This window comes from Euprymna scolopes, chromosome 18 (genome assembly GCF_053919585.1).
Source record: "Euprymna scolopes isolate OS-2025 chromosome 18, ASM5391958v1, whole genome shotgun sequence".
In the NCBI taxonomy this organism is placed as follows: Eukaryota; Metazoa; Mollusca; class Cephalopoda; order Sepiida; family Sepiolidae; genus Euprymna; species Euprymna scolopes.
In genome coordinates this window covers 51998070-52070158 of record NC_136499.1, presented here as the reverse complement: position 1 = coordinate 52070158, position 72089 = coordinate 51998070, and positions in this window count along the sequence as shown.

Below are 72089 nucleotides of genomic sequence, written 5' to 3'. Positions count from 1 at the left end.
TATATAGATATATGTATGTATGTATGTTTGCATGTCTGCTTAAAACTTTCGACAAAGACGACGGATATGACAAGATCAATAGCTTTTTTAAACTTGACCCTTCCGACAACAAAAATCGAAGAATTGGCTAAAAACATTAATTTCGCCCACTGCAACTGGGCACTTTTCAACGGGGAGGGGTTACTTTTTTGCCGATATTGTCGAAAGTCATCCCCTCTTTTCGATTGTCTAGCCTTAATTGAAACCTACGGCACTTCTGGTTTGGCGGTGATCGTAACAGTAAAGACGCCACGTTTTTTTCGCATTCTTTTCCTCCTTCGCGGTATGGGTTCGAGCCTGCCTTCCTACTACCACCTTTTTTTTTTTTTTTGCTCAACATACATCTCCAAACACCCGGGCAACGCCGGTCTGAAATGCTAATATAATAATAAATACAAAATCTGCATTAATCAAAATATCATATTCTAGCGTATTACACGACCGGGCAATGCCGGGCGGCATGATAGTTTTTTGTTTTTAATAAAACCAAATATAAAAATGTTCTTAGCAATGTGTTTGTATTTCTAATATTCAGTAGTTAAACTTTATAATATCAAAAATGACCCGTCGCGAAAAACAAATATGTGCTAATCAGTTCTAAATGACAGGGTGTACAGTTCAATCCTCAGTACGGAAGGAAGAAGTATATAATTAAGAATTACTCAATATTTCTAAGTGGCCATGATTGGAGCAAAAAAATAAAACTTTCACCTGTTGAGTTAATAAATATTTCTGTTCACAATTTCACATTGATTCCCAATTTCGAGGCAACTCAAGGTTGGTTGGTTGGTTGTTTTTGTTTTACGGCATATCAACCCTTTTCATGTTATTTAATGCCGAATCCAAAGATTTTGAAGAATCTTTTTAATAGAATATATTTGTTGTTGGCCCCCGTATACACTTTATGTGATATCTCCATTATTTATTCACCGATTGCCCTTATTCCACAGGACATGGCAAAATCAACGACCGTGAGTACACCAAGAACCCAGTGGAAGTTGGGACAAAGAATACAGTGTGTTAAATTTTACTACAATACAGGCTCGTTTAAGAAAACTCAGGACAGTTTCATGCGTCAGTTCGAATGTGAAAAGCTCCATCCAAAAGCAGAATTCAGAACTGGGTGGACAACTTCGAGGTGTATGGTACCGTGGAGAACCTCAAAGCTGCCAGAGAGAACCGTTCAAGCCACTCGGGGCGTCCCAAGAAGCGAACAGCCGAGCTGGTCGAAAGAGTGAGAGAGTCTCTCCAGCAGGGTCCGAAACGCTCTGTGCGTAAGCTAAGTCAGTCCCTCGGTATGTCCCGTGAGACTTGCAGGAGAGGGCTGGTGAACGATATCAGGGCTTACCCATACAGAATACAGACGCTGCAGACCCTTACAGCCTCAGACAAGAAGCAGAGGAGGTATATGGCAGTCTAGATGCTCGAGAAGATCGAGGAGACACCAAGTTTCCTTAACCTGATTTGGACCTCAGATGAAGCCCACTTCCATCTTGATGGAAAGGCATATCCCAAGACAAATGTCTTCTGGGGGTTCTCCATACCCAATGCAGTATCCACCTAGCCCCTGCACTATCCTAAGTGCAGGGTGTGGGCTGCAATCTCGGCCAGAGCTATCATCGGACCAATCTTTATCGAAGAATCTGGCGCAATAGTGACAGTCACCAAGGAGCGGTATGTGGAGGTCCTCAAACCTTAAAGAGTATGCTTCAGACCATCTACCCGTCGCCCATGAGCAAGTTCTGGTTCCAGCAGGACGGAGAAAGTTCTCACACCTCAAACCTGTCCCAAGATTGGCTGAGAACTGCGGAGACCGAGTGATCTGTCTCAAGACTGATTTTGAGTAGGCACCCCATAGCCCGGACCTAAACCCCCCACCCCAGATTTTTCTTTGGGGATATCTTAAGGACAGAGTCTACGCTGGGAAACCCAGAACCATCACGGAACTCAAGGAATCCATCAGGGAGGAGATGAGAGTCATTACCAATTCGGTCTGTAAGAACGTCATGGACAACTTCGTGCTACGCCTCAAGAAATGCACGGAGCTAAATGGAGGCCATCTAGAACATATGCTGTAGAACGGAGAAAAAAAGGCCAAAGACCGTAGTGTTTTGATGTGATGTTTTGAATATATGAAACTAGTTATGACCAAACTTTCATTCCATTCGGACAAAACACCAAGAAACGGGGCCTAATTAGATTTGGGCTCGTTTTATTTTCTTGGGGGGGTTACTCTGTATTTGTTTTTTTCAGTCGGTTTCTATTTAACCCATAATTGGGACCCTAACAAGTACTACCACTCCGGGTCAGAGTGAACCTGGGAGCAATGGCAATTAAAGGGTGGCTCCACACTCCCCAAAGCCCGCAAGCTTGGCCTCACCACTGGATATAGTTTAAGGTCCTATCCAGGACCGAGGCCACTCGAGGATAAGGGTTAAAGAGTGTACAGTGGTCAAAAGGACAATACCATAGTAATCGTTAGACATGTATATTTGGTAAAATTGGATTACTTAAGGGGAACGGCTCATCAAGGACTTGTTCACATGTGACTTGAAGACGGCTATATTGTAGTCAGCTTGAAAGCAGGTAAACAGAAGAGAGTTCCATGGGTGTGCAGTTCTAAGAAATAAGCTTTGTTCATTGAATCTACGTTTAGGCTTAGGCACAGATATAGAGTGGGGGAAGTTATTGACAGTGTTTTCAGCCAAACGAGTGTTTTTCGTGAATGTTTGGCGATGGTTGAATATGGATTGGAGATCAGAAGAGCACTTGCCATGAAATTAACGATAAAACACAGACAGGCTCGCAACGTCTCTTCTGAATCTGAAGAAACGTTGTAAGAATATGAGAAATGTTTTGCGAATAATATAATTATCAATCTATATCTAAACACTGAGGGAATTCGTTTTCTTATTCGTTCTTTTCAGATAAAAGGGAGTTACTATCAGGGTATTTATATTTTCTTTCGAATATAGTACTAGGTTGACTGAGTGCTAATACTTTTTTGTTTTTTGTTTATAGGTATGCGTATTATAATCTGAGAAACAAACTTTGCTCATATTATTTTTTTATTCCGTATTTTTCGTTACTTATTTCGTCTTGAATATATCTGCTTAGGAGTCGGTTTTCTTCTCCATAATAATTTTTTAAAATGTTTTTCTTTTATTCCTGGTAGGATTTAGTCACTAAATGTAACAATTTGGCTTCCATTTTCTTTACGAAAATTTGTAAAATTCCCCAAATGTTTATGTGTGACGTTGCCATTTATTTATTAACGTGGCTGTCTATTTGGGTCAGACCAAATGCTCAAAACACTGTTGACGCCTAATACCAAGGTATTTACAATTTATATTGTTGAATTATCCAGTAGTAAAATAGAGTGTTTGTTTTCTGGCTCATATTATGATTGCTAGTAATATTTCATTCGAATCGTTTTCTGTCGCCTTTCCTTTTAACAACAACAAAGCAAAAATTATTATCTTTAAAGTAAAACCTGATTCCAAAACCGTTTCTTAAATCTCCTCGTTGTTTAACCTCCATAATCAACATTAAGCCAATGCTAAAACGTTGTTACGAAAATGTTAATCGATTTGCAACTGAGCGAAAGAAGTAAAATGCTTAAAGTCCAAGAAGACTTTACACCACAGGAATAAAAGTTTATAATAATATGCGATCATGCATAATGCTTCGTATGGAAACTTGTAGCAAATAAATAAAACTAGCGGGACCTGTGTAAATTTCACAGCGGGCTCTTATGTAATATATTGATGATAATATTCTGTAGATGCTCAGCGTAAATGAAGACGCTCTGATATTATTGCAGCTATTTTGTTAAAACTGCAAAAGTATTTATCTAAGCAACAAGGGAGACCGGCGTAAAATACGCTTAAATATGATATTTCAATTTATGAATATTTCGTATAGATTATTACAGAGTCAATTTTCTTTCTATTTATTATATATTATAAATTTGTGATTTTAAAAAATAAAAAAACACATATCCTGATGACTCAGGTGCATGAATTGAATCGACACCCAAACCAAAATTTATGAAGAAATATATATATATATATATATATATATATATATATATATATATATATATATATATATATATATATGACTTGAGTTTCTTTCAGCTATAATAAAAAACAGAAATACAAACTTGTGAAGAATTCCTGGTAAAATTACTTAATAAATATTAAATTAGATGACTTCAGTGCCATCAGTTTTAATCGAAACCGAAACCCAAACTAATGAAGAATGTTTAGTAAAATTATTTATCACAAGGAATATAATGTCCTTACAATTAAAACACGATCACTCGGAGGAAAAAAGATGTAAGCGTAACCCACAAAATTGCACACACGCTATCGTATTTACATATAGACATTTTATCAGATTTATCTCTCAAATAAAACAGCGCGGCAAATTTAAAGTTTCCCTGACACAAATAGTTGGATAATACCAAGCTGACAGTAGTCACAAACCGATATCAATTTAACAATATTAATATTAATACTAATACTAATTATAGACAAATTATCGAGGATTGGTGCTGATGATTTAAGATAAGGCTAACTGCCATGTCCCTACTCACGGTGATGGATGACCCGATGACCTAGCTGACAAGTCATCGGTTACTGATAATTGAAATACGTGACAAGCAGGACATAATCTGAGAATGTGAATGGTGTTCAAACCTTATAAATGGCGGAGAAGGAAAGAAATTAAAATCCTCAGGGGAAAAATCTTAAGTAAGTTTTGTAACCAAAACAAAAAGGAATGGAGAAAAACTAAAAAATGTCGTTGTCACTATCGGTTCAAAAATTGTAAAGAATAATAAAAGAGAAGTGATATGGTTAGGAGGCAATTAGAGAAGGAAGCTAAGCTGTCATTGAGAATAGTTACGATTATGGTAAGTTTTAATCCGAAATTATCTAATGCTGCGCTCTTAGCCTTAAATTCAATGTGGTAATTTAAGTAATTAAATATATAAATCAATTATTCTTATTATGACTTCGTATCCCTGTGGAATATATTGATAAATAAGAGTCCCTTAAAAATAAAATCATCTTATTTTTCTATTAATGTTATTTACTTTAAATTTACTGGTATGCATGCTTCTATACTGCAAGATGTTATATGTATATATATATATATATATATATATATATATATATATATATATATATATATATATATATATATATACTTAGGGGATTAGAACAAGAGTCTAAAGAGCAGACTATATTTTAATGTATTAGTAAATTCATTAATACAATTAAAAGAAAAGAAAACAGTGCTCGTTATAATGTAGATATATACTAGGCTCGATAGACATATATATCCGAGAGCTATTTTAATATTGAGTAAGATGATTGATAATTTATAATAAAAATTAAAAATCGGTTTCATAAGAAAGAACAAACAAAATCACTTAATTGTACGATCGTTTCAGAAACGATGTTTTTATTGTGATAGACAATTGCTGCATAGTCCTTATTAGAAGAGGACTGATGTTATATATGTGCTGTTGTTCATATTGTTAGTAAGAGAGAGTCTTAGAGTGTTCATGTTGTGTGCAGATATATCGCGTATGGATAAAGAGAGAAACAGTTCTGTATATATAAAGTGACAGGGTACATGTTAATTCAGGAGAGCCGACGGCATGTAATACACCATGAGAGGAGATTTGATATATCGCTAGATAGACCGAGAGATGGCGCGTTTGACATTTATACTGTTTGAAAGTGCTGTTAATGGGAGTGTTTCTATAACATTGACATATATATTACTTTACGTATTTTTGAGATGATGAGTTTTACAAAGTTCTTATAATATAACTTGACAATACCTTTTCTGTTGAATAAAATAACACGAAGAGGCATATACAAAAAGATGATGATATTCGTTTATTCCATTCTCGACCGGTCAACGGCTTTGCTACAAGGAATTCAAGTGTCTACATGATTCTTTCTTCTCCCCTCCGCTTCCACGGTTCCATGTCAGCTCTGTCTCTGACTCACTTACGTCTCTCTTCTCCCCTGACTAACTTACTGACTTATCTAACTAAAGCTCTCTATATTGAGAACTCATTACGTCATTGCATGCCCAACACGTACATATCATGCTCGTTGCCTGACATGCTTCGTCTAACCTAATTTTCCCAACCCACTTTACAAATATGTTTAATATTTTCGATTGTCCGTTTTTAAATACCTTATTTTAATTTCATTTCATTAACAGAAACAAAATTACATCATTACATTACTTTTACAATAAACACATATCTAACTATTTTATGTGAACTAAACAATGGTAATTCTACATTCCATTTTCAATAACATTCTGTATTTATTTTAACTTATGATCGGAATTCTCCATTCCAAATCTAGCTTTGCAAGTTCGAATCCTCTGCTATTCCATCTCATATTTACTCACTTACAAGAACAGACGGCTTTTCATTAACATTCCTATTCTAAAAAAATGTACGCATTTTTAAATTCTAGTACATTTTACCTCTATATCTACACAACTACACGGCTAAGAAAGAGCAGGCTAAAAAAACTCCTTTAGTCAGCCTTTCCAACCGACTTCATAATTATTATTTTTTTTTAACTTCAACTCTCTCTGACCTTCTTGGTATTTACTTTTTGGGTGTAGGGTTTTCTTCCCCTGATCCATGTCAGCTGCTTTATCCAGCCACCTTTATGCCGTAAACTAGAGGCCTCACTTTACCTCTTTCGAAATTGACGACTCCTTTTATCTCAAAAGTGCCCTGATCGTATCCTTTGCCCGGTTGTACTCTTAAGTATGGCTTTGTTTTCATTTTGTAACTATTTTATCTTTTCCGGGACTCTAAAAGCTCATAATAAATCTTCGGGGACTCTCAAAGCTCATAATTACTCCGATTAAATAAAGGAAATCCAAGTTAGTACTCTCATACAACTTAACATCACAATTATATTTGAGAAGTTAAATCACAGCACAAGCAGAAATTGCCTACACCTATGTATAGAACAGGGGCGCATTCGAAACGAATTTGATCGTCAATAAATGCTTTAAAAGAATTAAATTTTCCATTGTTATATTTTCACTAGATATATCTTGAATACACTAGCAGGGAAACCCCACGTTGCTCGGAATTAAATAATGATCAACGAATGTTTCACACTTCCATATTTTTATTGCCATCGAAATCGGTGAAATCGCCCATTTTTCAATCAAATCGATTGATTGCCTGCTCTAGTTGGGGATCCATCGCGGTGCACTGATAGGATGCTCAAAATGTCTCCTCGCAGTTACTTAGTCCACGATACATTGTAATTCACATTGCACTGTAGAGAACCTATTGTTGATTTTATAAAATTATTTTTTTATAATGAGTTGAAGGCAAAATTAAAATGCAAAAGTCAAGTATATTGGTTCAATTGTGTTCTTCACAGAAACATTCATTTCGTACGCGCCTGTCATATCAAATGACCAACTCTTTATTTTACATGCCTATGTAAATTTACTGTTTTCTGCCTTTTTCTTCACGTTTCTACTGAAAAATAGATTCTTGGTCTTCTTATGAGCTGCAAAAATGGAAGATCCTTGTAATGACATACTTATTCCCGTTCGTGAAGTGTTACAGAGACGGGAGTGGTATCATTAAAACGAGCAACATTTCGTGATTCAGTATTTGTCTCAATATTCACTACTTTCCTTAATGCACTTTTGTCAGACTCTTTTAGGGTCTCCATCTTAAATGTCCGGAGTGCAGTTTGTTACTCACATATATGTCACCAATTTGAAAACGACGAACCTATCTCTCTTTTTCTGACATTAACTGTATCAGCTTCATAAACGTTCTACAGGCGCTGATGAATAATCATTCGTTTTATTTTTTTCTCGCATCGAGGCATTCAAGGGCGAATCTCTACTTCTGACAAACGTAAATGACAGGTATTTCTTTCTTAGAGTGTCACACCGTCAACGTCTGCAACGAAAGGATGAAACTTTCATGGCACAAATTTATAAGTTAAGTCATCATAACAATTTAATTTTTCTATTCTCTTGGATCCATTTAGAAGAAATAACAGAATAAAAGATATTACTTTTGAATTTTTTTTTATTACATTTTCACCCCAAACAAGGCACATTGCCACTTTGTTGTAGGGGCTACTATCAGAGACATGGGCATCAGGGGTACTGTGTATGGAGTTGGGTAGCAAGATGTCGATTCACGTTGCACTTGAAATTCTGCATGTCAGTACAGTTAGGGAAGCAGGTAGCCGGCAGGGAATTCCAACGTCTAGCTGTCCTGGGGAAGAAACTACTGGAGTAGAAGGCTCTCTTACATCTAGGGATCTCTACTGTGAAGGGGTGGGATTTAGCTGCTTATCGGGTTTGTCGGTGGTATTTACGTCCAGGGGGCACAAGTGCTTGCAGTTCGTCAGAGCATTCACCGTTAAAGTACTTGTAGAAAAGGCAGAGGGATGCAACATTTCGTCGATGGGACAGGGGCGTAAGTTTAGATGACAGTTCAGGACCTATCAGATTGGCGACCCTCTTTTGAACCTTGTCTAGGAGCGAGAGACTTGTGGTAGATGCGCCAGCCCAAATATGACAACAATACTCCATACATGGGCGAATGGTGGCCTTAGAAAGGTATAGGATACTTTCGGGCGTTAGTATCTTTCTAGCACGGTAGAGAGAACCTACCTTCCTCGCAGCGGTCGCGGTGATACTCTCGATGTAATTGTTCCAACTCATGTTTCCTGAGAGCGTTAGGCCGATGCGTTTAAAGGATGTACTTTCAAATAAAGAGGCATTGGCCATTGCTATTGGTGGTAGAGAAGGTTTCTTGCAATTATTGAAGGAAACGTTTTTAGTCTTAGCAGCATTGAATGTGACCATCCATTTATGTCCCCATTCCACTACAGATCGGAGGTCATCCTCTAGTGCTTCTGCCATTTCTTTAGATATGTGTTCATTTGTTTTCCTATCGTTTCTGTTATAGAGTGTGGTGTCGTCAGCATATATACCCATCTAACAGGCAATTTTCTCAGGGGGGGGCATTTATGAATATCAGGAGTAACAAAGGTTCCAGGATATACCCCTGAGGCACTCCCGCATTTATATCATATTATTTAGATATACGACCGTCGAGGACAACCTGGATTTTCTCTTATCTAAGAAGGATTTAATTATGTCATGTATTCTTCCAGTGATACCATATGATCTGATTTCCCTGAGAAGACCTTCATGCCATAACCTCTCAAAAGCCTTAGATATATCCAGAGCTACCGCTCTACCCTCCCTCGCTTTGTCCAGTGACTGGTATATACGTTCTGAGATTACAGTTAGGATGTCTGCTGTTGAACGGGCTTGTCTAAATCCATATTGTTGGTCAGTCAGAAGTTTAGCATCTGTAAGGTGATGGACTAGAGCTTGGTTAATTATTGTCTCAAAAAGTTTGGCGAAAAGTGGGAGGAAGTTAATTGGGGTGATAATTTACTGGGTCAGTTCTTTCGTCAGAATTCTTGAAAACTGGTACTACAGAAGCAGTTTTCCAGCAGGCAGAAAGCAAAATTCATTAAGGTATTTGTTGTAAAGTTTGGAGAGAACTGGAGCTACCTCGGCGAAGCCCTTTTTATAGCACAGCCGGGATGAGATCAGGTCCACATGCTTTTGCAGTGTAAAGATTTCTTATGATATGATGCACCTTAGAAGGGGTGATTTTCAGATCGTCTAGTGTGGCGTCTGTCCGCAAAGGAAAGTAAGGGAGGGGATGGTTGGCAGGGTCTAATGGGGAGTTTGGGCCAAACTGACTGGCAAGCATGTTAGACTTCTAAGTTGTAGAGCAAACAACCTCATGATTGTTGGATAGTGGGGGTATTGTTGACTGCTTATTATTTACTACACTGTTGTAGATTTTCCAAAAGTCGCGGGTTCCTAATTTCCGGCTTCTATATACTTCTGCCTGTTTGAACTGGAGCTATGTCGGTTAAATCTGCGGTATGCATGCTGCCATTGCGCGATGGCGACTGCACAAGCAAAAGTAAACCATTAGGGAGAGTGGAGCTTGCTATAGAATTTCCGTGTGGGCACATGTGCTTCAATTGCTGTTTTGAACCATTCAGTGGTCTCATTTTCGCACTGTTCAGCAGGAAGTGAAAAGATATTTTGCCAAGAGGCGTCCCTGGTGAGATCTCTGATGGCTTCCCAGTCAGCCTTTTTATAATATCTCGTTGTTTTGAGCAGTGGCTCTTCAGTTTTCGCTCTAAAGTTTAGGGCTATTTCAACTATTACCACTGCATGATCGGCGTTCCCAAGTGGGCTCTGGGCATTAGTTACACAGCCATCGAGAACTGTGGTCAGAAACAGATCTAGAAGTGCTGCGTGTTGTTCTTGCTGGTCTGGGAAACGGGTTGGAAACGTAGCCATCTCTGATAGGGAATGAGCTATAGAGAAGTTACATGTAGTAATACTAGCTGCGTCTGTGTGAGTAGAAAATCCAGGCCAGTTGCTGTAGTGAACATTGAAGTCACCAAACACATGCACTTGTGCGCTATTGTCGAATGAAAGTGATGTATCTATGCTGTCAGACACTTTGTTAATTAGGGTACACTCCTGGTTCGAGGGAGAGCGGTAGAGAAAATAAAAGTAGCTAATGTTATGTTACGTGTTAAGTCTAAAGCACATAAAGGCTTGATCGTCCGATTCTAGTTTAGTTTCTCTAGTCAAGGGGAAGGTGTCTCGAATACATACTCCAAGCCAGTGCATATGTCTGTCAGAGTCCTTACGGCAGAGTGGGAGATATGCCGGCATGTTAAAGTAGTTAGAGGAGATGGAGGAGTGTAGGTTAGTCTCACTTAGTGCAAAGATATCCGGGGTGTTTGTTAGGAGAAATGCTTCGACTTCATTTAAATTAGTTTTGAGCCTACGAATGTTCATAAATGCAAGCCTAAATGGACTAGGCAGGTTGGTTTTGTTTGAGTTTGGGCCTGGTTTTAGCGTAATTTTTTATTGTACTGTCATTTTTCTTAAGAGTTTCAGTTTAGGTAAGGGGTGCTGTACAAGTGGTTATGCAGAATACCAGACATGCAACACACGCATACTATGTGCTTTCCTGCCATCTACTAGGATTGTGGCCTCGGGATAGTCCACCCGGGATGAGTGCAGAGCCCCTTTCCATGCACGGCATGGCACTACAAACAACCCGCTATTATACAACTGTTGGAGCAGCCGCTCTGAGAGCTACCAAAGAGTTAGGGCGCCTGTACTACCAGTCGGGAACAGCAGCCAGGAACTCTCTATCCGGTGCCCTCAACCCATCATACGATGGTCAACCTAATCTACTTGTACTGGCATTATGGCATTAAAGTGCCCAGTTAAGGGGATAGGATGTGTCGGGAGTGGGGAAAACGGCGTTCATTGCTCTAGTCAGGAAACAAGATCAACCACTGAAGGTCTGTAGTCTCCCTGTGATTCGACCTCTACGCCTAGCTAATAGGCAAAGAGTATGGAAGCCGGGCGATAGACAGTGCCTATCTACTCCTTAAGCAGTTTAGGTTTGCAGACCGGTAATTTGTTTGAGTCACTAGCTCTGACTGGAGAGGCCCTCAATGCTTCTCCTATGTCTACTTTTCTCTCTCTCTCTCTCTCTCTCTCTCTCTCTCTCTCTCTCTCTCTCTCTCTCTGTATATATATACATACATATATATATACACATACAAACACACACACATATATATATACAAATATTACGTACATATTTATATATATATATATATATATATATATATATATATATATATATATATGCGTGTATATTTATGTGTGTGTGTTTTTGTCGTTTTACAAATACGTAATTTTTGCTTGTTTCTTGTTTCGTTTTTTTCTTGGTCGTCATTATCTTTGGCAGTTGTCAAGTTTCCAAATTTCTTCAAGACAAAACGTTAAAAATTGATACAAAAAAAAATGATTGATGGCTTAATAAACCGACATATTTTCTATTAAGAAAAGACCTTTCGGCAATTTCTGTATTTTTACAAAGAAATAAGCTTTTCCCCGCTTTTCCTGTCTATGATACGTTCCATAAGATTTACTCTATAACTTACTCATCTAAATGAATGATGTTGCTACCGCTGAAAATGGTGTAGGTTTATTAACTACTAGCATGGGTACTCGGCGTTGCTCGGGTGTTTGGAGGTGTGTTTTGGTAAAAAAAATGTGGTAGTAGGAAGACAGGCTCGAACCCGTACCACGAAGGAGGTAGAGAAAAGGGGAAAAGGTGACTTTGCTGTTACGACCGTCGCCAAACCGGAAGTGGCATAGGTTTTAATTAAGGCTGGACAATCGACAAGTGGGGATTACTTTCGAAAATGTCGGTGAAAAAAGCGACCCCTCCCTGTTGAAAAGTGCCAATTTTAGGGTTCAGAAATTAATGTTTTAAGCAATTTTTCGGTATTTGTTGTGTGAAGGGCCGGGCTTCAAAACGATACTGATCTTGTGAAAATCCATCGCCGCTGTCGAAAGTTTTAGGAAGACATGCAAACATACATGCATACATTTATATATTGGAATCTCAAATTTTCGACCCAAACCGATTAAAATGCTTGCCCTATCCCTGAATACCCTTTATGTAAAATTTCAAATGTTTAGACCAGAAATTTTCTGAGTAATTTGGTTAGGACCGCAGACGTGATTTTTTTAAAACTTTGACCCCTATTATGACCCTTTAAAATTTCTAGTTTGGGTTCTAATGCAGTTATTAAGTTAGATCCATATTCAAGGAACCTATATCTAAAGTTTCAAGTATTTAGACCCTAAATTGCCATAGGAGTTTGGTAGGGTTCTCAAAGGTCAAATCGATTAACTTTGACCCTTTAACAGCCACATTTCTGGCCGAAAATGGATCACAAAGATTTTCCCAATTCTCAGTACCCTGTATATCAAATTTTGAGCCTGTAGACTGAAAATTGAGAGAGTTATTGCATAGGGAAATGTACATAGACAGACAGACAAACAGACACTTTCACTTTTATAGATATATAGATTTACTTATTTTTAATTCTCTTTTTTATATCAAGTGCATTAAACGGAGTATTAGTACAGTTCGTTTTGTATTAACATTCTTCCTTATACTTTTGGTTAGGAATAAAAATTTGTATCGGTTGTGGAACGACACCTTATCTTTTCTGTTTTTATTATCTGTAAGTAAAGAAGCAATCCTTGTAAGCTGAAGAAATTTTAGTTGTATTAACCCAAATCACATTGTCATTTTAGAGAAGCCAGATACTTCCATTTACAAAACAGACATAGGGATGAGTCAAAGAACTAGAAACATCGTTAGTTGTATAAGTAATATATTAATTCTACATCTTCCATACGAACCATCTGGTAACCAATGAGCTTTTCCAACTCACACAAATATTGTTGAAAGTTATAAATGTTGTTTTTGATTTTTATTGTATAGATGATTCAAGCTTCCGTTCATATCTTGAATTCCGCACCGTATTTAACCCGATATAACCTCTGACCATGTTAAGCAAAATAATAAAAAACGGTCAATTTTTTAAAAATTTGATCCCTATTATGCACGCTTAAAATTTATTATTTAGGGCTCAACTCAAGCTATTACGTTAGATCCATGACCAAGGAACCTATATCTAAAATTTCAAGTGTTTAGGCCACAAAATTGACGGAGGAGTTTGGTAGAGTTCTCAAAGATCAAATTGTTGAACTTTGACCCCTTAACAGCCATAATTCCCGCCGGAAACGGATCACAACAATTTTTACAAATATCAGTACCTGTATATCAAATTTCGAGTCTGTTGGCTGAAAATTGACAGAGTTATTGTGTAAGAAAATGTACATACACAGACACACAGATGCATACACAGACACGTTCACTTTTATAGATATACTAGCATTTCAGCCCGGCTTTGCTCCGATGTTTGGAGGTGTATGTTGAGCAAAAAAAAAGCTGTAATTTTTTTTTAACTTTGACCACTATTATGACCCCTTAAAATTTATTGTTTTGGATTCAAATAAAGTTATTAAGTTAGATCCATGTCCAAAGTACATATATCAAAAAATTTCCAGTGTTTAGACCCCAAATTATCGGAGGAGTTTGGTAGTGTTCTCAAAGGTAAAATCGTTGAACTTTGACCCCTTAACAGCCAAATTTCTGATCGAAAACCGATTACTAAGATTTTCGCAAAGCTCAGTACTCTGTATATCAAATTTTGACTCTGTAGACTGAAAATTGACAGAGTTATTGCGTAGGGAAATGTACACACACAGACACAGACATAGATATCTTCACTTTTATATATACTAGCATGTTCGCCCGACGTTGCCCGGGTGTTTGTATGTGTCTGTTGAGCAAAAAAAAAAGTGGTAGTAGGAAGGCGGGCTCGAACCCGTACCGAGAAGGAGGAAAAGAACGGAGAAAAATCTGACGTCTTTGCTGTTACGACCACCGCCAAACCGGAAGTGACTTGTGTTTAAATTAAGGATAAACAATCGAAAGAAGAGAATGATTTTTAAAAATATCGGGGAAAAAAGCGATCTGAAATTGAACAAGTCTGTTGCCAAGGTCGCTGGGCAAACATTTACATCCTTTTAGGCTTTCAGTAGATATCTCACTGCTGATGAAATTCTCTATCCATATAAAAGCCAAGTAGTTTAAGGATGGAATACTGCTGCCACATCTGGGCAGCTAGAAGCAGCTTATCCTACCTTAACAAAGTCTGAAATAGACTTCGTAGCTTAGTGAGTTTTCATCTTGGATTTTATTTAACAAGATCGTTACCAGCTTTTAGATGTATTTTATTGGAAGTTGATTGAAAATGCTTGTGTTTGATGCACCAAATATATATCCCAATATAAATCCTAATCTTGCCGGGATAGAAGCACCCCAAGTATTTAAATTTCGCTAATTATCTTCCCGTTTCGAGAATTCATACCTTGATATTTCTATTTTCACATCAAATATTTACCTTTTCCAAAAAAAAATATTTCCCTTTTCTCTAATTTTCCCTCTCTTCCCTGCTCTAAGCAAGTCTATCGATCTATTCCACAAATCCCAAATTCCAATCATGAAAGGTTACCAGAAATATACTCAAACAAATCGAGATCTTCAACTTCCAACATACACCCTCACTACCATGTCTCCTTCTCCAACATCAGTTGTCTACGTTCCAACCTTCCAGAGGTTAAAACTCTATTACAGGAAACTAAACCTGACCTAGATGAGTTCGTAATTAAATTATACACTAACTTAACCATTAAACCCGAACCCCAAGATCGCCATGGGCATGGAGTATGTGCCTACATTGAAGACGAATTTCTATGTGGCAGGGACATCTCCAGAGAAGATCCTAGTTTACCCTATATGTGCTACAGGGTTGCACATTCTCACTCTACCGCATTCATATCTACACTCTATCGGCCTCACAACAGTGAAGTTACTATCTTAAAAAGCATATCTGAGAAAATTGACCACATCCTGTCTATGTACCCCTCAGCAAACATTCAGGTCTGTGGAGACGTCAATGTTCACAATGTGGAATGGTTAACTCACTCAAAAAAGACCGATGACGAGGGGAGGTTCTGTCCATTGCTTATGACTTCACTCAGATTGTTCATAAACACACCCGTGTCCCCGACACTGACGGCGAGTATGCAAGTCTCCTAGACCTTTTTCTAACAACTTTCACTGAGCTATGTTCATCCTCCGTTCTGTTACCACGGGTATCTTCCGACCACTCTGTTTCATCTGTTAAGAAAAAAAGGAAACGTAATAAGTCCTTTAACGTACCTCTCCATCGTACAGTATATCGATACTCAATGGCATAGCTCCGTAAATTTTTATCAGATCTACTTCTGCGTTTCATGTTTAAAAAGGATGTGTCCTCTAAAGTATCGGACCTGACGAAATGGTTAACTGTAGATATAGACCGTTTAATACCCTGGGAAAAGTCTCAGCCAAAACCTGACAGCCATTCGTGGTTTTCTCTAGAATATGCTACTACCATTGCACACGAAAATAACTTTTTCCATATCTTCCAACGTAATAGATTTCGGAGACAAAAGCCGCCTTCAGGTCCGCCAGCAACCTCTGTAATAAAGTAATAAAGAATGCGAGAGAGGTGTATGCTCAGCCCGTCAAGATCAAAGTAGCCGAACAGTGGCTAGAGTCCCATCAGTTTTGGCAAATAGCAAAGAGAATCTCAATAGAAGTGTGTGCTCTATCCCAACTATCATTAATAGACCTGAGGTAATCTCGTTAGCATTAGACAAAGCCAAACTCTTTGACAATATCTTTGTAGTTAATGACCAAGGCCACCAACCACCAGTATTTCCTTGTGTATTTGAAAACACGCTATGCGACATACAAATATATGTACGGGAGGTTGCCAAGCTAATCACAAACCAGAACTAGCGCCCATACTTACAAAGTTATTTATGCATTGTCTTAATGAGAAATGCTTCCCAACACCTTGGAAAATCTCATCAGTATGAACTGTATTTATGAATTCAGGTAATAAATCATCTCCCTCGCAGTACACACCAATAAGTCTCATGTGCATCATGAGTAAGCTGCTGGAGTCCGTTAAACAGAGAAGTAGTCAAACATCTTAGCAAATAAAACCTTCTTAGTGGCGCGAAGTATTGTTTCCGTATTGCTAGATCTACAGCAGATGTGCTTACAGTTATATCTAATAGGATTAGCGAATATCTCAGCGGATGCTTCCTCTCTAGGGCAATTGCTCCTGACATATCAAAGGCCTTTGATAAGATATGGCGTAATAGACTACTTCACAAAATCTCCAGCTATAGTATAGCTAGAAATGTCTTCTCAATTATTAAATCATTTCTCTCTGATAGGTTCATAAGAGTAGTTGTTGATGGACAGAAATCAGAAACTCTCAGTATTAATGCTGGAGTCCCTTTGGGGGTCCAGCCTGGGTCCAACTTTCTTCCTGATCTATATAAATGATCTTCCAAATCACATCCTTTCATCATCCGTAGACATTTATGCTGACGAGACTACAATAAATTGTAGCACATCAAAGACCGTAAACGATTAAGTTGTCTCTTATTATCTCACTCCTAATGCAATTCTCTATCTATATAAAAGCCAGGTACGGCCAGCGATGGAGTAGTGTTGCCACCTCTGGGAACGCGCAGCTAGAAGCAGCTTATCCTACTCTGACAGAGTTCAGAGTAGATTCGTAGCTTAGCGGGGGGTGCCCTTTTCCCTTCCTTGCAATCTCTTTCCCACAGAAGAGACGTTTCGAGCCTGTCTCCACTTTATCGTTATTTTCTTGGCAAATGCTCAACTGAACTTCAATCTATAGTCCCACCCTCGCCGACCTTTCACGAAAAACACTCGTCCAGCCAAACTACTGTCAATAATTTCACACACTTTTTGTCTGTGCCTAAACATTAATGCAGATTCCATGAACAAAGGTTCTTTATTAGAACTTCCCAGCTTACTAACATCTGATTGTCTTCAAGATCTTGATTAACCATCCCCTCAATAATCCAATTTGCAAAAATTCCCACTGTTATGTTTACTACGCTATGATGACATTGACTAATGTATACTCATTAACCCTTATCCTAGAGTGGCATACAGGCCTTGATAATATGTGATTCCTGTGTCAAAAAAGTATTCTACTGGTATTCTTAATATGTTGCTATACTGTACAAATATATTCCATATTTACAAAAATGTACCAAACTTGATTCCGCACATTTATACTTTGTTAAATTTGTAAACAGTTGCAATATCCTTCTAACCTAAAAACTTCACTGAAACTTGTGTAAATATACTTTATTTTTATTTTATATTATATTATTTTTTAAAAACGTTTTTGAACAACTTTTTCACACTTTTCTAATTCAACTTTCTTCACTTTCAGATCGTTTCATTTTTATGCATTTATATGTGTACTAGCAAAAGTACCCGTCGTTGACTGGGTGCAAAAAACAGCCTACAGAAAATAAACTCTGATTTATGAAAGTATTATAGGTTATGAAAAGGAAGGCTTGTAAAGAGATAGCTTCGAATTTGGGGGTATCAAAACCAAAGCAAAATATGATGAAATTAAAAATAAAATAGATAAACCCCATAATTTATTATACCATACCTGTTCACACTGAAACACGCATCACAATATTCTGTGGATCTATATGAAAAAAACCTTGTTAAACTTTGTAACATGTTTCCATTCTATGGAGGTCAGGCGCGAACAAACACCACATAATTTTATTATACCATATTTCTTTAAACTTAAACATAATTATCAAAGTATACTCACGCAGAAAGATATGAAAAGTCTTTATTAAAGTTTGCGCCTATTTCAATTCTATGGAGACCAGGCTCGAACGCAGACCCCACAATTTTATTACACCATCCCTATTTAAATTAAAACATACTTATCAAAGTAATATTATGTACACCTATAGTAAAAATACTTGTAAACGTTTTTTTTTAATTTTTATTTCCATACTTTGTGGACCAGGCGCGAACGCAGACCCCACAATTTTAATGAACCAACGTTCTGCCAGATCAAACACACCCATTCCTGTGTCTCGATACATTTTCTATCATTATATGTAATCAGTTTTTTTTTAAATAGTCAGCCATATAGGAGCCTATTCGTGACCAGACACACACACAGACGTTTAGCTTTATAATTATAGATGAACGCCATCTAATGAAAATATTTAAATAGTAACAATACGATTTATTTACTTATTTCATTTCCTTTTTTTCTCAATTCTTTTCATTTATCTTTTTGATTTTTTCTTTCATTTTTTATTATTGTCTCTTTAATTATAATATATTGTACATATTTTTTTATTATTTATTACCATATTATCCTATTCCTCCTTACTTGTGTCATAACTAAATGTTATTCGGCCATATTTTCTAAATTGGCTTTTCGTAAAATTCTGGCCCTTCTCATTTTCTGATGAGAAGAATGTAGCTTTAAATTTAGCTATTGCGAAAAAAAAGTTGCTTGTTTATTTACCCCTGTACATGTCCATATTATTCCGATGATATAATAAACGTACATATCATCTTTATTTTTCAGCTTTCATTTTATATACATACATATACATATATATATAAGCAGTTTATATACATATACCTATATATAAGCAGTATATATATATATATATATGTGTGTGTGTGTATGTGTGTGTGTGTATGTATATATTTACAGTATTCTAATGGTATTCTATTCATTCACACTGAGGACTACCGCAGGATCTGTCGAAAATATGTGCTTTTGAAAGAAAGATTTTTTTTTCAAAACACTGCTTGTATTCCTACACATCAACAGATAGGAAATAAATACAGAAAATATATAAACACTTATATAATTTTCGTATTGATTTTTTATTCATAAATATCTATATATATTTAAAGGAATACACGTGGATACAACATGATATATATATATATATATATATATATATATATATATATATATATATATATATGACCTTATGTATGAAGATGACTGTGTAGGAGAAACCCTTTACTGCTGCAGGAGATTGAATGTAACATTTATTTCTTTATTGATGTCTGCAAACAAAATAAATGTAAATATATATATATATATATATATATATATATATATATATATATATATATATGAAAAGCACATCTTATTTTTCTTTTATCAATATTATTTTTTCCTTGTACACATTTTTGTGAATTATTCCATGGATTTCTGCCTTTGGATTATTATGGACCATCTTCTTCCAATTACGGGATTTCCTTGGATTTTACTTGTACAAATGGAAATTCTTTTAACTTCCTTGAAGTTTTACATTTGGATTTTACCGTCACTGGATTTTTTATCTTCCACCAGACTATCCATTAATGTGTAATCACCTTTTTCTTTACCATATTCCCTCTGCTTAACTTATTTTGTTTTCAAGTAAGATCTTTGACTTATTTGTTGTTTCATCAAATACTTCTGCATGCAAAATCCGATCCCGCATTTTGCTAATTCCTACCCTCTGATGAGAAGGAGGGTATTTCTTCGAAACTCCGCGGATTAAGGACTATCCATTTATCTGGTGTTTCCTTTTCAGATTAAATATGTTTTTAACTCATTTCAAAGTGTTTTTAACATATTTCATTAACTGTTTGCTCATATTATAAGCTCTATTTCCTATTTGGTTTTATCGAGCTTTTATATCTGGCTGAGATAATTTTATAAATATTAATTCTTTACTATTTATAATTTACTTTAATTTTACCATCTTGGATCATTTTGGTAAATTCAATTGTAATTTTCATTATATATATATATATATATATATATATATATATATATATATATATATATATATATATGCAAATATTAATATATCAATATAAATAGTAACGCGTATCATTCACCTATATGGTAAATTTCCCACGTATAACCAGTAATTCCATTCATTTTAAGCATTATACTATGTGTCTGTTTTTACTAAATAAAATTGTTCTTAATATATATCTCATAGTCCTAATCCATTTGCTTTCAAAGTTGTGAAAACATGTCTACATATAAGAAAAAATTCTTTCAAACAATATACCGTAGTCCGTAATTGCCACTAATTAGAATATTTTAATATTATTTCTATATTAATCATGTTTGTGGTACTATATATTAAATTAATCTTTATATCGTGTCCAGAAGCTTATTTATAAGAAAATAGATATTCACATCAATTTATTTAACCTCCAACCTCTTACAAAAATTGAAGCGGGCAATTATGTCAAAAACATATAAAAGATTCCAATTATATTTATTCAGAATGTGTAATACATGTGTGTTATTCTTGAAAGCTGTTACCTTTATAAAACACTGTTGCAACAATAGACATCTAGTCTATGACCATTTGTTGTAGTCTGTGAATAATTTAAAAATTGCTTATCATGTTTGTATACACCTATATATAAATAAATATATATATATATATATATATATATATATATAGAGAGAGAGAGAGAGAGAGAGAGAGAAAATAAAAAGGAACACACCGTATTATGTGTTCATCAACGTTTCGTCTTTATTTCGAGACTTCCTCTGGATGAATGAGATTAAGAAACCAAAAAATATACCAGTACAAAATATTTGAAAATGTTTCACGTGCACAGTGTGACGCAGTTCTATTTCAGATATATATATATATATATATATATATATATATATATATATATATATATATATATATATATACATTTCACGATAAACGCCCGTTTATCTGAAATCACTGTCAATAATTTTCCCCACTCTTTATCTGTGCCTAAATCAAAACGTAGATTCCATGAACAAAGCTTCTTTCTTAGAAGTGCACGCCCGTGGAACTCTTTTCCGTTTGCCTGTTTCCCACCTGGTGAAAGCTTGGATATCTTCAAGTCCAACATAATCAAATTCCTGATGAAGCGCCCCTTACGTAAGACACCTTATCAAATCTCCAATACTAACGATTACTACGATACTATCCCACTGATTACTGTATACGCAATAAACCTAATCCCCGAGTGGCTTCCGGGCCTGGATAAATGGTGACCTCCATGTAATATATACATATATATATATAAAATTTATATATATATATATATATATATATATATATATATATATATACATATACAGGATGTCCCAAAAATCCATACGAGGGGCATGCAATGCGTAATGCCCCTGACTCACTTACCATAGAAGTAGAGCAACTAAAATTGGCACAGTTATTAGTCTCTCACTACGTAGGAACCACACAGAGTTATGCGTTTCTCCCTATCGTTTGATGCAGCTTTGGAGACCGTTTTGATAGAACACCCCAGGTTGGTCCTCCAACCACGACGTGACTTCAGAAATCAAGACTGCCTCATCTGGGAAACGCTTTCCTTTCAAAAACAACTTCATGGCTGGTCAGAGGTGAAAGTCAGAGGGTGCAAGGTCAGGAGAGAAGTGAGGATAGAGGAGGATTCTGATCTGGCGACATGCGAGTGGTGGACCGGAGCGTTGTCTTAACAATAAACTAGCAATTATAAAAAATGAAATCCACTAATTGCTAATTTCATTTTTTTATAATTGCTAGTTTATTGTTAAGTTGTTTTATTGATCTGGAAAGGGTACCACTTATTTCATCTTCAATACTACTGCAACTAAATACTAAAAAAGTGCTTGCGGTTATGGAACAATATGCTTAATCTTGTTAAGCTTTATACTTTATCTATATTTCTTATCGAGTTTAGAATAATAGAGACTATATTTGCTTACGAGATTTGGACCTTTCGTTTAGCTTTTCTTTTATTCTTTTTTTTTGGGGGGTAACCCTGTGTATCTATATATATATATATATATATATATATATATATATATATATATATATATATATATATATATATAATACATATATATAATATATATATATATATAACGTCGTCCTTTATAAACATTAAAATAACGTTGTGTTTGTAAACGTTAAAATTTATCTTAATAATCATTATTTATGATGTATAATCCAATATATATATATATATGTATATATATATATATATATATATATAAAATATGTGAATTAATTAAATTCAGACATATTGTAAATATAAACCAACAGCCAGTATTTTGTCAAAAGTCCCTTATATATATATATATATATATATATATATATATATATATATATATATAGATAGATAGATAGATAGATAGATTAAAATAATATCAGAAAAACATCTCTAAAATTTTTAAATAATCTACTAATATATTAATTGGTTTCTTTATAATTAAGCACTTTACCATATTTACATATATGTTAAATATTATTTACCTTGTTCTATTTCAAAATACTTTTCCAACGTGTAATCATGCTTAACGAATCAAAGTTTTTTTTTTTACATATTTTAACCGGTTTATCATAGTCAGACATATCATTAAAACAGATTTCTTTTCGTTTTTTTTTCAGCATGTTCTAATCATGAAAACATTCGCGAAAATGTTATTTCCACGAATAATGTATTTCTCTTTCTGTGAAGTTGGCAGTAATTTTTAAGGAAATCAACGCTTAAACTAGTATCGTGAAAACTTGTCCATGTTTTTAGCCGCTGCTGAAATATGTAGACACGTACACTTCCCGGTGGCAATATTCTCCGAAAAAACACTTGCCAAACGTAATCTTCTCATTTTTATAATTCGACAAAACAAAAATACATCTGCCTACCTTTCAAAAAGTAAGTCGCAATCTTAGAAAATACCGATCAACAAAATAGTTTCGTTTTTTTTTCGACGAAATATTTAAAAAACAATGCATCTTGTCAAAACTGAAACTGGGCTGCGGGGTGATTCATTTAAGCTTGTCTGATTATATACTAAGTAGCATTTCAGGCCAGCGTTTCCCGGGTGTTTTGATGTGTATTGAGCAAAAAAAAAAGAAAAAGTGGAAGTAGGAAGGCAGGCTCGAACCCATAACGTGAAGGAGGAAAGGAACGGGGGGGAAACCTGACGTCTTTGCTGTTACGACCACCGCCAAACCGGAAGCGACTCATGTTTAAATTAAGGCTAGAAAATGGGAAGTAGAGGATTACTTAAAAAATATACGCGAAAAAAGCGACCCCCCCCCCCTGTAAAAAAGTGCTCAGTTGAAGGTCAAGATATTAATGTTTGTAGTCAATTTTTCGATATTTGTCGTTTGAAAGATCGAACTTGAAAACGATACTGATCTTGGTAAAATCCGTTGCCGCTGTTAAAAGTTTTAGGCAGACATGCACACATACATACATACATACATTTATATATTGGTAAGTAAAATTTGTCGACACAAACCGATTAAAAAGCTTGCCCTCTCTCTGAATACACTTTATGTAAAATGTCAAATGTTTAGACCAGAAATTGTCTGAGTAATTTGATAGAGACCGTAGAGGTCAATTTTTTTAAAACTTTGACCCCTATTATGACCCCTTAACATTTATTGTTTTGAACTCAAATCGAGTTATTAAGTTAGACCCATGTCCAAGGAACCTATATCTAAAAATTCAAGTGTTTAGACGCAAAATTGTCGGAGGAGTTTGGTAGAGTTCTCAAAGATCAAATCGTTTAAGTTTGACCACTTACCTACCAAATTTCTGGCCGAAAACGGATCCCAAAGATTTTCCCAAATCTCCGTACCCTGTATATCAAATTTCGAGTCTGTAGACTGAAAATTGACAGAGTTATTGCGTGGGAAACTGTACACAGACACACATACAGACAGACACACACAGATACACACAGACACACACAGATACGTACACTTTTATATATATAATAGATAAACGGAAACGATTTTCTTGCGACATCGAATTGGAAGGTATATACAAGGAATTGAATAAGAAATTTAGGGCATTCAAAACAATTACGACATTCGAGATTAAATACTACCGTAAAATACTAAATATATTTTTACAAAAGCGATGTGACGAACAGAGTAAAAATAGGTAGGTTCTGCCTATAATCTGGCTTTCACATTCCTCCTTTGTCTATTATCCAGACACAAATGTGCAATCCTCGAGGCATCAGAAATACCTAGCGTTGACCTTATTTCCTGACTAGGACAATGAACGCCGTCTTCTTACCCTATCGTTCTCCTATTTCTCAACTCAACAATTCGCCGCCTGTTAGATAGGCACGATCCCAAATATCACGCCCCATACGTTTGATTGGTTTGGTTGTTTTTGTTTTACGGCATATCAACCCTTTTCAAGTTATTCAATAACGAATCCAGTGATTTTGAAGCAAGTTTTTTAAATAGAATATATTTTGCTTTTTTTTTTTTTTCAAGTCGGTTTCTATTTAACCCATAGTTGGGACGCTGTTTACTTGGGAGCAATGGCAATTAAAGGGTGGCTCCATATTCCCCAAAGCTCGCATGTTGGGGCCTCATCATCGGATATAGTTTAAGGTCATATCCATGACCGCTCATACGTTTGAAGATGCACTATGCAAGGCTGGGTGTTACGTTAAGTACAATAATGTTTTCAGAGACTGCATAAATAAGGCAAACGGCTCATAGCTCCACTTCTATAAATTCTCCTGAGAAAACTTAATTCGTTTGGTCACAGCGTGTGATTGAGTAAACTGACGAATGTAGTCTTAAAGGCCTTGTTGAATGGTACAAATAATATTGGTGGGCGAATAAAATCACACAATAAACAAGGTTATCATTTGAATCCCGCATGGTATCGAATAGGAAAGCATAAGGAATCGTGTAGGTTTTTATTTTGTTTATTAGCATATCATTGCTGCTCAGTCTGACAAATTCTAAACGAACAAAATTGGATATTTGAACTTAGAAAATGTGTAACGATGTTCAACTTTATAATAAGTATACCGTGTGTGCGATAACTTATTAGCTGCGGTCCTGGATATGACCTTAAACTATATCCAGTGGTGAGGCCCCAGCTTGCGGGCTCTGGGGAGTGTGGAGCCACCCTTTAATTACCATTGCTCCCAGGTTCACTCTGACCTGGAGTGGTAGTACCTGTTAGGGTCCCAACTATGGGTTAAATAGAAACCGACGTGAAAACAACAAATATATTCTATTAAAAAATTGTTCTTCAAAATCTTTGGATTCGGCATTAAATAACTCGAAAAGGGGTGATATGCCGTAAAACAAAACCAACCAACCAACTCATTAGCTGCTTAATTAAACACTATCAAAATTGATATAATATAAATTAGGTGGATGCAAAAATAATGTTGTATTTTAAACATGCAATAAAACAACATTATTTTTCACCAATCTAATAAATAGTTGTTTTCTTTTAGTTATAACCATTTCTGTTGCATAACTCTGTGAATAATACTATAAAATATGCGCATGTTACTCACCTTTAAGTTGTCAGGTAGAGATATGTAGGCTCAGGGCTGACTTATGTACTTGTTAAAACATTTTCTACCACTCGTATACTTAGACAGACGCATATCTCTGTTATCCGTATAAATGTTAACTAATAGCACCAAAAATATTATATTCCCTCATATGTAAGAAGAGCGTGTATGTTAAATTTTAAAACATAACTTACTATAATAAAAAAAACATGTTTATTTTGATAACGGAAAATGAAAAACACCTTGCTTATATATGGATCAAGATGACCCCAATAATTTTCGTACTTTAAGTTACAATTGAAACTATACAGAAGAATATGTACTATTGGTTTAGTATAAAAGCTTGTTAGAAATTATCTGAAATGCTAATATTTTTTTACACAGTGGTCACCACTTATCAAGGCCCGGAGGCCACTCAGGGATAAGGGTTATTGCAAATACATTACGTTAGTGTGGAGATTTGATGAAGTGTTTACTTAAGGGGGCGGTTCATTAGGAATTTGTTAACGTTGGACTTGAAGACATCCAAGTTGTAGTCAGGTGGGAAGCAGGCAGACGGAACAGAGGTAATATATATATATATGTGTGTGTGTGTGGGCGTGTATATATATATATATATATATATATATATATATATATATATATATATATATATAGGTTTTCGTTGTACAGACGGCAGCATATCTACTTAAGGAATGATGGATATGTTAAATGGTGAGCTAATATATGAAGAAATAAAGTGTGAAACGATAAAATTGTCGCCCGAGAGAAAGCCACATCCCATGTCCGTTTGATGAAAAGTGTTATATTTCTTTTTTTATTGCAGGCCATCTACTAGTTGGCCAGTTGTGTATAAATCTCAAGAGCAATAGGAGCGTTCTATCATGTTTGAAAATGACACAATGTTCAACGAGCGAGACTGGAGATGTACCATTATATATATATATATATATATATATATATATATATATATATATATATATATATATATACTCTTGCCTGCATCTTCAACTTGCAAATCCGAACGGTTAAATGCTTGAGGTCACAGTTCAACGAAGTTTTCGGCCAGGGTTATGGTCTTTGGTGTCGTTTCCAGTCAGCGTCACATCATGCCACATCATACCTTCGTAGTCGTCTTGAAAGTTGGCACAAAATTGTATCTGGTGTGCTGAAGAGTGTGGTGATGCCTTGCTGCAATCGTGTGGCAGCTGACAGAACCTGGGTGTGGCAGCAGGACTCGACGCCAACCCACAAGTCCAAAGAGACCATAGATACGCTTCAGAAGGCGACGTTATACCCTTCTCTCAGTGGTCGCTCCTCCTTCCCCGACCTGATCCCGTTGAGCTACTTCATTTGGTCATTCGTCGAGAACATCACCACCATGACCTATCACAGCAGTAAAACAAACTTGATCGCCGCCATCTGCCGAGTATTCGTTGAGCTCCTGCCGGCACTTGTGGAAAAGGCATACTGCCAATTCCGAGCTTGTATCGAGCCGTGACTGAAGCTAAAGGCGACTACATTGAATAGATGTCAGCTCTACTACATAATCAAGTTACCTGAATTATTTTTTTGCAATAAGGTTTAAAAATAAAGCTGTAGTGTTGTTTTCTTTAGGGCGACATATTTTTCGCTTCACCCTTTAAATGGCATATAATGAATGTTATCGTAGAACTATGGGATCTTTCTCTTCACACTCATTGACAAATCAATATTAAGCATTAATCTGATTACTGTCTATTTAGCCCACGCACTATCGCAGACAAAACCTATATTATGAATCAGAAAATCTATCGTATCAACATGTTCTGTTTGGCACATATACCCATTTTGCTAAAACATCAACAATTTTTCATGACACACGATTCAGAAAATTAATTTTCTTATGTTTTCAATCGGTACACTATCCCAATATTAATGATAACTTTTTTTAATTATTAGCATATCGAGTATGGATCGCTTTTTTTACTATACAGTTCAATACAAATTCGATAGATCACATGACCGCAGTCTTGTAACTGTTGATCATATTTGCAGGTGGAAATTTGATTCTGGGTAATATTAGTTCACTCACTTGCCCAATTGCTTGGATGTCCTCAGCACCGTGGTTGTCGTCCTGTCCATGATTTTCCGACGTATTATCTGTTATAATAGAGCGCAATGTATGCGTGATTAGATACGTATCACATCCCATTTTGTTCCCGTGAATATTCATTTCTTATTGGAAATTGAATTTCCGTTACAGACACATAGGAACTTCGTATATTGTTCTTTAATCTTTATCCGTTGTTCAACGATAGCTCCGTTCGATCTATCATTCTCCCTCCTTTTTTGTGGATATTAAGGGCATTTTTCTGTATTTTGGTTTGTAGCGTATATATGATATGAACTCTAGATTTCTTGCCTGATAAGTTTATTTAGTTTTTTCCCAATGTCTCCTGTCAGTCGAGATACCGCTGATCTATTCCCAGTCGCTATTCAATCTTTTTCTGAAAATATACGGAGTAGCCATATCTCAATAGAATGATATTTCCCACCAGTCATTAGCAAAAACTTGCAATAAAGCGAGCGACTAATAAAAAATGTTGTTTGAAATAAATAGCACAATTTGTAGACTTATAGATAATCAAATTTATCGATTGTTTCACTTATAAATAATTTCATTCTAGTCTCATATATATATATATATATATATATATATATATATATATATAGTTACGTATTACTCGGCAGAACAGTTTAATTAAAAGAGTAAGCATTTTTTGATAGATATTAATAATAGATACACTTAAAACATGAATAGAAATTTTATTAATGAATAATTATGAATATTTAAATGATCGTATTTCATTACTAATAACGGAACGTAAGTCTATCGACGAGTGTACGAAATTATGTTTTGTAAATTAAATAATTTTAATAGATTAATATTTCAGGAAATAATTTATTAAAACAGCTGAGTTGTTTGATAATAATTTTATTTAAGTTTGAAGTTAAATGCAAAATGTTTGGAATACCCCCCCTTCGAGAAAGAAGAAAAAACTTTTTTTAGGAGTAATGCTTTACTCTCTCTATAAATATAAATGAAAACATCCCACCCACCATAACGCATTCTCCACCACTTCCACCATTGCAGCGCAACTCGAATGACAAGTGTTAGTGAATGGAAAACTATCCAACGTAATAGTAGTGCTTTTTTGGCAGAGAAGAAATCAGTTTAATGACTATCTGAACACGTAGAAACTCTCGACCGGTATTATTAAAATTATTTCAGTGCTGAATTGTCCTTATAATTACTTTGTTTGTAGTGTCTCTTGGGAAGAAGAAAAACAAAACACTCTTAGACGTAAATTCAGTAACTCATATTTATTCCATTTCCATTTCATTCGTAATTATGGAAGGGGATTTAATTTTCAAATGTCTCAAATTTCGAATTAGAGCGACGGACTTATACAAAGCAAATATTAATAAGTCCTTACACCCCAACTTTTTTTTAAATGGAGATTAGACAACGTATTGTGAATGCGTTATCGGCAGTTTTCGTTAATCTCGTTTCCTCTTATTTTTCCCTCAGTCCTCATTTCCAATGAGTGATGTTTCTGACAAAGGGTGAAGAAAAATCTGCTCTCCAGAACGATAGTACTTCGTGAACAGTAGCGTGAGATATCGGAAATTTTCTGCTCCTATGTCTATCCTTGTGGGCATGTCACTAGTAAGGGTGCTGGAGGTAAACGTTTCATCTGGGCTGACGTTACCCGCCTGATAGTCAGGGACCCGAACCTTGGATTAACCACTAAGGAGGCCGCCCTATCAGCAGGTGAAAAATACTAGGGCTGCTGTATTGCCATTTGGTGAATTGACTCTGGACCATGCAGTATTTCGAGTGGGGGCCTCTCGATGCCATACTAGTGGGTAATTTTTACGGCTTTACCTTATCATGGCTAGAAAAAATATTTTCCTCTCTTTTTCTCTCTTACCTTCCCTTTCAGTCCTGCTCTAACTAAGTCTGTCGACCTGTTCCACAAATCCCAATCTTCAACATGAAATACCTCCAGAAAAATAACACGTGTAAACCTAGAACCCCATCCTCCAACGTAGATCCCTACTACCATGTCTCCTTCTCCAATATCAGGGGTCTACGTTCCAACCTTCCAGAAGATGAAACCGAATTACAGGAGACGAAACCAGACATATTCTTCCTAAGCGAAACTGGCATAGGGCCGACCACTTCCCTTGACGAATTCATAATTAAGATACTCTGACTTAACATCTAAATCTGACCCTCAAGATCGCCATGGACATGAAATATGTGCCTACATTAAAGATGGCTTTCCGTGTGGAAGGGATATCTCCAGAGAAGACCCTAATTTACTTTATGTGTGCTTCCGGGTTGCACTTGTTTACACCACTGCATTTATATTTGCTCTCTATCGCCCCCACAATAGCGGAATTACTATCATTAAGAGCATATCTGGAAAAAATTGACCTCATCCTGTCTGCTCACTCTTCAGCAAACATCCACATTTGTAGTGACTTCAATGTCCACAATGCGGAATGGCTGACCCACTCTAACAAAACAGATGATGAGGGGAGGTTCTGTCATGATTTCGCCATTGCCTATGACCTCACCCAGATTGTCCACGAACCCACCCGAGTGCCCGATACTTCCGGTCAGTATGCTAGCCTTCTAGACCTTTTCCTCACAACTTCCCCTGAGCTAAGTTCCGTTCTGTCTCCTATGGGATCTTCCGACCATGCGGTTGTATCAATTAAGATAAAAACGAAACGCAATAAGTCTGGAGATGTACCTCTCCACCGTACTGTATATCGATACTCTACGGCTGACTGGGATAGCTTCCGTACACTTTTTCCCGATCTTCTACTGCATTCCATGTTTAAAAAGGGTATCATAGTATCAGACCTGACCGAATGGCAAATTGTAGGCATAGGCCGATTCATACCATCCAAAAAATCCCAACAAAAACCTAACAGCCAGCCATGGTCCTCTCCAGAATGTGCTGCTGCCATCGCGCACAGAAATCACTTTTTTCATAGCTACCAACGGAATATATGCACTGAGACTAAAGCTACCTTCAAGAATGCCAGCAACCACTGCAAAAGAGTAATAAAACATGGAAGAGAGCTATATGCTCAGCCCGTTAAATCCAAAGTAGCTGAGCAGCGACTTGGTTCACACCAGTTTTGGCAAATAGCAAACAGGATCCTGAACAAAAGCGTGCGTTCTATCTCAACTATCATCAATGGACCTGAGGTCATCTCGTCAGCATCAGATAAGGCCAAATTATTTGCCAGGAAATTTGCAGCAAATTCTACCCTATGCGACGAAGGCCATCAACTCTCCGTATTCGCTCCTATAACGGATAACACGCTATGCAACATACAAATATCTGTGCGTGTGTCGCCAAGCTAATTAAGAACCTTGATTCCAGTTAAGCAACTGGCCCTGACGGCATTCCAATCATTGTGCTGAAAAAGCTTCTATTAGAACTTGCCCCCATACTTAAAAACTCTTTAAGCGTTGCCTTTAAGAAAAGTGCTTCCCAACACCCTGGAAAACTTCATCAGTATGCCCTGTATTTAAGAATTCAGTTGATAAGTAATCTCCCTCTCAGTACAGACAAATAAGTATCCTGTGTGTCATGAGTAAGCTGCTGGAATCCATATTAAATAGAGAAGTAGTCAACCACCTCAGCAAAAATAACCTTCTTAGTGACATGCAATATGGTTTCCGTTCTGTCAGATCTACAGCAGATGTGCTAACGGTTATATCTTTTAGGATTAGCAAATCTCTTGACAAAGGCATCCTCTCTAGAGCAATTTCTCGTGACATATCAAAGGCCTTCGATAAGATATGGCATAAGGGCCTACTTCACAAGATTCCCAGCTACGGTATAACTGGAAATGTTTTCTCGATCATTTACTCATTTCTTTCCGATAGGCTCATAAGAGTAGTAGTTGATGAACAGAAATCAGAGGCCCTCATTATTAATGCTGGAGTCCCTCAGGGGTCCATCCTAGGCCCAACTCTCTTCCTAATATACATCAATGATCTCCCTAAACACATACTTAAATCATTCGTTGGCATCTATGCTGATGACACGACCATCTATGGCAACACATCAAAGGGCGTAAATGACAAATTTCTCTCAGATTGTCTCTTCTCTGATCTTGGGCGCCTTCATACAGTGGGGGAGGAGGTGTCTGGTTACTTTTAATGCATCTAAAACCAAGCTTCTATCTTTACATCAACGCTCTGATCCCCACCTGGCATAAATTTAAACGGGTAGCTCTCGTCTAGGGGAAGCTCCATGTTTTGATAAGCTTCTGGGCTTCACCTTTACTCCTGACCTGAAATGGAATACGTACATCAAGTCAGTTGCTTAGGTCGCTGGAAAAATGGTAGGGATTTTCTACCGCTACAGAAGATATCTCACTGCTAATGCAATTCTCTGTCTATATAAAAGCAACGTACGCCCACGGATTGAGTACTGCTGCCACATCTGGGAAGGCGCTGCTAAAAACAGCCTATCTGCCTTGACAGATTACAAAATAGGCTTCGTAGCTTAGTGGGTGATGCCCTTTTCCCTTTCCTACAACATCTCTTCCACAGAAGAGACGTTGCGAGCCTGCCTTTATTTTATCGTTACTACTTTGGCAGGTGCTCGTCTGAGCTCCAATATCTGGTCCCTCCTCGCCAATCTTTCGCGATAAACACCCGCCTTGTGGAAACCACTGTCAAAAATTTTCCCCACTCTTTATCTATGCCTAAATCAAAACGTAGATTCCATGAACAAAACTTCTTTCTTAGAAGTGCACGCCTGTGGAACTCTGTTCCGGTTGCCTGTTTCCAAACTTAATACAACCTGGATGTCTTCAAGTCCAATGTAAACAAATTCCTGATGAACCGCCTCCTTAAGTAAGACACTAAATCTCCAACACTAACATAAATTTTACCATGTGAATAATTAGTTATTTCTAATTGTGATTATAAGATTAGGAAGTACATAATTAATAACATAATTAATATGCGAATCTGTTTTGTAAAAAAAAAAAAATAGAAGTATTTCCGTATTATTTAATTAAACAAATGAACTGTTTGAAATAATATATTCACAAGAGGCAACCAAAATACGAGTGTTTATGATTTTATGAGTAAACTATTTTCTGTGAATGTAATTGTAAGTTTCTAAATAATATTGTTTTTGAAGAAATTAATTCAAATAACTGCATTGTTTTGTAATTTGATTATGTAGTAGAGTGTATATATATTTGGGCTCCATTCTCTCTAAAGAACTATGTTTGCATTTCGGATCAACTTGAGAGGATTTTCATGCAAGCTGAAATATTTTACGCCGTTTGTTTTTATTTATTTATTTTATGTTTTTTTACATATTCAACATTTTTCACTTCTTTCTTATTTGGCAATTTATAACTATTATAATTAGAATAAACTGTGGTTGACGTGACGTTGCTACAAATATAATTTGTTGATTTCTTTATGTCCTCTAAGGAGAATAATAACAAGAATTTGAAACTTCGCGGAATAAGGACATTGTAAATTGTTTTTGAAGTATTCAATCTAATAATAAATTTTGATTGTAAAGTTAAACTTACAGTTTTAATTTTCTTTCTCTTATAATAAGCTCTACTCTCTATTGCGTATTGAGCTTTTTTATTCGGTTGGGATTAAATTATATATATATATATATACATATATATATATATACTGTTATTTATATTAGTTTAAAGTTTCCCATTGCGTATATCAGGTAAACACTACATCCCTTTGATTTCATTAATATATATATATATATATATATATATATATATATATATATATATATACGAGGGGCCTGCAATAAATAATGTCCCTGACACACTTCCAGTTGCCTGATCGAGCTGAAATTTTGCATGTGCAATGATTTATATCTCTACGGGTTATGTGGAAAATTACAGCTCTGACCTATTGTGGTTTCTGTTTTACAGGTGTTTCAACTGAGTCAGGTGTGAAATGGAGCCTGTTGAATGTCGAGCAGTGATCCGGTTGTTGTACTTGAAAGGACGCACACTAACGGAGACTTTTGATGAAATGAAAGAAACTTGTGGTGATAATGCCCCATCATATGACCTTGTAAAACGCTGGCATAGTGAATTCAAACATGGCCGAAAGTCTGTGGACACAGCTCCCAGACCTGGTCGCCCCTTCTTCCATTGATGAGGCATCTGTCCGTCAAGTTGAGGCTGCCATTTTGGAAGATTGTCGCAGTACTATTCGCCACATAATCCAAGATGTGAAGATTAGTGCAGGGTTTGTGGAAACTATCATTCATGTCCATTTGCATATGCATAAGATGTCTGCAGATGGATTTCCAGGTTGCTCACACCATTCCAGATACGGGATTGCGTCGAGTGCTCGAGGATGAATTTGGAGATGTGCCAAGAAGATGAGTCAAAGTTTTTCAAAAGACTGATGACACAGGATGAAACCTGGGTCCATCACTATGATCCAGAGACCAAAGCCCAGTCAATGCAGTGGAAGCACTTGGACTCACCCGCTCCACAGAAGTTAAGGGTGCAGCCCTCTGCTGGCAAGGTCATGCTCACAGTTTTCTGGGACCAGGACGAAAGTTGTGATGACAGATTTCCTGGCAAAGTGTACCAAAATTACAGGAGCCTATTATACTCCACTTTTGAGGAAATAAAGGGAAGCTATCAAAATCAAGAAGCGGGGCAAGATCAGCAAAGGTACCCTCCTCCTGCAGGACAACGCTCCGGTCCACAACTCGCATGTCGCCAGATCAGAAGCATGGGCGTGTGCTTATGAAATCCTTCCCAATCCTCCCTTCTCTCTTGACTTTGCACCCTCTGACTTTAACTTCTTCCCAGTCATGAAGTTGTTTTTGAAAGGAAAGCGCTTCCTAGATGATGCAGACTTGATTTCTGAAGTCACGTCGTTGTTGGAGGACCAACCTTGAGTGGTCTACAAAAACGGTCTCCAGAGATGCATAAAATGATGGTAGAAATGCATAACTCTGGGTGGTTCTTATGTAGAGAAAGACTAATAACTGTGTCAAGTTTCGTTGCCGTACTGCTATGGGAAGTTGGTCCGGGGCATTACTTATTGCACGCCCCTCGTATATATATATATATATATATATATATATATATATATATATATATATATACACAAGTTGTTGATGTTCTCGACATATAACCAAAAGAAGTACTCCAGCGAGTTCAGGTTGCGGGAAAATGGTACCACTAAGAGAATAGTACAAAGTCGTAGTACTCCTTAAACAACGCCTGGGTCTCTTTGGACTTGTGGGCCGACGCCAAGCCCTGCAGTCACATCTAGGTTGCTATTCTTATTAGAACTGAAGTCAGAGATGTTGTCTATAGTTAGAGTTAAAGTTAACAAAACAATTCTGTTACAAATTCGAAAATCTATTAACCAAGTCTACTGGTAACAACGTGAATCTATATCCACATGCTTGCGAGCGTGATGGGTGACGTCATAGAAATTAAGGTAATGTAATATAGATTTACGTTTTTGAGTTGAGACTGAAGGAACAAAGAGAGGATCGACTTCAAGACGTTGGAAGCTGCGTCCAGGGAAATCTTCACGGTGCAGTAACGTGGCATTCGTGTTCTAAAAAAAGTATTCCGGCCGTAAATAATAAATGTATATATGTTCGTTATCAAATCTACTCTTCGTGTTTGTCTTTTAACCCAGGTATGTAATTTTGCCTTGTCATAACTAACTGTCCTTCTCTCATATATGTATCTCCCACCATAACACTCACTTATAAGTATATAATGTAATGACACAAACAGCCTTCATTCAGCATATAACCGCATATTTGTCCTATACGTTATCTTGGTCCTCTCTTCTATGCTCCTCCTACCACGTAACATCGAGTATCTCTTCTGTTCTCCCCTTGTGCAACACTCGTTGAGCATTACGTCACTTTCAGATATTATAGCCAACTAGTTAATGGCTTGCACAACGAAAAGAAAATTGATTTAATAAAACGGAAATGCAATCATGTCATGTTGTCAAGGGCGACAATTTTATCGTTTTACCATTTAGTGGAATTACTAAGATAATGAAATCAAATTAGTTTGCGAACGTTGGTAATAAAGCCTGCAACATCCTTTGCTGTTAAATTTAGATGAAAAAGTATTTCTATTATTGCGTGCATGTGTATAGGTTTATGGGCTTAGTGCAGGGACACTTAAATCGAAGTTGATTAAAAACTGCAGTGGGAGAAGATGACGCCGGTATATTGTTCATTTGTACTGCTACCGTTGAGCGCATGAGAGCATGCAAACACATGCGTAAGATTAATAACCGAAAAGGGCAGATTTGGCTGTACAAGATGTCCGGATAAATATTCTACAAAACTTAAGCGTATTTTATACTATATTTTATATGTGTTAACAGACGCCATCATTTGTTTGATAAATCGATCAAATATTGAAAAACATTGTCGGAATAGTTATTATAAACAATTTATTGAATCGCAGTTAAGAAATCAGAGCAGCAAAATACACATAGAAAAAGTTTGTGTTACATTCAATAAATATTAAAGGGTAAACATTACTCTAGGAGACGGGCTACTGAAATTAATTGACTGGACATTAAATGATGATGAACGTTATGAGATTATTGAAAAAAACATTATTCCACGAGCAATAAAAGACTCAGAAAACATAAATTCTCCCATTTCTGTCAGAAATATCGCGAACTAAATGTGAGGATAAAAAGGTAGAATAAGACGAAATATAAAGTTACGAGTTTACGTTCTATACTAATTACATACGTATTGACAGTAATGGCGACTCACGTAAGCCTAAGGGAGTTTTAACTGAATACGTGTGTTTTTTAACCTAATATGAAAATACATTACATACATAGATTTAAAACTAAATGATTGTTGTTTTCTAGAAACTTTGACAAAAAATAATACAAAAACCATACGGTATTCACAATGATTTATGAAAACAAGAGTATTTTTTAATGTTATTTCCTAATAACATAATACATAAATACAGTGATTGTACTTCTTTATGCGCATACATGAAAGTATTAATTAGTCCAGGTTTTCACAATATTTTTCTTCCCGCCATTAATAAAGGAAAGACACCTAAGGATAATGACTGTCATCGCCAGTTAGTGTAGCAACACTGTTCTAGAATCAGGTATAAATCAGTAAAGAACCAGGAAGATGACTGAATTACTCGTTACCATGTGTTTTTTAAACGTTTTTACTCAAAAAATAAAACCATCTATTAGTAGTCTACGTAATGACGTAAAAGGTATTTTGAACAAAGGTGCTAATTATAGATATGAGAAAACATTTATAATGAAGTCTGCGATATGTAATGGCAAATGATTTCCTATACACAGCAGGCAAAGCTGTAAATATTATTCTCATAATTCAAATTTTATTATTATAAATTTTATTACTATTATTATTATAATATTAGGTTGGTGCAAAAATAATGTCGTTTTTATGTATATAGTTGAAGGTAAAAAAACGCATTAGTTTTGCCCCAACCTAATACAACAGTATAATCAATGGAAGTGGTATATTTTTCGAGGCAGGAACAGTTAAAATGCAATATAATAGTCATATGAACTAGTTATACATTAGTGATGAATTACATGAGAATTGGTTATTTGTATTATTATTCATCCGACCGAAAACTACATTTGCGAATTAATTAGGACCTCTATCCAGTCATGGTTGACGGAACAAGAGCAGGCTGAAGTAAATAAAGGGTTCCGCTCGAAAATCCGTCCAAATTCCCGAGTTCGACAGAAAGATTCCCGAGTTCGACAAGATACACCTGAAGAAAGCCGGAGGTATCATCGACCGAAACGTTGTTAAAATCTCACTCAAGATGAGAACAATAGTCCGATGAATAATAATACAAGTCTTAAGTAATTCGAAATTGCATTCTTAGTATAACTCGTACTGAGGATTAAACCTCACACCTTCAGAAGAGTGTAAGTTAGAATTGAATTTTGCATAATATTTATTCGTTACGCTAAGAGTCCTTGCGGACGAAAAGCTTATCAAGTTGGACAAAATACACTTAAAGAACGCCAGAGGCTACATCGGCTGAAACGCTCGTGGAATGACACCCAAGATGAGAACAGTAGTCTGAATAGTTCAACTAATGCATACGGATATTAAAGTTAAAACTGTTGTAATTTCAAATACTCAAAATTACTCCAACAAAGGTAACCTATATTTGCTTTTTAGATAAAATTCGGTAACACATTGTCCAAATATATAATGACGTAGGTTTAGTCTTGACTGACAACCTATGCAGGGAATTCGTCACTCACCTATATAATAGTTTTGACATTCAAATCAGATTGGCTTTAATCTCTAGTTACGTTCTTTGTTTCTAACTGAAAGTTCCCCATTCTAGTCAGTAATCATTACTTTAAAACATAAACGTATTGATAGTATATTTCATTGGTTTTAACAGCTCATGTCTGTAATACTTTCTCGTTAGCTTGTAACGCTGAGATTTTAAATAGACATCTCAACCTTTAACGCATATATTAAATTGTCGCATCTGAAGAATACAGAATTATTTTCTTTATTGGAAATATGTTGCGAGAATAGGTAAATGGAATTAACGAAAACATGAATGTTATATTTAAAAAAAGCTACGACATTTATGCTACCATCTGTCCGCTATATATTTCGAGGAGAATTTATTAGTCAAATTGGCAGATGTAAGTTTAGTAAAATATTATGTACCTCCATGGACATTTTTTTGCACGGAAGAAAACGTCGTTAATTCCGGCAATGAAAATGCGACTGCCATATAATAAAGCAACGAACAAAGCAAGAAAGTCAAGTCTCAAGAGAAGAAGTCGGGAAATTTTGTTCGTCTGAAACAAACAAAACGCAAATTAGTTTTGCTTAATAGTTTAGGAATGTCGTTCTTTAAATATACATAAAACCAATTTATACAACTTTATTCTTGTGTCTCAAATTTCCAGATAATAATTGATAATTTCGAGTATTTAGACTGTTCGGGCTACTGTTCCAATCTTCAGTATTATTCTCGCGACATTTCAGCCATATAATCCCCGGCCTTCTTCTAATATATCTGCTCGAACTCGAGAATCTTTGTATTGAACTTAGGAGTTGTACGAAGTCTTTTATTTAATTGATTTACTCATGAAATGCCCTCGTTTGGACAGCTCTCATCGAGTAGAAGCAAGAACTACATAAATATAGATTCACGCCACTTTAAAAATGGCGTCATGTCTGAGATCTTTACAAGCAACATTTGTCGAACATTGAGACTGTTTATAATTGAAGATTTTTACAAAATATTTTACAGATCTTTAGCTAGTAATAACATGGTTACATTCATGGCCGCCTTTTTTTCCTTTTAATGAAAGTCGATCTTTCCTCAAAATTTATAAATGTCTTTTTACTATTATAGAAAAATAACTTTTCCTGCGTGTCAGTTTGTCTCCTACAGACTTCTAAACAACTGGATCGATTATTTTGGAAATTTCATACAAGTGTACTTCATGTGCCTGGCAGTGTTCTTAGTTACGTTTTATATCTATCTAAATGTTTTCGAGAATTGATGAAACAAAAAAAGAAATTTATTTTACCAACGTTAACGACTCATAAGCCTAGAATAACACGTGCATTTGAGAAATTTATTACCACAAAAGTAACAATGCCTAACATATAGAATCAAATGTAGGTTCTTCTGTAGGAGTAGGGCGCGTTCGAAATGTATATTTCTGTGTAGACAACAATTGAACAATTATATTTGAATTTTGCATTTTAAACTTTGATTCAAGCCATTATACAAAATAAGTTTATAATATCTACAGTAGGTTCTTTACAGTGCAATGTGAACTACTATGTATTGTGGATTAATTTACTACGGGAGGAATTTAAAGCTTATCCACCACAACTAGATCAGACAATTAATCAATTTGGTTGAAAAATAGGCGGGTTTACAGATTTTGATGACAATACGTAATGGTGAAACACCTGGTGATCATTTATTACTTAAGGGCAATGTCGGGTCCCCCTGCTAGCTATTCTTATAAAAATATAATGAAAAAATTCAGTTTATTTTTTTATTATTTTCCTCATTCTTTAAATTATGACTTTGTGTTTAAATAAACTAATAAAACGTGTAACGCATTTTACTTATAGAATAGACGTTTTCTACATAAAAATATGGTTTTCTTTTTTAAAAAAGTATATTCTTAAAATATATAAGTTGTGTCTATATAGGTAATCGTGTCAAAATGCATAGTATTAGCAAGCAGGTTACACAAACGTTTGTTTCGTTTGTTTGTTTCTACTAAAAGAAATCTCCAAGGTAACTGTTAGCCTGGGGAAATTTTTAATAGATGCAAAAAGTATATATCTAAGACTGTTGTAAGGCTTGAGTATTGATCACACACACAGACACAGATACAGACACACACACACACACACACATACATATATATATATATATATATATATATATATATATATATATATATATCTTACATACACTACGGATTTTAAAATATTGAATGAAATGTCAAGCAAAATAAAAGAACTGAGATATAAGATCCCTTTTTTTTGTAAAAAAAATATGGGATGTGACGTTGGTGTAGAGGTTAACGACACGGACTGACGACCAGGGCATTCCAGATCCAGTTTGTTTCACAAAAATCACTTTCACTTAAAATGTTGGCAACTTCCACGTTATTCCTCCCGTAAGAACCCGATATCTTTCTTGCAAAATATCGGGGAAACCAATGCCAAGAATGAAAACTTTGAAACTATATGATACATTGATGAATAACTCTTTATTACAGTAAATAAAGAAGTGAAATGCCTCCTTGAATTACGAAAATTAGTTGCTAAAATTGAGTTTCGATATTTCTTGTAGACTTTTTTGTTTTAAATATAAATGCACGATAACGAAATAACTTATAAGTGACTACTTAGTTCTCAATAAACATAGTTGTTGTAGGGACTAACTCACGCAGAAAATTGAACTCTTCCAAACTGCATAAATTAAGCAAGAGTTACCGACTCTCCAAGTAGCCAGTATACTTTCGAAGTACACAGAAGTCGAGATTCTGACCACGACAATCAACCTTTCGATGGCCTTTTTTTTTCTTTTTTTTTTTTTGATGTTGGACAGATGGGAATGTTCTGGATAGCCCTAGGAGGTTAACCCTCCTAAGGCCTTGGCTTCTGACTTTCGAGAGGAGCAAGTTTATCGCTGGTTTTAGAGGAATCCCCGCCGGTAAATGCCGACGGGGTGACTCAGACTTATATTTGAAGCGCTAGAGTGCTGCTCCTCTTGAGGCGCTGATGAATTTACCCACCTTCTGACTGTATCGCATTCACTCGGGGTGGGGGAGGGGTAAATTGCGTGGTCGGTATAATCATTTTCGCTTCGGATATTGGCAAATTTCACGTGATTCGTGTCATAAATACCCGATGACTTTTGAAAAAAGAATTCTGACTAAGAATAATATCGGGGAAACCAATGCCCAAAATAGAATGAGATGATGATGACTGGCTATCCTATCATAAGAAATATTGTTGATGTAATTTTTCATTAAGTAATTTTTCGAACCTAAATAAGTTTCTTTTTTTATTCCAGACTGATACTTTTTCGACAAGTCACTATTGAGCGTCGTAATCGCATTTAAAACTTTGTAGACAAGATTAAAACGAACGTGACACGCTAGTTGATGGTAATGCTAAAATAGATATTCTCAGACTGTCTTGTCAGCTGCAATAAATGATGGGGAAGGAAGGAAGAGGAGGATTCAATATATAAGCTCCACAAAGCAGACGGTTCTAATAATCGTCGCTTTCAATATAACCTTTCCACCGTAAGGACATTGTGTGTTCTCGCCGTGCATCAATAGACCTTAGCTCTTATAGCCCGTTTGCTCTAAAGTACATCACACAATGCAGAGGCATTAGGTAAAGAATAGAAAACAAAAAAGAAAATGAATGAATAAAAATAGTTTTTATTCTGATATTAACGTCATAAAGAAATAACAAGTTTATGACACGACACTGGAAACGGCTATGATATTTTACATCATGGGTTTTGTGTCATTGCGGTGAAAGAGAAATCCTTCGTTGCTGAGGTTACAGTCTTATGCTATAAAAAGAGACATAACCCATAATTACACTGGGATGATTTATATTTTTCTTATCCTCCAGATACATCGAAAGCATTGCCAAGGTCTCTGCGAAGAAAATAGGCTCTCTCTACCGTGCTAGAAAGTTACTTACGCCTGAAAGTATCCTATCTCTTTACAAGGGCACCATTCGCCCATGTATGGGACACTGTTGTAAAATTTTGGCTGGTGCATCTGCTACTAGTCTCTCGCTCCTGGACACAGTTCAAAAGAGAGTCGCCAACCTGATAGTCCTAAAGTGCGCTTCAACCTCTGTCCCACCGATGTAATGTTACATCCCTATGCCTGTTCTACAAGTATTTTAACGGTGAATGTTCCTACGAACTACAATCCCTTGTACCCCCTCGACGTAAATACCCCATCGAAAAACCCGACAAGCAGCAAAATCCCACCCCTACACAGTAGAGATCCCTAGATGTATGAAAGCCTTCTACTCTAATAGTTACTTCTCCAGAACTTCTACTACACTTTGGAACTCCCTTGCGAGTTCCTGCTTTCCCAACTGTACTGACATCCAGAAGTTCAAGTATAATGTGACCGGAAATCCCGCTGCTCAACTCCCTACATTCCTTCAACTTATGCTCCTGATTGTATCCCAATACATCAAAGCGGTCCTGTGCCTTGTTTGGGGTTAAAATGAAATAAAAAAAAAAGACTGTAACCTTAGAAAAGTGAATCCACGCCACGACTCTATCACAATGTTTATGAAGTTCTACTTCCACTTAGAAATTGGCTTGCTTGTTTACCGATCTATGAAATAAATATAGTACGGTTTACTATTTTTAATAGCCGGAGCTATTATTAAACTGTTTTTGATTTTATTTAGTTTATTTACGTTTTGATTCTACTCATATGAACTTCAAAAGGTTATATTGTCACTGAGACCTAAACGGCTAATGTGGATTTACTATTTATTAATATCTGCAAATACACTCTCAATAGAAAGTTGAGGAGCAAATGTTCTGTTCAGTTCATTGATAAAATTAAATACATTTCTTCAATAGGAGTGAGCAAAATACGTGAAAGGAAAGTCTGCCTGTCTGGTGGAACAAACTAGCAGTGTATAAGTGTCTATGACATCAAAGGATTTCTACACTGAAGGCGTGAGATTTCCCTCTTCGTATTACGGCATACATACGTCGAAAGGGGCACCAGCGCCACGAGTTCCTTGTGATGCATAGGGGTACATATTAAGGAGATATGACGGGGACATATATATTGAGACAATACATATAACGGATATAACGATAGTGATGAGAGGGAGACATTTATACAGTTCTGTTCTAGTATGCTTGGGAATTCATATAGATACTGGATGAAGATGTATACAAGTTCTTAACACAGAGGAGTGTAGATGCATAATCCTCGAAGGGTAACACAATGCTCATTATAGATAATGATAATAACAATTACCTTTTGAGTGTTGAAAGATGACACGTGACAACAGTTACAAAAACACAATGACGATTCTTTATTCATTGGATCGATCGAATGCTGATGACGTCAGGAATTCAAATTCCGGATCTACATAGTTTACTGTTCTTCCTTTCGCTTCCAAATGATTGACTCCAGCTCAACCCAACTCAACTGCTCTCGACTCTACTCTCCTGCTGACTCCCGAATCTTCTCTTCTGCTGACTCCCGACTCTTCTGCTGACTAAGTAATTCTTAGAATCCCCCTTCGTTATGACGTGAGAAGTGTGTTTTCCAAACGTGACCAGTTCACGTGGCTATGCACACGCTTTTGACAACAAAAAACTCTCAACATATGACTCTAACCTAGTTTTTACCAATATATTTTTAATTTGTATTGTTCATACTTTTTGGCTGACCTTTTTAACATTACGCTTCCAAACAGAATGAACAATCAATTCTTTTTACGATATAAACAGTATCTAACAATTTCTAATAGAATTTATCAATATACTAAATTCTAACATTCCAGTTCTTAACTTTGCTTACAAGGTTCGAGTCTCGGCTATCCTAATCTCATTTCCACTTATCTAATATGTTCCTCCTTTCCATGGAAAGGAGACAACCCTTTCCCTGTTACATCCCTATTCTTTCCATTTTTTTCCAAAAATGTACTCATTTTTAAATTCTACTGCATTTTTTCTCTATATCTATACATCTACTGTGCTAAGAAAGATCAGATCCCATAAAAATCCCTCTTTAGTCAACCATTTTCAAACTGACTTCATAATTATTTTCTTTAGATCAGAATCTCTCTCTGATCTTCCTGGCATTTCTTTTTGGGGAGTGTAGGGTATACCTCCTATGATTCATATTAGCTGCTTCATCCAACCACCTTTATGCCGTAAACCAAGGTTTCATTTTACCTCTTCTCTTTTTTTCATCAGAACGTCCAAAATCCCAACAGAGATATCCCGCATTCATACATCTCTAAAAATATAAGGTTTATCTTTTCTTCCTACGTACTTACGGTATATTTTACTTTTTCTCCCTTCTTAGTGCTATATGTGATTCCACCGTGGTACCAACTCTTATAGTCCTTTGGTACCCTAAGGAATTCTCGTATCTTTCAACGCCTGCCTTTTAATTTATTGTACCGAGATATATAATTCTGTTCGGTGCCGTGAATTGGCGCATGCTTTATAAGCACCTAATATCGCAGGTTCCCATCTATATTTCCATAACAGGGACATATCTAATGCTATTGCCTGGCAAGTTACACTTCTTGCGAAAAATGTTATGGGCATAAAAAAAACAAAAAGCAAAAAAAAAATAAAAATTCTTTCTTTTGGCTCATCACACCCGAAAAACTCTCCAAATTCCCGTTTACGTAATTTTCTATTGTCCCCTCTCTAAAATTCTAACTTATTTCTAGGCCAAACATTTGTCTCAATTATCGTTTCATTTCATGTTTGCTATGACTTGTTTCCTTCATTTTAATCTATTTACTTAATTATGATTTGACTTCCTGACAAACAAATACAATAACATTATGCATACATTTAAAACAATTTGCAATATTTGTTCAACATTTTCAAAAAAATACACTATTACATTTAACTATGATTACACATTTAACGTAACAGTTATAACTTTTTTTTTCAACAAAAATTTTCTCTGTAACAACAACAACAATAACAACAAAGTCTGTTAAAAAACTATTGCTCTTTTTTAAAAAAAACAACAAAGACACATGGAAAGCTGAAAAGTTCAACTATGAACACAAAAATGTCTTTTTTCACAAAAGTATTTACACATGCTGTTTTAAAGTGCAAGTGACTTTGACTCTTGTGAAAAATTTTTGCTTGATTGACAGTTATGCATTACAATTTTCAACAATTCCAACTTTGACAAATTGATCTAAATTTCACAACGATAATAAATGACCCCAATTTCTGTACTTGTGTGCATGTGTGTATCTTTAAAACAAAAGAATGCATTTATCAATGAAAATTATTAAATCGTAGTATTTTATCATGTTTTACTCAAAAGTCACCGTCGTATTTACGTTTTCGTATGTGTTTTTTTTATTCTATTATTATTTCTTTTTTTTAGCAGATCGACATTTTTTCCCGTGTGAAGGTTTATGCCTAACTTTTTTCATTGTGTGTGTGTGTATTTCGTCTAGATAAAGGTCTTTCGCTGCTTTGATTTGTTTTGTTTATTTTTGTGTCCGTTGGAAATAAGTTTTTTTTTTCAAAGGACCCTTTCGTTGTTTCTTGCAACCATTCCTGTTTTTTTTTTTGTTTTTTTAATCGTGTAGAATAAAAATGGTGACACCAAATCGATAGATGTTGTATAGTGGGGAGGGATACATATTAAGATGACGCGGAGTTCCAAATCGATAGATGTTGAATGGCAGTGGGCTCGTATTGAAGAGATCTGTATTCCTATTGAAGATGACAGGGGTTCATATTGGGACAATATATATAACGGATACAGCGATAGTGATGATGAGGGAGAGAAGACATTTATATATCATCTTGGCGAAGGGGAGACATTTCTTGTGATAGAAGAGATGTGACACATAATACTTGGAAAGGTTTACATAAGAGTTGATTACAAGATGATTAACACATTACATTAGAGTGTTAAAAGCAGTTACAAAAACAAATTAGACCGGTCGAATGCTGATGACGTCAGGAATTCAAATTTGGGATCTACATAGTTTACTGTTCTTCCTTTCGCTTTCAAAGGACTGACTCCAACTCAACTCAACTCAACTGCTCTCGACTCTACTCTTCTGCTGACTCCCGAGTCTTCTCTTCTGCTGACTTCCAACTGACTCTTCTGCTGACTAATTCTATATATCTATAAAAGTGAACGTGTCTTTGTGTCTGTGTACATTTCCCTACGCAATAACTCTGTCAATTTTAAGTCTGCAGACTCGAAATTTGATATACCGGGTATTGAGATTTGAGTAAAATCTTTGCGATTCGTTTTCGGCCAGAAATTTGGCTGTTAAGGGTACACGTTTAATGATTTGACCTTTGAGGCTTGTACCAAACTCCTTCGCCAATTTTAGATTTAAAAGCTTGAAATTTTAGATATAGGTTCCTTGGACATGGTTCTAACTTAATAACTTGATTTGATCCCAAAATAATAAATGTTAAGGGGACATAATAGGGGTCAAAGTTTAAAAAACTGACCGCTTTTTTCTTTTTTTTGTTCAACATACACCTCAAAACACGCAGGCAACGCTGGGCTTAAATGCTAGTATATTTACAAAAGTGAAAGTGTATGTCTGTCTTTCTGTCTGTCTGTGTAAATTTCCTTACACAATAACTCTGTCAATTTTCAGTCTACAGACTGGAAAATTGATATACAGGGTACTGAGATTTGGAAAAAATCTTTGTAATCCGTTCTCGGCCAGAAATTTGGCTGTTAACGGGTCAAAGTTCAACAATTTGACCTTTGAGAACTCTACCAAACCTCTCCTCCAATTTTGGGTCTAAACACTTGAAATTTTAGATATAGGTTGCTGAACATGGATCTAACTTAATAACTTGATTTGAGTCCAAAACAATAAATGTTACGGGATCATAACAGGGATCAAAGTTTAAAAAAATCTGCGGTACGGTTTCGAGCCTGCCTTCCTACTTCCACTTTTTGTTTTGCTCAACACACATCTGCAAAGACCCGGATAACGCCGGTCACCCAAGCTAGTATCTATAAAAGTGAAAGTGTATGTACGTCTGTCTGTTTGTCTGTGTACATTTCCCTACACAATAACTCTGTCAATTTTAAATCTACAGACTCGAAATTATATATATATATGGAGATTTGGGAAAATCTTTTAAATCTGTTTTCGGCCAGAAATTTGGCTGTTAAGGTGTCAAAGTTCAACGATTGGCCCTTTGAGAACTCTACCAAACTTCTCTGCCAATTTTTGGTATAAACAATTTACATCTTAGATATAGGTTGCTTGGACATGGGTTTAACTCAATAACCTTATTTGAGACACCAAACAATAAATAATAAGGGATCATAATAGGGGTCAAAGTTTTTAAAAAAAATTGACCTCTGCTCTCTGTACCAAATTGCTGAGACAATTTCTTGTCTAAACATTTGAAATTTTGCATAAAGGGTATTCAGAGATAGGGCAAGCTTTTTAATCGGTTTGGATCGAAAATTTAAGCTACCAATATATAAATGTATGTATGTATGTTTGCATGTCTGCCTAAAACTTTCCACAGAGGCGACGGATTTTCACAAGATCAGTATCGTTTTGAAGCTCGATCCCTCAGAAAACAAATACCGTAAAATTGGATAAAAACATTAATTTCCCTCCCTCAAGTGGGCCTTTTTATACAGGAAGAGGTCGCTGTTTTCACTGGGTTTTTTTTTCGAAAGTCATCCCATCTTTTCGATTTTCTAGCCTTAATTTAAACGTATGTCACTTGTGGTTTGGCGGTGGTTGTATCAGCAAATACGTCACGTTTTCCCCGTTCTTTTCCTCCTTCGCGATACGGGTTCGAGCCTGCCTTCGTACCATGACTTTTTTTTTTTTGCTCAACACACACCTCCAAACACCCGGACAACGCCGGCACCTATGCTAGTGATAAATGAAACAATATTTAAAAATATATGATAGTCTATGTAAATGCTTTTAGACACTTATGTTTTTTCGCTTGGTTGTGTGAATAGGTTGCTAATAAATGAATTATAACGAAAATAAAGCCGTTTCATTTAAACTATCACAGTCAATCTATCTATTATTTTAACGTTGGAAAATGAATACCTGGGTGACCCAAGTTCGAATCCATTCACAACGGTGTTAATTTCATATCGGCCCTCCTGTAATATTCGATGTATTTCTATTGGAGAAAAAACAATACCAACAATAAAATTTTTAGATTCATACCAAATGATGATGATGATGATTTAAAAGTTATGCCTCTTTTTGTGTTGCTATAAGCGGAATAGGCAGAGTGCATATTAAGAAGGGAGTAGTTTTACCGATGTCGCAAAGCACATTCTGGAACATGTCATTCTCCAGTTCCAATCCCACGAAAGTCGTAAGAACTTTGTAGTTGAGACGTTTTTTTTGTTTTTTTTTATATATATTCCGTGCAATATAAAATTTAAAAAATAACACAAGAAAATGCATAGATATAACATTTAACGGTTTAAAATACCAGGCCATTGCAAAATTCATGTCACAAAAGATTTTTCTTTATTAAAATTCAATTTATTTTTTTATTTCAAATTTTCGAATAGTAGAAAAAAATATTCTACTCAAAGAAAAAGAGATTTTTTTTTCGTTTGTGACATGGTGGAGGAGATAACTCTTGACACGTCCTCAGACGTTTAGAAATTAAAGTTGAATGAGATTTAAATGTCCGATAACAGGGTGGACGCTGTTGTACGCGGGGATAAAATTATGATAGGAGATCCCCTGTTTGAGAAGCACCCGATAAAATTTAAATTTTTAATATCGACTGCTTTTCGAGCTATAAATTTCCTCTTATTATTACATTCTTGTATTTATGCTAAGTGACCACTTTTAATAGTACGCCAAAAAATTACATTGGAATATTCGACATTAGTTCGAAATTACATATTTGTGTTTCCAAATATAATTCCTACGGCGTTAGAACTTTCAAAATATGCCTAAAGAGAAAATTAGACGTGGTTTATTCCAAGTATCGTAGAAAGATTCGAAAGATAAAATAAAAGTGATTGAATTACTGACTAAGCAGTAAGAGGCCGCGCTAGTGCCTATAATTTGCCAATTTTGGATGACTTGGACACGGCCTAAGATAACTACCAGTAAAATTGCTAGCATAGTGAGTAGCTGAACTCCTGATGAGAAGAGAAGAAGAGGATTAAACTAAAATGAACTGAAGAAACAATGGCAAGGGACTTGATTGCAGGAGTATAGGGGTGCTCTTCATCTGCTTCAGAGAGAGAAAAAGCTAGTTCGCCTGGACGCGCCGTTGTTCCTAAGTAAGTCAGATAACAAGTTAAAAGTTTGGGAAAGAGAGACATTTTAGTGATTCCTCCTTGGAAAATTACAATTAAGTTTTCCCTGTAGACATAATGACAAGAAGTTCATCCGATTTTCTAGCACTCTCCGACTTTTCAGATACAAGTTGGAAAGCACTTTTCTTTTTATTGATTTATTTATTTATAGTTGTTTTTTACGACGTTTTTGGCCACCTATTTCTCTGACCCTTGTCAGGTGGTTGATCGTTTTGTTAAGGATGCTGGATCTAAACTGTATCCTCCGTTATAACGGCCTCTCATAGTTGTTGTCGTCTGAAATCGTTTTGGCCAACTAATCCTCTAGGCGGCTTTGGGTAGGATTGAAACCGCTATCTTCAGACAATGCTCACCTTATCAAAATAAACAAAGACTACAAAGAAGAAGATAACAGATCGCAAATAAATAAATAAATATGCACAATATTCATCTCAAAAGATTCCTATTATAAAAATAATGTTTTTCTTTATCGGATCAGTCGTTTAGTTAGATTTCCGTTTATAACGTCCGTTAGATTACTCTTTGTTTTATGTGGTAATAAGCTACCCCATAATCGCAGTACTCTCCGTGTTCCTTCAGTGGAGATCTAGATTATTCTCTCGATTTCTCACCTCTCCATCCTCATTTACTCTATGCATACAATTTACGTGATACTGGCAGGTGTTGACGCCACCAATTTTCTTCTCTGATTGAAGGATTCCTGGTCGTTTTAGTTTTCGTGGTTTCGTATAATGTTCTTTATATACAGTAAAACTCTTTTAATTTGAACTTCCTCTAAAGTTGGACTTCCTCTCATTTGAATCAAGAAATTGTAGAGTTTCGTGATCGCTTACGGAATACAATGGCAGCGCCCGAGAGCTCAATCGATGAAAATAGAAACTGCAATGAGACTCATTCAATGAATAAATAACAAAAACTGTACTTTACATAAATGTATGATTTCTGTAGATGATAACTTAGGTAATAAATACCTAACAAGTAAGAGTAGATTAAATTTATTTTCAATGTTTTGTTCCTGGTAATAATATTTAACAATTCTTGCTTGCAATATATCGTAAACTCAACTTAATATATACTTGAAGTATCACATAGCAATGAATTTAATTTACTATTTCTTAATTCTTAGAAAATTAAAGTTAACTGCAGCACATTTTTCTATCACGAAACTTGAACAGCATCCTCTAATTTGAACGAAGCGGATGTTCAAATTATAGGAGTTATACTGTATTTCTGTTCCATTACTTTTTCAACTTCCATATGGTTTGTTCGTGTTATCTGGTTTTCTGCGTTGGTTTCAATCAATTTCAACTGTTTTCATCAAAACCATGCGTTCTATAGTGTGAACCTTCCATTTGATACCGATTTCTTATTGTCTTCCACCGGTGCTGTCAAAACGGTTTTTTGCGCTCTTACACATATCGGTATGTATGTATATATGTATTTTTATTATTATCATTATTATTATCATAATTACCATTTTTATTCCTTCAATTTTGTTCACATCAATTGTGATTATTGATATCTTAATCTATATTCCTAGTCTTACTTTATTGATTTTTATAGTCGTTTGTGAAATGACTTGACTGGGTCTTTTTTAATATTTAATTTAAAAGCAATTTTAAAAGACTACAGATAATGTAGTTATGTGTTAGGAAATGAACTGAGAAGAAGAAAATTTACACATTTTCCAGTATTAAAAACATAAGCAAGAATTAATATTGTGGACGTAATCCTTATATTTGGTTATTAGGATGCAACCCCCAATTATATATGTCCTGAAGCCGGAAGCCATAACTTAATTGAGCTTGTAATATGAAACAACTTGGACGATAAGGGATATATATATATATATATATATATATATATATATGTGTGTGTGTGTGTGTGTGTATATATATATATGAACTTGAAAGCATATATATATATATATATATATATATATATATATTTATAGAATAAGTAAAAAATATAAAGAACTAGCAGATACTTTTAACGGGCGTTGCCAGGTGGAAGCCTACCCCCTCCTTGCAAAGAAAAAACAACTTCAGTTGTTATTGATAGCTACTGCCATCCCTGAAAAATTGCAGGCACTGCCGGGCGTGGCCGAAATGAAATAATCTGACTTTCATTTGGGTGTAGTAATGGTTTGGATCCATAACACGCAGGCACTGTTCGAATTTTAAAAAAGGCAATGAAGGGAATGCGTAAATCAGTATGAATTAATAAAAGAACGAAGAACCTCCATTAAAATAATAATGGAACATATAAACAGAAGTTTTAGATGTTAGGGATTCTCACTGTATATGGACTGTTTAGAGTAATAGAAATCAGCGGTAGCAGTCCTCGCTGTTTATGTTTGCTTCTATCTTCCTCTTCTTTTTAACTCTTCCACCAATAGTATTAAAGTAAATTCCAGATTTATGTCGTCTTTTTTAATGTGTAAAAGAAACCGTTTTAGCTTTTTTCACTTCATTTCTTTGAGTATTATCATGTTAGGAACGATATTGTGAATAGACATCCCAAACTCTCCATGTCAAGAACGGCTTATGAAATAGACAACATCAACCTCCCCATCTTTAGAACGGCGTTGGGAATAGACACCCATTTATCATTCCTATGTATAGAACGGTATTCGGAGTAGGCACCCTCTAAATTAAACCGTGAAAAACGTTGCCAGCATACCTACCTGCAAATACTAAAAAAGCAAAAGAAAATTGGGGGTGTTAGTGTCGATAGGAGAGAAGTAGATTTGTTAATCGCGCGTGCACACAAACCTGAGATCCAGTGAATTACAGTGTATAATACAGGCTTTTATGTCTCTACAAGTACTTGAAAAAATTTAAATGGGATTTTCTTAACCAGCATAGTAGAACACCTTATAAAAATCATCATTTAAAAGAAGTTGTGGAGGTGGATTTAATGTGCAAATTTACACCAATCTTGATGGAAGTACTAACAATGCGTTCACATTCAGCAACCATTACTAAAGGGAAACGTTCTTGAAAATTTAGCATAATGATTAGTACACCCAGAAAGAAATGGAAGTTATTTTAATTTGTGGTCATTAGACGATCTTTTTTTGTTTGTTTTACAATAAAAGAGAACAAAGACTGTGGCCAAGTCAACGGTTCTTCTTCAAGTTAAATAAGTGATTTTCTGGTTCTTGTTTATGCTACTTATTTGTGTGTTAACAGTGTCTTCACCGTTTGATCAATCAATTTATAATTTGAGATGATATGATTGTTGGCTCAACTTGCATTTATTCATGGTGATGTATTTAAACATCTTAATTATATATATAATATTTAATTTTATTTATTTATAATTTTTCAAAAACAGTAATCTACGTACATGCATGTTTCGAGGCCCTAAACCTCTTCAGCGTAGCTTGACAGTTATTAAGAAACCGAACGCCGGACATTACGTATTTCAGTCCAGCGACTTAATCCATTACGCTAGGATGACAGAGACAATTTACTGTCTAGTTTTTATCGTTTATATATTTAGGTAGATTTTGTTGTTGAGTTTTTAAAAGATAGTTGGAGACCGGGTGTTTATTTTTAGAAAATCGACCATTTTTTATTTGGATATTGTTGCGGGCCAGGATATAAATATTTGGATATTGTTGTGGGCGAGGATATAAATACCCTAACTCGCTACAAAAGAAAATAATGAAACGAATGGAATGAAGGAAACAAAAACTCAATTGCTGGATAAGATAAACGTGTCGTTTATTTACTGTTGAAAGAATTAATGGTTTATGTATAACACGTGTTCATGTACGCGCAGGTATAACCATCGTTTGTTGCGGGACTGGTAATATAGAAGGAAAAAGGGAATGTGTGTTCATCTCACGTTCGGGTCACTATCGTTTGTTCGCGCGTGGGAAGAGAAGTGAGTAATGTAGTGTAAAAATGGGAATGATAGTCCAGCGTGTAGACAAAGAAAAGGATAGAGGGTTGACATCAGTTAAACTGCGCGCCATGTTAGCAGTCAGCTACGCGAAGGCATTCTCAGGGACAAGTTGTATATATAGAGAGAGAAAGAGTGAGAATGTCAATCCAGTTCATCGAGAGAGAAAGCGTATAAAGTGTACGTACTGTTTGTTAGCTTTTTACCCCACATATAGTAGCAAGTGGCGTGACGTGCACGGATGCGCGCCTCCCGAAAGGGAGGCGGCTGGTTCGCCGAACCTATCAGCTCGAGAGCTGGTCCGAAAAGAAAGAAGCTGCTTATTGATCTTGCTTTTATAGATGTTTCCGGTAGTCTTTTGCGCATGTGTGGATTTCCTTTGAAAGGGGAAGTGGCGTTGCCCATGTGTGTGTACGTGTGCGCGTATGTGAGTATATGTGTGTACGTTAGCGTGTGTGTGTGTGTGTATACGCGCGAATGTGAGTGTATGTACGCGAACGTGAATATATGTGCGTTTGTGGACGTGCGCGCGTATGTTTGTGTGCGCGATTGTATATGACACGTAATATGGCTTGAGATGTGAACGCGTGTTTTTGTGTGAGACTAGAAAAGGCTCGCGCAATATGGACCTAACATGAAAGAGAAAAAATAATTCTTTTCCCCGCGCGTCTCGTCGAGTGATTATCAAGTGGGATTCAAATGTTAGAAAAAGGTTGGTGAAATTCTCTTCGTCTCTGCTCCACAAAAAAATAAAAGAAACGTATGTTGTTCGCAACCCGGCATATTAATCGACCGTGTTCTATCGGTGAAAATGTATATTTCCTTAAACTGTTCATTCCATCTCGGAAGTGGTCCCTCCTTTTTTTTTTGTCCGAGATTTATGGCGACCGCTTTTTCTTTCATCATCGAACTTTTTTTTATTACTTACATTTCTCTACTATTTTGTTTGTTTATAAAAAAATTAATATAAAATCCACAAACAATATATAATAACTATGTTTCTGCCTCCTCATTATTACATGTTGAATTGTTGCTTCGTATTTTTTCTTTGCATGCTTCATTTCTAATCGTTTTAATTGGAGATTTAGGAAAATTTGATAGACAATTAAATGTGCTTACACTCGACTGGATGCAGCTTTATCCTTCATGACCCTAAATCCGTGTGCTGGAGTCAAAATTACTTATGTGCTTTTAAACCTGGTCCAAGGATGTAATACCACAGTAATATATCCTTGGACATAGTTAGTTCTAAAACAGCTAGAGAATTGTATCCGCAGATATCTAGAGATATCTACTAAAGCGGTACAATGACGCAACCATTTTTTCCAGCGATCTTGGCAACAGGTTTGATGTATGTGTTCCATTTCAGATCAGGAGTAAAGGTCAAACCTAGAAGCTTATAAAAACGGTGCTTCCCCAAGATGAGAACCATTGTTCAGAGATGCTAACCGTTTGTGTTTTAAAATGATTGTAGCACCTTCCGTTACCCTCATCTTTTTTATGGTTGGCAAGGCACACCAGTCTCATGTGGTCGATACGCATAAACGCACTTATTTCAACCCGAACGCGTTGTTTTTTTTTTATATCAATGTGATATATGCAACGCAAAGACGAATCTTTTCTTGGCACTGATTAGTTGATTCGAGATTATTTTCATTACTTGATCCAGATTCCTTATCTTGTCTTCCAGTTTCCGACATCTTTATTGATAAATTCAAGATAATTAAAATGTTTTGATTGATAAACAATGGCAATCGTTAAAATAAATGTTGTTGTTTTTTTTTTTGGTAGAATGGAATATTGTTTCAGACCGGTACAAACATTCTGGTATGGATCATCAAATAATATAACCGAAAAACTTACCACGGGATTATTAAGAATTGAATATGGCTGCCTTCATCAGATCAGCACATAATGTACAATCGCCCTTCGCTGTAACTAAAATGGTAGCCCTCATTCTAGATCACTAAAACTTGAACAATAAAAGCTAGCGACAACCAGAAACCTCGATCCCTTTAGCCATCGCTCGCTTTGCTGTTCTACCTTCAAACAGGAAATAACATAATTTCTAATCGTGAAACAATATCTTTACCAGTTAGCATTGAAATTTACATTCTTACTTCTTTTCTTGTTTTACTCTTACTGTGTTTCACATATATACTAGTGTTTCGATCATTCAAAAGTCTCCTCTAGGTCCCGCCATTTTGTCACAAATTTTACTATTTCGTCCGTTGGCCAAAATGTCCGATGGTCAAAATGTCCGTTGTGCAGATCTGCGTTGTCCAAATCATCCGTGTCCAGTGAGATATAGATGTTGAACAAATACCTAGTTTTAGCAAACTTTGTTATACGTTTGACATATTCTAGGTGAAACGTTCAATCAGGCCGAAAGGTTATATATTTATTTGACACGAAGCCAACAACTTATTTTCTTTCAAAATGAAGGGTTTATTGTGATGGAAGCATCGGTAAATGCAGTCAATTATTTAATCTTTTCGTTGTCAGCTGTCAACCTTTTCTTATTATCATTCTCCTTTTGCATTATTTCCGTTGGATCAAAGTGCCAAACTTCCAAGCTGGCTGATTTCCGCAATTATTCAAATGTCAGGTAGGATAACCTTCCAGTTGTTCATCATCCGCCAAGATTTCAACAATGAAACTGATCTATCCATCATTTTGTGGAATTACTTTTAGTAGCTTGTCGCTCTTTACAGTATATTTGAGAAATCTAATAGCATAAAAAATAAGGAATGTATTTAACGGTTCGACTTACCAAATGAAAGTATTTCAGCACCTTTTTACGTGTGATTTAGAAGATTTGAGTTCCGCTTCAGCTGTATGACTGAGTACAAACTCGGCTTTTTTCTTTAATGAGAGATAATCGCTTTTTCCCCCATTTATCAAGATACGTTGCTGTTCTCTCTATTCTCTATCGTTATTTCTACGGTGGTTGATTTCCTAAGCTCTAATCTCTTGAAAATTCCTGCAAAACCTTTACAAGAAAACGTCTTTCTACCAGCACTGCAAAATATTCGTTTTTCCTCTCTATACTTAACACCTAATTGTTCAAAACCAGCTTCAAAACCAAGTAGGTGATGCTCTTTTATCTTCCCATAGAACCTATTTCTCACAGAAGAGACGTTGCAAGCCTGTCTCTTTAATATCATTATTCTCATGGTAAGTGCTCGTCTCTGCTCCAATCTATGGTCCCTCCTCGCAAACCCTTCACACAAAAAAAAACACTTGACTATCTAAAACTACTATCAACAATTTTCCGATTCCCTACCTGTCCTAAAATCTAAACGCAGCTTCCATGAGCACAACAGCTTTGCTACAAGAGCCCGCCTATGAAACACTTCTAACGGCCTGCCTCCCGGACAACTACAATACGGTAGCTTTCAAGTTCTATGTAAAGAAATTCTTGTTGATCCGTCCCTTTAAATAATTTAAATTTTACCCAGCCTAAGCCATTAATTATTACTACACTACCACCTCACAATCATTAAACCTTACCCCAATGGCTTTCGGGCCTTGATAAGTGATGGTGTCATGGTAAAAAAATATGAACAGAAGCTAAACATATGAATGGCAACCGATTAACAATAAAAGTAGTTTATATATCACAAGCATCATAGTCATCGTCGTCATCACCTTCATCAGGATAATAATAATAATAATAATAATAATAATAATAATAATAATAATAATAATAATGATAATAATAATAATAATAATAATAATAATAATAATAATAATAATAATAATAATATATTTTAAAAAAGCTAGCACAATACCAATAATTGTAGGAGCGTTTACAACAATACCGAAAAAATGTGAGAAATTGGAATCAGAGGAAAGGCTGAGAATTCTATCTTCTCAGTCTTTCCTCTAATACTAATTTAGCAATAATAAAAATAGCTGAAAACTTATGGTAAATAATAGAATTCGAAAACCAACATAAACTTCGAACCCTTACTAATAAATTAGATATTAATATAACTCATAATTCTGGAACTACGTGTTTACTTGCCACTTTCGGCGTAGTAACTTGATATTCTTGTGAGTGATGAGGCCTGTCGCGTAGGAGTAGAGCAATATTTTCCCCATAATCCCATTCTCTCTCCTTTTCTCTCTTTCTTGTTTGACCAGCATGCAGTGAGCGCGCATATTTATGGGTCTTCCGTGCAACGAGTTAGCTAAGGTTGTCTAGCTAGGGAAAAGGAAGACTGTTCCATTTTTTTTTATTAATGTATGATGTATAATATAAAATAAATAGTTAAGTTCTTTTTTTTCTACAAACCTGTGTTGCGTGTCATTTGTCTTCACCCAAATATATACTACAACCAGCACTCAGGAATAAGTCGACATTACAGCCAAATCGACCCAAGAAACGGTGAGCTTAACCGTACATCAGCAAGCAGAAGATATCTACACCAGTGACTTATGTTTTATTGTTTTTTGAATACCGTTTGCTAACACCGACGGTGCATGAGGTCGTTCGCATGACGAAGCAATTAACTACCCCGGCAAACGATCGTTTGTTAACACCGGCGGAACAGAAAAGTTCCAATGGTCGTCAGGTAACAACCCGCCGGGAATCGGATGGGTTATAATTTGCTGCCTATCGTTTGATTTTGTGTAACGGTCGGCAGCTGGGTTCGTCAACCAAGTAACTCTTTCCGGCAAACGAACATCGTCGTTTGATTTGCCGTTCCCAGTACGTTTCTTTCCCAAATATCTCTCCTCAGGTTCACTTATATTGTCATGTAAAATCAAAAGAAAAAAAAACGACACAGGGAACCAGAGAAACCGTAACCGCAAAATACTATTCACCTTTTCTTAAAAAAAAAATAGTGATGTCTACATAGTATGCTGCCATACGAAATAGTTGTGAAACGCCCGAGAGGACCGAAGAAGGAAACCACAAGCTAGATCTCTACTTTGCGGAGAAGACGGGATCTTAGTGACACTTGTTATCACCTAAACTACAATGGCTGATGCCAGTGAGAATTAAATGGTAAATGGTTGCTGGGATAGCGTGAAAGAGCTTACGCTCGTTCTCGAGAAAGGTCAATACCGTTGGAAATCTGTGGAGATTTATTTGGCATTTGTCTCCTGAAAACACTACAGATTACTATCAATGAGCTATCGCTGCTAGTGACGTTTGCGAAAACTCCTCACTGATCAATAACAAATTTGTTGGGGCGGGGGGTCAGCTGATTTAGGACGTATCTGATGCGCTGAATTCAAAATCAATTCATTTTTTTTTTAGTTATGGCAACGTGATTTTTTGCGTGCTGTTCACATGTTTGCATGCGTGGAGCATTTTAGAAGAAGTTGGAGATAAAATGGCATATAAAAGGATTGGTGTAATGAGAAAACGTATTCGGGTCTGATAGTTCTGGGTTACTATGAGGGAAATGGATCAGTTTAAAGTCATAAAATTTCGTAACCTTCCAAATATCATGCCATAACACGAAAAATGATTGATCTGCATAGAGTTTCCAGTAATCGATGTTTCTATCAGGTAATCAATATATGTAGTTGGCCAAGCATTTTACTCTTAGAAATATATTTAAAATGATATGTGTTGACAAAAACAAGCTGAAAATGCAAAAACAAATGTCATCGATATTGTCAAATTGATTTGGCACAAAAACATGATCTGATGGAGAGAAGATGTCATTTTCTGATTCCGCAGTGCAAAACCAAACTAAATCAGTTTTAGAAACTTAGACATCATTCCAAAATTCTTTTCCAGTGAATAATTACTTTTACCAGAAACGAAACATCTATATAAGACAAGATTGATCATATGTTACATTTAATTTTAAGTATCAATAAGCAGTGGTTAAAATTTCAATTAAGTATTTTCTTGGTGACTTACTATTCATTTCCGTTTTCTAGTTAAATCAGTATTTATGAAGATCAGTAACTATTGATTGAATTATATAAGTATAAATATGAAGCATTCTAAATCTCTATAAAATTGGCAGAATAAAAGCCGTGGGTGAAATATTTTTAACAGAACAATAAAATGATAATTAAGAGAATGGAGTATTCAGATATTTCGTAATTGAACCCTCAAGTTATAAAAAGCTTATTTCCAAAAAACAACGAGAATACGCTGTTTAATAAAGTGCATCCAGAGAGTTGAGGGGAAGTACTGAGTGAACGTGGCGGCATATTTTGTAATTAGATTAATGCAAGTTATATTTAAATCTAGTTAATGTTAGTAAATTTTAAACACATTCCTCGTTATTATATTAAAAAATATAATAAAAGTACAGTTGTTTTAATGAAATCATATTTGGGGATTAAATTAATTCGATAATTAACATTTTACATTATATATATATATGTGTGTGTGTGTGTGTGTGTGTGTGTGTGTGTATATATGTGTGTGTGACATTACAGTATACTCTGTAGCGTTGTAAGTTTCAAATCCGTCGTTGCCAATGTTATATAACCTTGCACATCGGTGATAATCCAAACCGAACACAGTGATATAATTAACAAACGGTGTATTAGAAAAGGTATGCGATGGCTCCATTAAGTTTCAAAGCACAATGGACACCCCTTTTCCTGTAATTTTGAGGTAAGAGTTACACAATCTCCAACCACACCACACTCTTGAATCAGCACTGATTTGGCCCAATGGCAAGCAGAGGTCAAAAGCCCGACTGGAAACAATACCGATATAAACAGAGAGAACATACAGCAGCTTAAATTCCCAAATGGTCACCCATTTTACAACTGACCAGACTCAACGATAATTAACCGATGATCTAACGAGAACTGGTGGGTAACGTGATTTCGCCGTATATGGCAATAAATAATAATTTCAGCAAAAGAATATTACAGAACTAAATTCTATGATTCTGGAGCCCATAACTGCAACAAGTCGCAAACTAATAACGTCTTAAATGTAATTATATTTATATATCGTAGGTAAATCCATTATTCCTGAAATAACTATATCGGCTGTTCCAATATCATAAACGTATTTTACGTGTATTAGTTATTAGTGCATGAGAAGGTTGCACCTTTGAAAACTCTACCAAACTACTGCACCAATTTGGGATCTAAACCCTTGAAATTTTAGATGTAAGTTACTTTAACATGGATGCAATTTTTTTATTTGAGGTGAGTCCAATACAATAACTGTTAAATGGTCAAAATTGGAGTTCAAGTTTTTTTTTAATAAATTGATCTCTGCGATCTCTATCAAATTACTCAGTCAATTTTTGGTTTAAAATTTGAAATTTTACATAATGTGTATTTAGGCAATAAGCAAGTTTTTTTAATCGGTGTTTTCGACCAAGTGGTCAAAGTTCCACAGATTTTACCTTTGCGGTCTCTAGCAAACTATTCACTTAATTTCAGGTCTAAATATTTGAACTTTTACATAAAGGGTATTCAGTCATGCAGCAAGCGTTTTTATCAGTTTTGCGGCCAGAATTTGACTGCCAAGAGTTCAAATGAGAACAAAGTGATCTTTGCGGACTCTACCAAACTCCCCCGCCGATTTTGGGTCTAAACACTTGAAATTTTAGATGCAGGTTACCTGGATATGAGTCAAACTTTTTTGCACATAAAGTTATGAACAGTACATAGAGCCCAAGCCAAGCCAAGCCGGGCCGAACTACTATATATATATATATATATATATATATATATATATATATATATATATATATATATATATATAAACAAGAAATTTGATGATGAAAATTTTAAATTGAATGATCCACAATATTTGTTAAACAATCACAATTGTATAAACAGGGAATGAAAATGAAGAGAAATATTCATCCCACTCTGTTTATAGGTGTATTAATATTAGTAAACCATGTAACAATTAATCGCATTAATTTGCAAATATTTGAAAAATCATTTTGATAGACATAAAGAATAAAATAAAACATCAAATAATTAATCAACTAATAAAGCAGTTAATTAGTTAATGAATAAATAAAGTAGTCAACCTTAAGGTAGAATCTGGAATCTGAGATCGAAATAGAATACATTTAATCCAAGAGTCTAACTTTCAGTTAAATTTAAACTATACAAACACTACATTATGCAAATCTCTTAAGGAGAAAAGCAAAATAAACAAGAATCCGAGATGTTAATTGATTATAATAAAATGGAAAAAGTTAATGAAATTTTCCAATTAAGTTGTAATCCATCGATTCACAGTGAACTATGTTCAATTCGATAGAAATAGTATATATTGCAGTTTTATAAATAGACGTCATATATAATAAAACTCCCGACTGGACCAAAGTATCGTAGGTTTGCAACAACAGATACCACATATAAAATCACTACATCTAAACGATTAGCTACTACCTTATGTAGCTTCTAACCACACTTATAGACACACTCAGTCGTTGGAATAAAATACTACATTGCATGCGACGAGCAACACTATCACAATCGCAACATCTTTGAAGGAAGGAGTTCCTATTTTTCCCTCTATGTTTAGTCCTAATACTGCTACCAGTTGTCATCGGGATGAATGCTACATTTTCACAGACAATGTGATTACACTAATCATAACTGGCCCATAGATGCCTTGGCATAACATAATCTATCCGATTTCCGATCATAAATAATAACGTCTCCCTCACAATTTTCTGCCACTCTGGTTAGTTGCGATCTGATAATTCTCATATTCCGGAATCCAATTTTTAGTTTCATAAACGAATGATTACTAAAAGTACAATATGGCATCCTTACCAGACATATTACTACGCAAACCGTCAAGTTCGTGTAATGCTTAGGTGATTACTGTCTTTAGTTTGTGCTTGCTCTTCTACAATTCGCTATAAAGAAGTCTCAAAATATTGTGTATTCACAAGTATTGAGAACATAAACGAAAAACAAACATGCGTCGTTAATTGTTCTTATGCGTTCGTTTTTTTTTTGTTTTTTGTTTTCTTCCTTTAAAAATTGTAATGCAGGGTATAGGCAAGCCAAACCAGCTGCCAACATTGTCCTACTACGAGAGCTGTTTTTAGTATCCTCGTTGTTCCCTTAAGTGCAATTGTCTGGATCTCTTTTGCATTGGGTTCGCCAGGAGTAGTGGTCGATGGACAAAAATCAAAGGCCTGCAGTATTAATGCTGGAGTCCCTCAAGAGTCAATCCTGGCCCCAACTCTCTTCCTGATCTACATCAATGATCTCCCTAAACACATACTTAAATCATTCGTTGACATCTATGCTGATGACACAACCATCTACGGCAAAACATCAAAGGCTGTAAATGACAAAGTTCTCTCTGATTCTCTCTCCGCTGATCTCGAGCGCGTGGTCCAGTGGGGGAAGACGTGGCTGGTTACCTTTAATGCATCTAAAACCAAACTCCTATCTTTACATCATCAACGTTCTGATCCCCATCTGCATCAATTGAAATTGATGGCTCTCGCCTAGGAGAAGCCCCATGTTTTAACAAGCTTCTGGGTTTGACCTTTACTCTTGTTCTGAAATGGAACACGTACATCAAGTCTGTTGCCAAGGTCGCTGGAAAGATGATGGGATCCTTCTACCACTCCAGAAGATATCTCACTGCTAATGCAATTCTCTATCTATATAAAAGCCAAGTACGTCGAAGGATGGAATACTGCTGCCATATCTGTGCAGGAGCTGCTAAAAAACAGCTATCCTGCCTTGACAGAGTACAAAATTGACTTCATGGCTTAGTGGGGGATGCCCTTTTCTCTACCCTGCAACCTCTCTCCCACAGAAGAGACGTTGCGAGCCTATCCTTGTTTTATTGTTATTTCCGTGGCAGGTGTTCGTCTAAACTCCAATCTCTGGTCCCCCCCTCGCCAATCTTTCACGATAAACACCCGTCTAGCTGAATCCACTGTCAAAAATTTTCCCCACTCCTTATGTGTGCCTAAATCAAAACGCGGATTCCATGAACAAAGCTTCTTTCTTAGAACGGCACGCCTGTGGAACTCTGTTCTGTCTGTCTGCTTCCCACCTGACTACAACTTGGATGTCTTCAAGTCCAACGTAAACAAATTCCTAATGAACCGCCCCCTTAAGTAAACACTTCAATAAATCTCCACACTAACGTACTGTACTTGCAATAATCTTTATCCCTGAGTGGCTTCCGGGCCTTGATAAGTGGTGACTACCGTGTAAAAAAATATTAGTTAAGTAGGACTTAAAGTAATTCTTCATAAGCCCTGTGACACCTATAAAAACTGGTATGATTGATAGCTCCTTAATATTCCAGTTTCTTTTCATATGATACATGAGACCTTGGTATTTGGTCTTTTTCTCTCTTTCAGCTCGGGACACTCACTTCAACTATTCCATATAACTATGCCAGGTTTCACGGCAGCATTTTCAAGGTAAGTGGTTGTAGGGATTACATGGTCCTAATGTATGTCATATAAGTCATTTCCAACTGTTCTTTCAGGTTGATGTTCCCAGGATTTGCAACTACACTGGATGTTTAATTTTTTACAGATAATCTAATGGGGGTACTTACATACTCCATCATGTCTCGCTGTATAGTAGCCGTCTCCCCTAAAAGAACCTTGCAATTTGATATTAGAGGACTCACTTTTCCAATTCTTTATGGCAGAACCTGCATTTGTTGCCATTACTGATACCTGCCATCTTCTTGAATACATTGGTCATAAATCCCTGGTCTTGAGCAGCCACTATAACCGTTTCCTGATCGTGGTGGAGGGCTCCCCTTTTGATCCAGTCCAAGGAACCTTATTTGTCTATGTATTTCTGAGAGAGTCCCCCCAATACTTTGCACGCTTATGTTAGTCCCATTCTTTAAGGTTCATACTTTGGAAGGTCTTAGTATATTTCTGCCGGCTCTTTCTTGCTATTTCTGTGGCAGGCTTGTTTGGTGCTTCATCCTCATCTGAGAGAGAGCCCTGACCAAAATGTTTGGCCAGCTCGGTGACTGATGTTGTTCTGCTTGCTCTTGTCTCTTGATGTTCGTATACTATTAAGAGAGTGTGAATTTAGGAGCTTATTAGATACTAACCGGTGCTCACAATAGATGTCCCAGACCTCTTTCTTCCCTGGGTAAATACCGTCTCAGTAGACACTGATTTCTATATATTATTTTATGAAGCATTAGTAGTTTCCGTGTCTTTACATCTAGCTGGTTGATGTAATGTTGTGGCCAGTCAATGATACCAAAGCTGTATGTTATTACTGGAATAGCAAGCTGGTTGAAGGCAGTAATTTTAGCTTTATTTGTTAGCTGTGTTTTGCATATCTTCCTCAGACGGCGTAATATTCTTTACTAATCTTCTCCCTCATCTTGACATGCTGTATATTCTCGTTTTCCTCAATTCCAAGGAACTTATAAGGCTCGTGCTCTTCTATATCCTTGATATCTATGTTTTCATTAAGCTGCATATTTTCTGTGTGGGTCTTCTTCCCAGCTCTGAGTGTACACTTGGCACATTTATCCAGGAAAAAACTTCATGCCGATGTCATTGAAGAAAGTGTGTACTACCTGCAGAAGCTGGTGCAGATCCGTGTCAGAGCTGGCATACATGAAGTTCATCACTGAAGATCTGATGGTTTACTCCCTTGCTTGCATCTCTATGGCGTCCCTGACTTAAATCTTAGGCGCTCGGATTGATATTTAGGAGATTGCTGAGTTGATCTATTGCCATACAGAAGAGTAAGGGAGAAAAGCTGTCACCTTGAAATATTCCCCTCTTGATTTTTACTTCAGGGATGATCGTTTTTCCTCCATTGTGACTTAAGGATATTGTAGGTTTCCACATCTGAAGGTGAGCCGCCAGTGTTTGTCTAATTACTGGGTGGATCTTGTATAACTAAAGGCACCGAAGTAACCATAAGTGTGGCACGCTGTCAAATGCCTTTTGGTAATCATTTCATGCCATGCTCAGTTTTTTTGCCTCTTCCTACAGTCTTCTCAGATGGTTTTGTTGATCAATGGCTGGTCTTTGGTACCAAGCCATTTTCTTCTGCACACTGTCTGCTCTTTTTCAAGGTAGGTCCTAGAAGATAGGTGGTCATATATAACGTCTGCTACCAGACCAGTAAAAAACTTGTATGTAGTTGTTAGACAGCATATTGGCCTGTATTTATTTGGGCGATGTGTCTCTTTGGTATTAGGTATGGGGCTGGTGTCCCCCGCTGTCGTTCGTTTTTATGTTTATATTTATGTATATTATATATTTACAAAAGACAGTTTTTATTATTGAAAAAAATTGCGAAATAAAAATAATAAGTGTATATTAACCTTATCGACTGCAACTTTTCCTAAATGAACAAAAGCAGATGCGTCGCTACTGGTTCTTATTATAGTCTGTGCATGCTTTTGTTCGTGTGCATATGTTTGTGTACGTGTTTTAAAAACATGTTGTTAAAGCAATTACTAAAACGTATAACTAATATAAAAATTACAGAATGCGATTTTTCTTTAAATAGACAAAGCTATGGTATAGCTGCAAATGTCTTCTCAATTATGAAATCATTTCTTTCTGAGCGGTTCATAAGAGTAGTAGTTGATGGGCAAAAATCAGAAGCTCACAGTATTAATGCTGGAGTCCCTCAGGGATCCATCCTGTGCCCAACTTTTTCCTGATCTACATCAATGATCTTCAACATCACATCTTTACATCATTTGTAGACATTTATGCTGATGACACTACCCTCTATGGTAGCACATCTAAGTAAGTAAACGACCAAATTCTCTCCGACTCTTTCTCCTCTGATCTTGAGCACGTGGTACAATGGGTAAAGGAATGGCTGGCTACTTTTAATGCATCTAAAACCAAGCTTCTCTTTTTACATCATCAACGTTCTGATACCCATCTGGCATCAATTGAAATGAATGGCTCTCGTTTTGAGGAGGTCTCAAGTTTTGACAAGCTTCTGGGCTTGACCTTTACTCCTGATCTTAAATGGAATAGCTACTTTAAATCTGTTGCGAAGGCCGCTGGAAAAATGGTGGGATCCTTCTATCGATCCAGTAGATATCTCACTGCTGATGCAATTATCTATCTATATAAGAGCCAGGTACGTCCAAGGATGTAATACTGTTGCCACATCTGGGCAGGAGCTGCTAGAAAGGACTTGTCCTGCCTTGATAGGGTTCAAAATAGACTCTCGTAGGAGATATCCCTTTCTCATCCCTGCAACACCTATCTCACAGAAGAGATTTGCGTGTTTGTCTCTACTGTATCGTTATTTTTATCGAAAATTGTTCGAGTGAGCTTCAGTCTTGGGTCCCCTCTCGCCAAACTTTTACATGAAACACTCGTCTAGCTGAAGACACTATCAATAATCCCCCCACTCGTTAACTGTGCCTAAACCTTAACCTAGATTCCATGAACAAAGCTTATTTCTTAGAACTGCATGCCTGTGGAATTGTCTTCCGTTTTCCTGCTTTCCAGCTGACTACAATATGATTGTTTTCAAGTCTAACGTAAACAAGTTCCTGGAGAGCCGTTCAAATTGCAAAAAAACATTATTAAGTGCAAATAAACGTTACAGAATGCAACCTTTCTTGAAGTAAATATATATATATATATATATATATATATATATATATATATATATATATATATACTAAGTGCACGTACAGTACAATTTAATTTTTTCATATTGTATTTCTATTTAAACAAACTTAGCCCCATACATGCGTGGCAGGGTACAGCTAGTCTCCTATATAATACTTTGATTTGAGGAATCCCCCATTGGACCAATGTACCGTAGGTTTTCAACAATAAATGTCATATACAAATTTGTTATGCCTAGTGTATTAGCCACTATCTTATGTAACATAAAACGCCATTTTAAACACATTTAGTCGTTATAATAAAATCCTACAATACTTCCTAGAATTGAAATCACCACAATCGTAACCACATTTTGAAGAAGTAGTTGCTATTTTCCCTCTAAATATCAAGTACGCCTATGCCTCCAGTCATCACCGGGGGGAATTCTGTATTTTCGACATTTATGGGATTTCACCCTTCGTAACTGGATCATAAACTGCTACGCATAACATAATATTTCCTCTCTCAGATTCAAAAATAATAAATTCTTCCGATACTATATTTGCTCCTTCTTATTGGTTGAGCTATAACTATTCCTATATTCCGGATTAACAGTATCCACATGCTAAAAAAACCGTTATGTACTACTCAAGCATGGCGTCGCAATGATACCTACTTTTGCCCTCTGAATAAATTGCTGCGTTATCTTTCTTAAATTGTGGGGCATAATTTTGTATTTCATCTCTCTCTCTCTCTTTCTCTCTCTCTCTTGCTCTCTCTCTCCCTCCCTCCCTTTCTTTCTTTCTCTATATTCTTCATAATTATATCTCTCGCTCTCTCACTCTCTCTAACTCGCTTCCACTCTCTCTATCTCTTTCTCTCTCTCTCTCGCTCGCTTGCATTTTATTTTTATTTTAAAAAATAACAAACATTTGTTCTCTCTGTCTCTCTCGATTGCTCGCTTTCTATACTTGTTTCAGCAATTAATAATATTTTTCTAAAAAATACTTTCGTTTTCTAATGAAAAGACACCCTTAGATTAAAAACATAAAAATACGTCGCATATCGTAATAATTAACTATTTTATATAAGTTAATATCTTATATATTTTGTCCAACTTTAGATATATTACACACATATTTAATCACAGAAACATGAATCTCGCTGTCACACACTCTTTCTCACTTGCTCTCGCTCTCGCTCGCTCTCTTTTTAGTTTTCTTTTTAAAAACAGCAAACATGTATTTCCTCTCTCTCACACAAACTCGCTCGCTCGCTCTGTACATTTGTTTCCGTAGTTTATTATATTTTTAAAACGTTGTTAAGTTTATTTTTAAATGTAACAGTATTTACACAACTCTTATAATAAAAATATATAAAAATACGTAAACTTTTTATCAATTGATTTCTTATTTTAAAATCCCATATCGTTTCAAATAAGTATGCTTATATAAGTAAGAATCTTAAACTTTTAGATATTTTAAACATGTACTTACTTACAGAAAAATGAAAACAAAACAATAAATGTATCACATTTTTTACAAGTTTATCAGTTTCAACAACGTGAATGTACAACAGAATATAGTTTAACAGTTTTAAAATGTCACGATTACACATTGTCGAAATATCTATTTTTACATCGGCGACAATCGCCATAGATTTCGCAGGTTTAAATAACTTATATTAAAATGAAGTCTATTTCACTAAAATTTATTACAAAAAGTAACTACATTGCAAGAAAAAAATAAACCGTAAATATATTTGAAAAAATATATTGGCAAAAATATCTTAAAATATAGCTCTAATATATAAGTATGTTTTAGGCACAGTTAACAATTTTTCCAAACGATTAAGTACACTACAGTTTAACGTATATTCCATTACAAAGGGAATTGCATTCGGTGAAGTATTTTACTTAAATTTCTTTTCCGGGCTGATTCCCGAGATTGCGCACACGTAATTTATTTATTTATTTATCCACCTCCACAGTTTTCTTAATAATGACCAATTTTATAGGTTTTCGACTATGAGGATTAAGAAAATCTTATTAAAACTCGGCGGAGATAAGTACTTATTGAGATATAAAGACATGTATTATCGACTGTAATTCACTGGCTGCTGGGTTTGTACGCCAGTGCGATAAACAAATCTCATACCGATCATCCATTTTTGTTTTTTACATTTGCGGGTGGGTATGCTGACAATTATTATCACATTTTAATTCGAAGACATTATTCCCCCCCCCAAATGGGTTGGTAACTCCGAAAGTCGTTCTTTACATGAGGGGTGTTCGTAGTGTCTAATTTAAAAGCCATTCTTAGTATGGGGAGTTAAGGATGTCTATTCACAACGACGTTCTTAACATAAAAACACTTAAAGAATTGAGGTAAAATGTCGTAATTGGAGTTTACTTTAGGACTGTAGTTTGAAAGAGTTAAGAAGAAGAGGGAGGCTGGAAGAACAAACGGAAGCACTCTAAACAGTCCATATAGTGATAATCCCTAACTTCTAAAACTTCTGTTTTTATTTTCCATTATAATTCTAATTGACCATTTTTCGTAATTTTACTCTTTCATAATGTATTTATTCATTACCTTGATTGCTTTTTTTTAATTAAAATATACCTGAATATTTTCGGCCCAAACTATCACTAATCGCCAGTGAAAGCCAGATTATTTTATTTCGACTACGGCCGACAGTGTCCGCAATTATAAAGTGACGACAGTCGCCACCAACAACAACCGTAGTTTACTTTTCTTTTTGCGAGGAAGGGGGCAGGCTTCCACCGGGCAACGCTGGTTAATGGATCTTGCTAGTCAATAATAAATTGAAGATTAAACAAACAACAAGAAATTTTCGAAAATCCAAGACGTTCGGGGGGGATTAATTTATAAATCAACACACTTTTTTTCATTGAAGTTATTTACGGAAAGCCTAAAAAGACAGATTGAATTATTTACGGAAAGCCTAAAAGTCTAAACAGATTAATTTACGGAAGGCCTAAAAGTCTAATCAGATTAATGTTATTTACGGAAAGCCTAGAAGAAACAGATTAAATTTATATTCAATTACGACTTTTTTCACTTCAATTCTTTGAATATTATCATGTTAAGAACGGCGTTTGGAATAGACATCCTAACTCCCCATGTTAAGAACGGCTTTCGCAATAGATACTACCAAAACTCCCATGAAAATAATGGCTTTCGGAGTAGCCAACCCATTTAGGCGGGGGTGGAGGGAGTAAAAAATAATTCCTCCAAATTTTACTGTGATAATATTACGGAAATTATAGAAAATCCAAGAAGTTTGGGGAGGTGGAATCAATTAATAAATCAATACATTTTTTTAATTAAAATTATTGACGGAAAGCCTAAAAAAAAAGATTAAACTGTATTAATTATATTTTAATTATTGAGAGAGAGAGAGAGAGAAAGAGAGAGAGAAAGATAGAGAGGGAGAAATTTATAGAAAGAGGAAAAGAGAGAACGAGAAGAAGAGAACTAAACAAACGTTCACTTGTCATTTTGGAATAAACTGGTATTTTTTTTTACATATACATCACCACTTATCAAGGCCTAGTAACCACTCGGGGATAAGGGTTAACAGTGCACAGTAGTCAATTGGACAATATAGTAATCGTTAGTAATGGAAATTCGATAAATTTGTTAAGTTGAACGGCTCATCATGAACTTGTTTACGTTGGACTTGAAGACAATCAGATTGTAATCAGCTGGAAAGCAGGAAAACGGAAGACAGTTCCACCGGTGTGCACTTCTAAGAAAGAAGCTTTGTTCATGGAAACTATGTTTAGGTTTAGGCACAGATAAAGAGTGGGGGAATTATTGATGGTGTTTTAAGTCAAACGAGTGTTTTTTTGTGAAAGTTTTGCGAAGGGGGACCATAGATCGAAACTTGCTCGAGCCCTAGCCATGAAAATAACGATAAAGCAGAGACAAACTCGCAACATCTCTTCTATAAGAAAGAGGTTGCAGGGAAGAGAAAATATATCTCCTACGAGGCTACGGAGGCTATTTTGAACTCTATCAAGGCAGGACAAGACCTTTCTAGCAGCCCCTGCCCAGATGCAGCAACAGCAATGCATCCTTGGGCGTACCTAGCTCTTATGTAGATAGAGAATTGCATCAGCAGTGAGATATCTACTGGATCGCTCGAAGGATCCCACCATTTTTCCAGCGGCCTTCGCAACAGATTTGATGTATGATCAGGAGTAAAGGTCAAGCCCAGAAGCTTGTCAAAATTGATGCCAGATTGGGACCAGAGCATTGATGATGTAAAGATAAAAGCTCGGTTTTAGATGCATTAAAAGTAACTAGCCACCCCTTTCCCCATTGTACCACGTGGTCAGGTGTTCATGTTCATTTTCAATTTTCAATTTCAAAAAGTGGGCACATTGCTTGCTTATATTTACTGTTAAAGGAAAACAGAAATATTCATTCATAGAATTATCTTTTTTTATAAATCTAAGAAATGGCAACATTTACCTGCTGCCAAAAGACACAATGTTTATGTGGCCGACGTGATAACCTAGAACCTAAATTAAGTCATGGATAGGGGTTATCGTCGCCATAAAAAAACGCATTTATTCAGCGTATAGAAGAGAGTTTCTCAGAAGCCGAAGTGCATGCTGAAACTAAGGTATCCATACATATCCAACAAGCGTTACCGACGTGCTTAGCGATCCGTAAATGACTGACTTAAACGAAATTGACAAAAATAGTTTAGCTCTTATAAAACTCTTTTAGCAATAAAGATTAGTATTGAAATGTTGTCAGAGAGATATTCATTACACGATTAATATATGTTGTGGCATTAAATATGGTTTTTGTTAGGAAAGTATACTACGAAACAAATGTCCAGGGTGTGTTTTTTGTGTGGATTAACCACCCTTGGTAGTAGCCGTACCTTTTTGCTTATTGTTATCTCTTCCGTAAAAAGGTCATGAACACGTGCCAGTGATCTGGGAGAGGTGTAGCCATCTTTTTGAAAAAAGAATTGCATTTT